The following is a 71,838-nucleotide window of genomic DNA, read 5'->3' as shown; positions in this document are numbered from 1 at the left end:
GAGAGGCGAGCATGGAAGCGGAAGAACGAGAGATGTCCCGCCTCGCCTCGAAAGCAGCCGACATGTCCCGTCGCGCGGAAGTAGCAGCACAGAGGTCCTGCCGCGCCGTCGAAGCAGCAGGGAGGTCCCGCCGCGCCGTCGATGCAGCAGACTGCTCCGGCCGCACCGCGGAAGCAGCACAGATGTCCCGCCGCAAATGCAGCAGAGATGTCCCACCGCGCCGTGGTGGCCTGGGAAAATGTCTCCCGGGCAGGCGACGACTCTTACAGGCGCATGAATGCGATCGTCCATAGCCAGATGGATCAGATCTCCGGCTGGGCGAGGTTGCAGGATGACATGAAAGCCTCGTTTGAACAGGCTACCGACGTCATCCGGCAACTAAGGGAGGGAAATGAGAGACTAGTTCATCGCCGCTCAAGCAGCGTCTTGAGGACACGACAGAGCTCATCGCCGCTCGCCGCGGAGACTAGTTCCCGCGGCCTGCAGCAACGCATCAAGAAAGTAGAGATCAGTGAGCCAGATCGTTGTCTTCCTTCTTCTTTTGCCCTTCAGGCGTAGCCGCATGTGGCTTTTTTAATTATCTTCCTAATTATGTAAGACAATTATTATCCACTGTCGTCGTCCTGATATATTCATCAGTCTTGCTATAAGTCGCAGTAGATGCTATATAGGTCCGTCGGATCTTACATCAAGATCCGTGCAATTTTTTTTCAGATTTTCTTTTTTCTATCTTAAATCTCAGTCGAGGGAGACATAGCCACGCCATTAAACAAAAGCTTGGGTGCCATTAATGGAGACCTTGGGAGAGAGGTGGACGACAGATGGAGGTCAAAGGGCTCTGATCGCACGCCTCCCGTACTCAAATAGCTACCCTGCACGGCGCCTCCTAGCTAATAAAAAAAGGGGACGCGTGGATGTACGTAAATGGTAAATAGAACGCCCACAGTTTCAATAATACTTGTGTTTCCGATTGTAACATGACAGCACTTGTTACAAAATGACTTTGTTGATTGTTAATGTGTGCTCCTTCGCAAATCGGACAGCAAAATTACCACAGCATGTTGGTGCCATTTCATGACACCAAGACAAGTTTCATGATTTTCATGCGTGTTTTGGATTTACAGGAATTAAAAAACCAAGTTTCTCAATGTTTCCAGCCGAGCCACGACGCCCGGATGTTTGAATTTCATTCCCATTTCTTGCATGCATGGGACTAAAATTTACCTGAGGACACACATGTGATTTTTCAACCAACTTTGGTGCACTGGAGCATGTGCTTGTATTTCAAATTTGAATTATGCACAGAAAGGTGACACATTCCCTCTCAGAACCACGAGCCTTCTTGAGAGAAGCTCCGGCTTGCAAGAAGCTTATACCAAAACTTGTTCCTATTCGGCCAAAAAATTTACCATAGCATGGTAGTACCATGACATGACACCATGCCGAGTTTCATGATTTTCAGGCGTGTTTTGGATTTATAAGAATTTTAAAACCAAGTTTCTCAATGTTCTCGGTCGAGCCACGATGCCAAGATGTTTGAATTTCATTCCCATTTCTTGCATGGGACCTAGAAATTCACCCGAGGACACACATGTGATTTTTCAACCAACTTTGGTGCACGGGAGCATGTGCTTGTAGTTCAAATTTGAATTATGCACATTAAATGACCAGAAACTCAATTAATCTATAAAAAAGGCCAAACGAACCCGGAATAATTCCAAAATTTAACAGGGCACTCATGTAGCTCTATGTTGCCTCTGTAAAGAAACTCAAGGGGGGCAGCGTATATCGTTTCGCACTCAAAGGTGACACGTTCCCTCTCAGATCCACGAGCCTTCATGAGAGAAGCTCCGGTTTGCAAGAGGCTTATACCAAAACTTGTTCCTATTTGGCCATTTTTTTACCATAGCATGGTAGTACCATGACATGACACCATGCCAAGTTTCATGATTTTCAGGCGTGTTTTGGATTTACAAGAATTTTAAAACCATGTTTCTCAATGTTCTCGGCCGAGCCACGATGCCCAGATGTTTGAATGTCATTCCCATTTATTGCATGGGACCTAGAAATTCACCCGAGGACACACATGTGATTTTTCAACCAACTTTGCTGCACGGGAGCATGTGCTTATAGTTCAAATTTGACTTATGCACATTAAATGACCAGAAACTCAATTAATGTATAAAAAGGCCAAACGAGCCCGGAATAATTCCAAAATTTAACAGGGCACTCATGTAGTTCTATGTTGCCTCTGTAAAGAAACTCAAGGGTGGGGGCAGCGTATATCATTTCACACTCAAAGGTGACACGTTCCTTCTCAGAACCACGAGCCTTCTTGAGAGAAGCTCTGGTTTGCAAGAAGCTTATACCAAAACTTGTTCCAAATCGTACAATTTTTTACCACAACATGTTAGTGCCATGACATGACGCCATGCCAAGTTTCATGATTTCCTGGCGAGTTTTGGATTTACATGAATTTTAAAACCAAGTTTCTCGATGTTCTCGGCCGAGTCATGATGCCAAGATGTTTGAATTTGATTCCCATTTCTTGCATGGGACCTAGAAATTCACCCAAGGACACACATGTGATTTTTCAACCAACTTTGGTGCACATGAGGATGTGCTTGCAGTTCAAATTTGGATTATGCACATTAAATGTCCAAAAACTCAATTAATGTATAAAAAGGCCAAACAAACTCCGAATAATTCCAAAATTTAACAGGGCACTCATATAGTTGTATGTTACCTCTGTAAAGAAAAACACGCGGGAGGCAGCGTATATCGTTTCACACACAAAGGTGACACGTTCCCTCTCAGAACCACGAGGCTTGTTGAGAGAATCTCTGGTTTTGCAAGAAGCTTATACCAAAAATTGTCCCAATTCAACCAAAAAATATACATATGAAAACAGGGTTGTCGGGTGGTAGGTGCGACATATGCCAACGGGTGGCTTATCATTGTGGGAGCCAGTAAGACATCGCCGGTGCCTGGAAACGGGATAACGCGAAGACATGCACGCCGGCGAATCTTACCCAGGTTCGGGGCTCTCCGTGGAGATAACACCCCTAGTCCTGCTTTGCGGGGTCTCCGCATGATCACTAGATCAACACGAGTAGCTACAAGTGCTCCTTGAGTTGTTTGGCTAGAGGAGGAAGAAAGGCAAGGCTAGCTCTCCTCTTCCCTCTACGTGGTGGCTAAAACTATCTTAGAGATCAACCCTTTGCATGGGTGCCCTGGGGGGGTTTATATAGGCCTACCCCCAAGGGATACAATAGTAATACGGCTGGATGCGGGTCCCGGCCGTCAGTGTCTGTGCTCGCCGGCTTCTCCGCCGGCCGCTGGGGCCCGCCGACTGGTGGGTCTCGCTGGCTGTCGGCCTCTTGGTTGACAGGCCGGCCCCACCGCCCAGGGGCTTTGTCGGCGGCTGGTTACTGTTGCCTCGCCCCCGATGACGAGGGCTTTGTCGAGGTAAGCGTGGCTGCAGTGCCACCGCCTGGCGGGCTCTCACTGTAGCCTCACCTCGTCTTGTCTCCTTAATAACGCACATACTTCGAGGGAGGGAGGTAGCCGCCTATTGGGAGCAAGCTACGCCTTAGGCCGACTAGGGGAGGCCGGGCCGCATTCGAGCATCTCTCTGGCTGAAGGGGCCCGCCGCCCGCGGGCTGGACTGGCGCCTGTCATGGGTGACGTCACGGTCAACATGGCAGCAGTGCCGCGCCGGACGGGGGATGGCTGACCCGTACGGCGCACTGTGGTCATGCATGCTCCGGGATTCGGGGGTGGCAGGCTGTACTGTGGCCACGCTCCGTCTCATCACCGTTATGTGGGCGCAGCCTTGGTGGGTGCAGTCTTGGCCGGCTTTCGGGAGTCGGTCTTCTTGTGGCCGGCTTCTGGGAGTCGGTCTACTTATGGCCGGCTTCTGGGAGTCGGTCTACTTATGGCCGGCTTCTGGGAGTCGGTCTACTTATGGCCAGCTTCTGGGAGTCGGCCATCTTATCGTTATCTTCGGGAAGGTTTTTGGAGGTCGGGTCACCTTCCGGTAGTCGGCCTGTGAGATAGCCGACCAGGGGAAGGCGGCCTTGTGTTTTGGATACTTGAAGGCCCAATCGGCCTGATAATTTTTAAGAGAGCCAGGGGGAGTCGGTTAGGCTACCTGTGGCCATTTACTCCGACAGTAGTCCCCGAAGCTGGTTGGGCTTCGAGGCTGAGAAGAGGACGAGAAGCTCGGTCAGATTCCTATCTTGAAGAGCCAGCAGCTAGGAGCCGGCTTCGGTTGGGTACGCCGTCTTGGCGAGATTTTGAAGTCTGAAGGCGGGAGTCGGTTGGTGCGCACGCTGGGTTGCGGGCCGGCCGCTCGCCGCCCGCGTACCACGTGGCACCCTCCGGCTGAAAAAAGCCTGCCAACCCACGCGCGCGACGGGACGTCGCCGCAGGCCGGGGGCCATCACTCCCACGCCTAGGCCCAGGCGTGGATTCTCTGTGGCCCAAAGCGGGCCGCACGCCTTCCGGCGGCAGTTTCTGCACGTCGTTAGGGTGCAGTAATCGCGGAACATGGGGGAGTGGACGCAGTTAATCCCACGTTCCCCCCCACGCCTCGCCTCCTCGGCTTCGTCGCACCAGGCTATAAGTAGGGGGAGGAGGGGGAACGGCAGGCGCTCACACGCTCCCCTCGCTCCGCCATTTTCTTCCTTTCCTTCTCCGCCGCAGCAGCCCTTCGCTGTCGCGCCGTCCTTCTACTCTTCGCACTACCCCGCAGCTTCGCCACCGCAGGGCCATGATTTCACCGTCGCCGCACCCTCTCTCGCCAGCTTCTTGCCGCATGCAACACGGCGGAGACTGGGATGGCTCCAACGTCCACGCAGACCACATCGACTTCCTCTGCAAGACGCGGCGGATGCCCGGCGAGGACCAGGTGCGGGTCTGTCTTGTGCCGAAGAAGGAGATCACGCCGGCGCCGGAGGAAGGCGAGCGGGTAATCTTTCGCTCGCACTTCCTGCGTGGCCTCGGCCTGCCCGCGAGCGCCTTCTTCCGCTCCTTCCTCGAATTTTATCAGCTCCAGCCGCACCACCTCACTCCAAACACGGTGGTGCTGCTGTCCGCCTTCGTCACTCTGTGCGAGGGCTTTCTTGGCATTCTTCCCACCCTCGAGCTCTGGGGGGAATTCTTCCAATCCAATCTCGGCACACGCATGCAAGGCGTGCCGGCTCAGAGCGGCGCCTTCATCGCGAAGCGGAGGTCGGCAGCCGACAACCCCTTCCCTGTCATCACGCTGATCCAGTTGGTGAAGCGCTGGCAGAAATCGTACTTCTACGTGAAGAACGTCGCCCCGCAAGGCGACTACGTCAACTTGCCGACTTACGTAGCCGGCCCGCCGACTGGGAGGCGGCCCCAGTGGTCCTACCGGGCCAGGACGCTGTCGCCGGCTAGAGCCGCCGCCGTCGCCCGACTCCGGGTAATGATCCAGTCGGAGGGTCAGACTGGGTCCGACCTGCTGGCCGCCTTCGTGGTGCGCCGGGTGCTCCCGCTTCAAAGCCGCCATCGTTTGATCAGTCAAATGAGCGGCCAACTCGATCCGAGTCGGATGTGCACCAAGGAGATGCCTCATGACTAGGTGGCTCATATGGTGAATTATCTCGCGAACTGCAAGCTCTCCGCAGAATGGCAGTTTGGCAAGGAGCCGTACTCCCGTGCCAATCCCCCGCCTATGGTATGCTTTCTTTATCTTCTCTTCTTTTAGTTTTGTCACCAAGTTTTTCTTGACCGACTCTGACCAGTCGGCACTTCTTGGCAGAGCCCTCTTCTTCGACCTGCGGCCGGGACAGCGGGGGTGGGTCGCCAATTTCTCCCCGACCGGGCGGAGAATGACTTGGAGGACCCTGACTTGGGGGCGGCCGCCATGGACGATAACACCGAGGCAGGAGGTGGCGAAGCAGGCGGCTCCGGGCTTGGAGCCAGCTTCGACGACTGGCCGGAGGACGACGAGGCGGAAATCGTCCCGCGCCGCCAGCCGGCGTCCGACCATGGCGCGGGTTCCTCCACCTCGCTGCCTGCTCGAGGCGGCGCGCAGAAGCGCCGGGCCGCGTCGGGCTTGTTCGGCAGTCGGCCGAAGAAGCCCAAGGGCGGGGCGGCGGCGACCAGGCGGGACGAGGCGGCCGTGAAGGCGGCCCGCTTCCGCAAGGTGGTGAAGCAGCCGCAAAAGGTTTCAGCGTAAGTGTCGATTCTCTCGCGTATTCCTTCTTCTTTTCTAGTCGGTTTCTGAATCCTTGTCTTGACTCAAAAAACAGGGCTCCGCTTTCTCTTGAGCGGGTCGTTGCCGCCTCCGTGGTTGGATCGCCGGGAGGATCCGGGAGCACCCGCCGCATGGACCCCCGCGCCGAGCTTCAAGCGGCGATGGAGTGAAATGCGCGGGAGGCGCGGGAGGAGCGGGAGGCGGAAGAGCTGAGGGCGGCTGCCGCCAAGGCAGCGCAGGAGGAGGTGGGGGAGTCGGCGAAGGCACAAGCTGACGCGGCGGCCAAGGCTTAGGCGGAGGCTGCAGCCGCAGTGGCCGGGGCCTTGCTTGTCACCCCCCTGCGCGCCGTGGCGCCCGAGATCCCAAAGCCCCCGCCGGAGAAAGCCGGTGGCGACCTGCCGGGGATGGAGAGGGAGGAGGACGACGTCGTCGTCCAGGAGAGGGAGGCGGCACCGCCATCGCCGACTGGGGCGGCCCAAGGCAGCCGGCCTAACGCGCCGCCTGCGCAATCGGCTGGAAGCGAGCTGGCTGTGAGGACGGACCTGGTGGTCCGGTCGCCATCGCGCCAGCGCGCGGGGAAGGCAACTTCGGCTCCGGACCCGCAGAAGGCCGCGGGTTCCAGCTCGTCGGCCCAGGACGTGGAGACGGCCAGCGCCAGCTCGGGGTGGACGCCGGGTGGTGGGACGGCCGTGGTGAATGTGGCGGCGCAAGAAGTCCGTAACCGGCTTCAGTCCCAGGCCACAGTGCTGAGGCAGTATAATGACGAGTTCCTCGCGACACGGGCGGCCATTCGGGTGAATCTTCCCGTTTTTTGCTTCTTGATCTTGGTTTCTTCCATGGGGGCGCGTGAGTGCACCCACTTGGTGTAGTCCCCGAGTTCCGAGTCGGCTGCTGAGCAGGCGGCTTGGAACTTCTTGGTAGACTTTGTTTGCTATCTTGTTCTCATTCGCTTCTATGTCCGACTTGCAGGACTACCACAACCTCCGTGCGGCTGCCTTCAACTCCCAGGCTCGGGAGCTGACCCAGAAGACTACTAATCTAACTAAGAGCCGGAGTAAGTGCTTCATCTTCTATCTCATGTGGGGGCGCGTCAGCGCACCCACTGGGTGTAGTCCCCGAGATTCGGGCCGACTGCTGAGCAGTCGGGTCGGATCTTTCCTGACGACTTCTTTCTTATTGCTTTTTTCTTCTTTGCCATATCTGCAGAGGCCAATGCCAGCCTGAGGGAGCAGCTGGGTGGGACCCAGACCGCCCTTCGCGCCAAGGAAGCCGAGTTTGACGCCTTGGTTCAGGAGCGTGACCGCCTGGTCAAGAGGCTGGCCGACCAGGAGGAGAGCGACAAGGCGGCCCTGAAGGCGGTGCAGGACAGCGGGGCCGCCCTTCAAGCCAAGTACGAGACCGAGGCGGCGAGCTGGGCTGAGGCAAGGCAGTCGCTGATCAGCGGCTACGGCCAGATCGAAGACTTGGTCGACGGTAGGCCGCCCTCTTTTTCGTTTCTTGCTTGCTGCTTGCCATTTAGTCCATTCTCTGACTTTGTGTTTTTTCTCTTTCTTTCTTGTGCAGAGTACTTCCCTGGTTACTCTACCGCCGCCAACCAGGTTGTCCAGGCCCATCACGAGGCACGAAGGCAAGCCGGTGTGGAGATCGCGCCGAATGCTCATCGGTCGCTTGAGGAGCAGCTTCTGGCGATCCAAGCCCGCCTCCAGCCGGCTCACCGCATGCTCCGCCGTCTTCAGCGCGTTGGGGCGCAAGTGGTGGCCGCCCTCTGGCCTGGCGAGGCGGTTCCCCGTACCCCCAGTCGGACTGCTGACTGGCTGGAGGTAGCGGTTGGCCGCTTCGAGGCCTGGAAGGCTTCTGCAGCTCGGTCAGGCGCCACGCGGGTGCTGGAGTTCATCAAAGCCTGGTATCCCGAGTTGAGCTTGGACCAGCTAGCCACCTGGCGGCAGGAGGCCGACGAGGAGTTGGAAGCGGTGCGGCCGGCTATCATCCAGCGCGCTTCGGCAATCGGCGACTACACCGACACCAGCGCCTTTGCTCCTGAGGTGGATGATAATGGCATTGCTCAGCCGGAGGAGTAGTTCGGGCTGAACCCGGTGGATGGTGAGGACTCGGCGGAGGAGATCGACTCCAGTGATGAGGGCGAAGAGGAGGAGGGAGAGGATGGTGAAGACGCCGTGCCAGACGGTGGAGCAACCGGCCAGCCTCAACTTGATCGTGCCTCCAGCAATGAGGCGCATGCGAGCGCGCCGCCTGCAGCCGGCGATGATCAAGCCGAGACTCGCCAGCCAGCCACTCCTCCAGCCGGCACTGCCGTCTCCACCGACCAGCCCGGCTCGCCTGTTGTGCCCTTAGTCTGATCCGCCGCCTTTGCTTTCCTGTTTATTTCTCTTCGAACAATATTTTGTTAAGTTTGCGCAGTTCCACCCACTGGGGGTGTATTCAAATTATGTTGACTGTCGGCCTGTTGGAGGCCTTATGTGTAAATATAATCATGCCTATGTTTGGCTTCCCATTGTTTTTTGCTTTTCATCCTTTGGCTGTTACCTTTGCCGCACTCCCTTGGTTGCCGCCTTCCCAGCCGGACAGCTACTCTGCAGTCTGTGGCTGGAGAAGTGCTCGGCCGGTTGGGAGGGCAAGTACTCTAGCTTTCTTGGATTGTAGCGAAGTGACTGGGAAGCTGGCCAGCCGGCTGTTCTGACAGCTGGTAGGTGTGGTGGGAGGCCGGCTTGTGTTATATAGGTTCGTTAGTCCTTAGCCGTTTTTCGTGTGGGCATCCTTTCCTGCCTTTGGCTCTTGCCAGTCGGACAGTCAGTTCTTCGAGCTGCGACTTTCAATAAGAGAGGGCTCGGGTGCTGGCACACTACTTGTCTGACTGCAGGTAGAACTTTAATATAACTCAAGGCGGCCAGTCCCTGGGCCGACTGGTCGAACCCAGTGCCAGGTAGAAAATCAAATGTAATAGTACATTCATAGGTATGACACTCGTCATTCATAGATAAAAGAGGGTAGTCCCCGAGTGCGCCTCGGGGGGCCCGTTGTCTTGTACTTAATACAAAAGGTAGCGTGATACATACTGCTTTTAACTGTAAAATCTTCTTAGGAGATTGGTGTTCCATGGTCGTTCTGACTCCTTGCCGGAATCGTCCCTCTTGCGTGCCTTCGGCTTCTGTGCGTCGATCAGGTAGTAGGAGTCGTTGCCTATGGCCTTGCTAATGACGAATGGGCCTTCCCAAGGGGCCGAGAGCTTGTGTTGGTCGGCTGTTCGCTGGATCAGCCGGAGCACAAGATCGCCTTCTTGGAAGGATCTTGGCTTGACCTTCCGGTTGTGGTAACGGCGCAAACCCTGCTGGTAGATGGCGGACCGGCTGAGTGCTAACAGCCGGCCCTCTTCCAGCAGGTCGACACCGTCTTCTCGCGCTTCCTTGGCCTCCGCCTCCGTGTACATGGTGACCCGAGGCGAGTCAAACTTGATGTCAGTTGGGATGACAGCCTCGGCACCATATACAAGGAAGAAAGGAGTGAAGCCAGTTGACTTGTTCGGGGAAGTACGCAGACTCCAGAGGATAGCCGGCAGCTCATCGAGCCAGCAGCCGGCCGAACGCTCCAGTGGTACGACCAGTCGGGGCTTGATGCCGGAGAGGATGAGGCCGTTTGCTCGCTCGACCTGGCCGTTTGACTGCGGGTGGGCAATGGATGCTAAGTCCAGTCGGATGCCCTGTGTCGCGCAGAAACGTGCCAGTGCTCCCTTAGCAAAATTCGTGCCATTGTCGGTGATGATGCTGTGTGGTATACCATACCGAGTGGTGATATGTGCGATGAATGTCACGGCAGTCGGCCTGTTCAGCTTCTTGATTGGCTTCGCTTCAATCCACTTGGTGAATTTGTCCACGGCGACAAGCAGATGTGTCATGCCGCCGCGGGCTGTCTTGAATGGGCCCACCATGTCCAGCCCCCAAACGGCAAAGGGCCAGGTGAGAGGGATGGTCTTGAGTGCAGAAGCCGGTAGGTGTTGCTTGGAGCTGAAGACTTGGCATCCTTTGCAGCATTTGACTAATTCCTTGGCGTCTTCCAAAGTAGTCGGCCAGAAGAAACCATGGCGGAAGGCTTTGGCGACAAGTGATCTTGAGGCCGCGTGGTGGCCGCATTCGCCTTGGTGGATATCCTTGAGGATTGCTATGCCCTTCTCTCGCTCGACGCAGCGCTGGAAGACTCCAGTGACGCTACGCTTAACAAGTTCTCTGTTTATTATTGCGTATGCTCCGGCTCGACGTTGAACTAGTCTTGCGGAGATCTCATCAGTCGGCAGCTCTCTATTTACTAGGAAGTTGAGGATGGGCTGGGCCCATGATGGAGCTGTGCCTTCTTCTGTTGTCAGTACGGCTACTGTGACCGGGTGGGTGGGTTGGGTGGTGAAGAGTTGGAGTCGGCCACCGCCTGTTGTGTCGTTGCAGTCCCCGGGCCGACTGCTGCAGTCCCCGGGCCAACTGCTGCAGTCCCCGGGCCGGGTTCGGAAGTCCCTGAGCCGGGTGCGACTACGGCAGTCCCCGGGCCGCTTGTCGAAGTCCCCGAGCCGCCTGCTGGGTTCCCCAAGTCAGATCCGACTGCATCAGGGGCAGGCGGAACGAAGATGGAGTCCGATACTACGGCAGTCCCCGGGCCGCTTGTCGAAGTCCCCGAGCCGCCTGCTGGGTTCCCCAAGTCAGATCCGACTGCATCAGGGGCAGGCGGTACGAAGATGGAGTCCGATTCTGGAGACGGCTTGACAGACGGTTTGAGGAGGCGTTGGAGAGAGACGCCTGTTGGTATAGCTTGTCGGGTGGATCCGATCCGTGCCAGGGCACCTGCTTGCTCGTTGTCGGCCCGTGGCACGTGGAGGAACTTGCACCCTTCAAAGTATCCGCTGATTTGTTGGACGAGGAATCGATAGCTCGCCATGTTTGCATCCTTGGCGTCCCAGTCGCCAGATGACTGCTGGACCACCAAATCCGAGTCGCCATAACACAGCATCCGGCGTATTGCGAGTTTTTTGGCTAGCCGGAGCCCGTGTATGAGCGCCTCATACTTGGCCACATTGTTGGAGGCGACAAAATGAATTTGCAATGTGTATCTGAGCTTGTCGTCCTTGGGAGAGGTGAGGACGATGTCGGCTCCCAAGCCGGTGCGCATCTTGGATCCGTCGAAGTGCATCCGCCAATGAGTGGAGTCGGGAGCCGGCGGTAGGTACTGGGTCTCGGCCCAGTCGACAAGGAAGTCGGCCAGTGCTTGGGACTTGATGGCGGTGCGGGGCTGGTAGAAGATCGTGTAAGGAGCCAGCGCAATGGCCCACTTAGCCACCCGGCCAGATGCATCCCGGCTGCCTATGATCTCGGCAAGCGGGGCAGTGCATACGACCATGATGGGATGCTCTTGAAAGTAGGGCTTCAGCTTCTTAGCGGCGAAGTACACTCCATAGTGCATCTTCTGGTAATGCGGGTAGTTTTGCTTCGAGGTGGACAGTACTTCGCTCAAATAATATACCGGCCTCTGGACTAACTGAGCTCGGCCTTTTTTTGGGCGTTGGACCACGATGACTGTACTGACCACTCGACTAGTCGCAGCAATGTAAAGGAGCATGGGCTCTTTCTCAGTCGGTGCTGCCAGGACAGGCGGTGTGGTCCGCATCTTCTTCAACTCGTGGAAAGCTTGGTCTGCTTGGTCGTTCCACTCGAAGTGGGTGTACTTCTTCATGAGTCGGTACAGGGGGAGAGCCTTCTCCCCTAGCCGACGGATAAAGCGGTTTAGGGAGGCCAGGCACCCGGTAAACTTCTGAACGTCTCGTAGCTTGGTAGGAATCTCCATTCTCTCTATGGCCTTGATCTTCACTGGGTTGCACTCAATGCCGCGTTCGAAGACCAAAAAGCCTAGAAGCTGGCCGGCTGGTACTCCGAACACGCATTTCTCAGGGTTGAGCTTGATCTGGAATCGGCGCAAGTTGGCAAATGTTTCTCTAAGGTCTTCCAGTAGGGTGTCGTGCTTCTCCGTCTTCACCACAATATCGTCTACATAGACGTGGGCATTTCTGCCGAGTTGCTTGAGGAGGCATTTCTGCATGCAACGCTGAAAAGTGGCACCGGCATTTCTCAAGCCGAATGTCATAGTCAGGTAGCAGAAAGATCCGAATGGTGTGATGAAGGCGGTCTTCAGGCGGTCGGCTGGGTCCAACTTGATCTGGTGGTAGCCTGAGTAAGCATCCAAGAAACTCAACAGCTCGCATCCGGCTGTGGAGTCTATCACTTGATCGATCCGTGGTAGGGCAAACGGATCTTTGGGGCAGGCTTTGTTGAGGCTGGTGTAATCTATACACATACGCCATTTATTGTTCTTCTTCAACACCAAGACCGGGTTGGCAAGCCACTCTGGAAAAAACACCTCCATAATGAAGCCGGCTGCTAGGAGTCGGGCTATCTCTTCTCCTACGATCCTTCTCTTCTCCTCCGACAATCGGCGGAGAGGCTGCTTGACTGGTTTTGCGTCCGCTCGGACGTGTAGCTTGTGCTCGGCGAAATCCTTCGGAACACCCGGCATGTCCTTTGGGGACCATGCAAAGATGTCCCGATTCTCACGGAGGAAGTCGACGAGCTCGCCTTCCTATTTGCTGTCCAGGTTTGCACCAATGATTGCAAACCTCTCCGGGTTCTCCGGGTCCAGAGGTATCTTCTTTGTTTCCTTGGCCGGCTGGAAGGAGCCCTAAGCATCATATTCCTTGGGGTTGGGGGACAAGGCCGGCTGCTTGCCGGCCATGGCCACGACTCGGTCCAGCATCTTCTTCTCTTCAGCAATCACGAGGGACTCGACCAGCCGGCTGCTGGCCGCAGCGCACTCGGTGGACTTCTTGTAGTCTCCGGCTATGGTGATGATCCCCTTTGAACTCGGCATCTTCATCTTGAGGTAGGCGTAGTGGGGCACAACCATGAACTTGGCCAGGGCAGGTCGGCCAAGCAAGGCGTGGTAAGGGCTCTCTAGATCCACTACTTCAAACCAGATCGCTTCTCGGCGAAAGTGATCCTTGTCTCCGAAGAGAACATCCATCTTGATCTTGCCGATTGGGGAACAGGACAAGCTGGGTATGATGCCATGGAACACAGTCCGGCTTGGCATGAGTTGCTTCGCCTTGATGTTCAACTTCTCCATGGTGTCGCCATACAGTATGTTGATGCTGCTTCCACCATCAATCAGCACACGGGAGAAACGGGCAGCTCGCCTTTCTGTCATGAGGGTGGCTTCCAACACCAATGCATAAGAGCCGGGAGACGGCATCACCTCTGGGTGATCAGCCCGGCTCCAGCTGATGGGCTTCTCAGACCAATGCATGAACTAGGGGTTGCTGGAGGCGACCGCGTTGACTTCTTGGTGCTGTCGGCGCCGACTGTGCTTGTCTTCAATTTGTCTCGTGAAGACGACGTAGGCGGCGTGCTCATCTGGGAACTCATCTTGAATGGCTCCGACTGTTGGTCGAACAGCCGGCTGCTGAGGGGCTGGAGGCGGCGGGCCAGGAGGTGGAGGCGGCAGCAGCCCCTCGCCCTTGGAGATCCGCGTGAGCCAATGGCACTTCCGGGTCGTGTGGTTGGATGGCTTCACGCCGCTGTGGAACTTGCAGGGGGCATCAAGAGTTTGCTCGTAGGAGAAGGCCGGCTGCCAAGCCGGCCTGCCGCCCTTCTTCTTGGCGCGGGCCGCTCTTCGGGCAGTTCGTCTTCGACGGTGGCTACTTGCCAACTGGTGGAAGGCGGCATAGGGGCCTTGCGCTTGTGGTCGTTCTGGTAGGGGCGTCGGTTGGAGTCATCGGCCTGCGTCTTGGGACCGGAGCGAGCACCTTTCCAGAGGCGTCCACTCGGAGCTCGGTCTTCATTGAGGAGTCGGCCGTGGCGTACTTGTCTGCTATGATCAGCAGCTCGTCGAGGGTAGTCGGCTCGTCGCAGAGGAGTCGGTGCTGGAGGAGGGTGCCCTCTCGGCACCCGGCGGTGAAGTACTCTATGGCTTGAACCTCGTGCACCCCCTCGCAGGAGTTGCGGAGCTCGGCCCAACGCGTGAGGTAGTCATGAGTCGATTCGCTGGGCCCTTGGACGCATAAGGAGAGCTGGCGGGGCTTGGGAGGCCGCTTGTATGTGCTGGTCAAGTTGCGGATGAAGACTTCCGTGAAGTCTAGCCAGCTGTTGAGACTGTAGGGCTTGAGGCTGTTCAGCCAGGTGGGTTCCGTGCCTTGAAGCATGAGAGGGACGTACTTCACGGCAACGCACCTGTTGCCGTTTGCTATGCTGACTGCGGTAGAGTAGTCGATCAACCAATCTTCCGACTTCACGGAGCCGTTGTATTTTGGCATGTCTCTTCGGCGTGAGAACCCTTTGGGGAAGGGCTCGTCGCGGATGCGGGGGCCAAAGCAAGGCGGGCCGACATCATCTTCTTCTAGCGCCAGGGATCGCGCTAGGAGGTCGATCCAGTGGCGGGCATCATTCTCGCCGACTCCTTCGTGGTGGCCTAGTCGACCGCCGAGAGTTGGATGCGTGACAGGCGGCAGGGTGGGATATCTCTCCCCACGAGGCGGGGGGAGGCGGATTGCCTTGTCGTTCCACCGCTCAGGGGCGGCCTTCTGCGTCGCGCTCAATGGTGACCCGAGTCCGACTGCCGCTAGCAGCCGGTTCCTTATCTTTTCTTGCACGGGCACCGCTTGCAGTCGGCGTCCGGGATGTCGCGGCGTGGTCTCGGCGTGGGGGAGGACTTTCAGCGCGGGCGCCGGCTTCATGCCGTTCTGCGGCCGCGTCGATCAGCTGCTGGATGCATCTAGTCATGTAGGGGAGCTCATCAGCCCCCAGCCCGTTCAGCTCGTCTACGGCCGCCTGAGCGGCACGCTGGTTCTCGAGTGGCGTGGCGTAGACTGGGCGGTCTGCCCCCAGCATGTTGGCGATGGCCGCGCCGCGCTTCTTGACGTGGCCAGCTCGGCTCGGCCCGCCAGGAGGCGGGGTACCAAAGGCGGAGCGGTCGACTTCGCGCTGGTGAGCCTTAGTGAGGCGTCTCATGGATTCTATTTTCTGGCCCTCTGCGATGAGGGCGAGGCGGCGTGCCTCCAGAGTCTCGGCGTCGGCGTCGGCCGGGATGGGGACGGACAAGTCGTGCAGCGCCGCTTGTAGGGAGTCGTGGGCGTTCTCGCCCGAGACGGCGCCGTGGCTGATGACCAGCACCTCAGTGACAGCGCTGCTGCCACTGTCGGCTCGAGGGAGAGGGTCATCGATGATCACCACGCTGGTGGGGAAGGCGTCAACCGATGCCATGTCGGAGTCGACAAGCATCAGGTCGGTTGAGCCGACCGACTCCAAGTCCACAGCAAGCTCGCTGGAGACGTGAAGCTGGTCGAGGAGGCTGACGAGGCGGCTCTCGGGGCAGTCTGTGCCCGCGTCAAACGCAGGCTCATTGGAGATTCGAGCCTCGCCAAGAAGATCGGCGAGGCAGCTCGCCGCGCAGGCGTCGTCGACGCCTCGCAGCGCGTCAGGGCAAGCGCCATCGGGCGTAGCGGGCTGGCTACGCTCGCGGGGGAGGAAAAGGATTCCCATCCAGAACAGGTCTCCGGATGACGGTGCACCTGGCCCCACGGTGGGCGCCAAATGTCGGGTGGTAGGTGCAACATATGCCAACGGGTGGCTTATCATTGTGGGAGCCAGTAAGACATCGTCGGTGCCTGGAAACGGGATAAGGAGAAGACATGCACGCCGGTGAATCTTACCCAAGTTCGGGGCTCTTCGTGGAGATAACACCCCTAGTCCTGCTCTGCGGGGTCTCCGCATGATCACTAGATCAACACAAGTAGCTACAAGTGCTCCTTGAGATGTCTGGCTAGAGGAGGAAGAAAGGCAAGGCTAGCTCTCCTCTTCCCTCTACGTGGTGGCTAAAACTATCTTAGAGATCAACCCTTTGCATGGGTGCCCTGGGGGGTTTATATAGGCCTACCCCCCAGGGATACAATGGTAATACGGCTGGATGCGGGTCCCAGCCGTCGGTGTCTGTGCTCGCCGGCTTCTCCGCCGGCCGCTGGGGCCCGCTGACTGGTGGGTCCCGCCGGCTGCCGGCCTCTTGGTTGACAGGCCGGCCCCACCGCCCGGGGGCTTTGTCGGCGGCTGGTTACTGTTGCCTCGCCCCTGATGACGAGGGCTTTGTTGGGGTAAGCGTGGCTACAGTGCCGCCGCCTGGCGGGCTCTCACTGTAGCCTCACCTCGTCTTGTCTCCTTAATAACACACATACTTCGAGGGAGGGAGGTAGCCGGCTATTGGGAGCCAGCTACGCCTCAGGCCGACTAGGGGAGGCCGGGCCGCCTTCGAGCGTCTCTCTGGCTGAAGGGGCCCGCCGCCCGCGGGCCGGACTGGCGCCTGTCGTGGGTGACGTCACGGTGAACATGGCAACAGTGTCGCGACGGACGGGGGATGGCTGACCCGTACGGCGCACTGTGGCCATGCATGCTCCGGGATTCGGGGGTGGCAGGCTGTACTCTGGCCACGCCCCGTCTCATCACCGTTATGTGGGCGCAACCCTCGTGGGTGCAGTCTTGGCCGGCTTCCGGGAGTCGGTCTTCTTGTGGCCGGCTTCTGGGAGTCGGTCTACTTATGGCCGGCTTCTGGGAGTCGGTCTACTTATGGCCAGCTTCTGGGAGTCGGCCATCTTATCGTTATCTTCGGGAAGGTTTTTGGAGGTCGGGTCACCTTCCGGTAGTCGGCCTGTGAGATAGCCGACCAGGGGAAGGCGGCCTTGTGTTTTGGATACTTGAAGGCCCAATCGGCCTGATAATTTTTCAGAGAGCCAGGGGGAGTCGGTTAGGCTACCCGTGGCCATTTACTCTGACAAGGGTTTAGATTATCCCGAACATCTCGCTACCTAGACCAATGTACTCTTATTTGAATTTAACATAAAATGGATACAAATGTTTGAATTGGAGATCGTATGGTACATGTAGTTCATAGTGAAATATGATTACTGCTATATGCATGTTTTTTGTTATCAAGATAATATTTAAATGATTGTATAACTTGACAACAATCGTATTCAAATAAGGAAAATTGATTCAAACTTAGTACATATGGTAGACGACAATATATATGTTCATAGGGTGGAGTAAAATGTTCATATATGATGGAAGATCAAAATGTAGGACTACATCCATTATAAACCGCAAGGTCACCTAACGATATATTCGAATTCAACATAACGTGGATTCAAAAATTGAAATTCGAGATCCTGGCATTTGTAATCATATAAAAAGGGATATGACTCTTTCTTTTGGTGGGAATTGATTTGTTTTTCGTTGTTGCTGAGGGAAGTGTGAATCGATTTGGTACTGTACAGGGTAATCTTGTTCTCCCGATTTTTTTACATTTTTCTTGTAGTTTTTTCAATGACATCTATAGCAATATAGTAAAAGGGGACATGACTCTCTTGTGTCTTGTATGAATTGTTTTTTTGTACACGTTAAATTTGTTCTGCCGAACAAGGAATCCGCGCCTTGTTATCCCGAAATTTTCAAGCTCGAGTATCTTTTGTCTCATCTACTTTGAAACTCCCGCCGATTCAACCCACTCCGCGCCTTGTTATCCCAAAATTTCGACGCGCGTGAAAATTCCCTCCTCATCTGAAATCGGTCCCGCAGCCCTGACGCGCGAAATCCCCCTTGTACCCCTCAGCCGGAAATGCCGGCTCGACGTTGCGGTGTCAAAACCGATGGGGGTACGCTGGTAACTTACCCTACATTTCAGAGAAGCGCTTACCTAAGCCATGGCTCCCCTACCTTCCCCTTCGTCCCCCCCCATTCGTACACCGAGGCCGCCAAAACCCGCGAAACCCCACGCTCCTCCGTCGGCCTCCCGACCGCCGCCCAGCCGGAGACTCTTCCCGGACGACGCGCAACAGCTCGCCGTCCCTCATCCACCGCAACGGATGAGGATCCGTCATCGATCTCGTCATCCCGCCGGATCAGCCGCCCCATCCTCCACCTCCAAGGAGCTGCCCCGACGTTCCCCTCGTCTATCGCGCCACCTCCATCCCCACAGCACCGTCTTGACCTGCCCCACCGGAACCGCGGCACCCTCACCAATTCCTCCGATGAAGCCGAGGCCTACTCGGTGCCACCAAGGAGGTTCTGCACCCACCGCTGCATTTTATCTTTTATTCGATCTCAAGGGGCTGCCGGTGCTCGATACTGAGCAGCCATGGCGGGTCTCCATCGACGGCACCGTCGCCGGCCACTTCATCCATACCGTCTCTCCCCCATGTCGTTTCTTCCTCCCCCGGCGACTTCCACACCGGCACTAGCTGCAGCTGCTCCAGCTCTCGCTCATGCTGCTGCTGCTCCGGCTCTCGCTCACGCTGCTGCTGCTCCGGCTCTCGCTCGCGCTGCGGCTCTTTTGTTGCTATCGGTCGCGCTGCTGCACTGCACTTGCTTTCGTTCATGTTGCTGCTCTTCTCTGCTATTGTTGTCGGTCGCGCTGCTGCTTCGCTCTTGCTCTCGCTCGCGCTGCTGCTGCTGCACGACCTCCGGCAGCTACAGAAGTTGGGTGGGCAACAAACAGTAGATGATCCATTCTCTATCTTTTTTAAACTGAAGCTATAATCTGCCTGCTATCATTAGTTTTGGATCTATCCACTCGTTTGCTACCATCAGTCTTGATTTCTGCATGCACCCCTTAGGCCTTACAAAATCTTACTATTTATTATTATTATGCATGTCAATTATTGTACACAATCGTACTGAACATGTAGAGAAACAGAGAAGACCGTTGCGTGGGAATATAATGTCATGCAGACGCCGCTCCATGGTGGGCGAAGTGCCCCCCCTCCCGCCATTGCAGATTGTATTCCAGAGGAAGATAACTATTTAGATGGGGATTCAGAGGGAGCCGACCACTCCTATTTACCACCTGAGGTGTTTGCTCTAACCTGGCATGCTGATGTTGGTCATATCATGCATATGGCGCCTCGCATTGCTTACATTATACATCTTATATGTCATCAACTTAGTTTAGATTTGCTTTGTGTGAATGCCACCTGTTTGGTTTCTATATCATACTCCCACCGTTTCTAAATATTTCTCTTTTTAGAATTTCAACAAGTGACTACATACGGAGCAAAATGAGTGAATCTACACTCTAAAATATGTCTATATACATCCGTATGTGGTAGTCCATTTGAAATCTCTAAAATACAAATATTTAGGAACGGAGGGAGTATATGGGAATTATGCAATGCCATCTTCTTTAGCCAGGCATCATATACGTGAATCATGCAATGCCATCCTGTTTAGCCAGTCATCGTATATGTGAATTGTATCGTGCCATTTTTTTTTCATAATGTATTCCATTTGTCAACAATGTTTATACATCCACCTACTCTTCCTGTACATCAGCCATTTGAGTCGGTCATGGGAAAATCTGGAGTGAAAACAAGGTCTTCTGAGCAGTCAGTGCTACCTGTTGATGGAGATTTCTTGCTGGTTACAGATAGCTCCTCAGAGGAGGATTCAGAGACAGATGACCAGTCGTATCCCCCCCGAGGTGCATGCTCTAACTTGGCACGGTTATATTGCTCATATCATGCATATGGTGTCTTGCATTGCCATGCCATCTGCTTAGATTAGACATGCTTTGTGTGAATGCCTCCTGTTTGCTTTCTATATCAGATATGTGAATTATGCAATCCCTTGTTTTTCAGCCAGCTATCATATATGTGAATTATGTACCGCCATGTAGCCAGGCATCATATATGTGAATTATCTCATGCCATCTTTTTTTTCATTACGTATTCCATTTGTCGACAATCTGTGTATATTGAACTACTCTTCATGTGTATCAGCCATTTGAGCCGGTTATGGAAAAATCAGGAGTGAAAACAAGGTCTTCAGAGCAGGCAATGGTACCTGTTGAAGCATATATCTCGATGGTTACAGGGAGCTCCATAGAGGAGGATTCAGAGACAGATGACCAGTCCTATATCCCACCTGAGATGTATGCTCTAAGTTGCAATGTTTATATTTCTCATATCATGCATATGGTGTCTTGCATTGCTTAGTTCAGACATCATATGCACAATATTGAATTCCATATGCTTAGTATAAATATCATACATAAGAGTGCCAGCTGCTTAGTATATGAATCAATTATGTCAATTGTATCATGCCATCCTGTATACTTAGACAACATGTATGTGAATTATTTCATCCCAACCTATTTGAGAAAGACATCATATAGTTTTGTCATGTCATCATGTTTAGATACTCATCATATGTTGAATTATGCCATTATATCCTGTTAAGTTATCCATTATATATCTGAAACTGTGTCATGATATCCTGTTTAGTTAGGCATCATATATGTGAAATTGTGTCATGCTGTCCTGTTTAGTTAGACAACATATATGTGAGTTACCACATCTGTCTATAATACAATGTCTGTACGTTCAATTTCTTTTCTTGTTTATCAGCCATTTGAATTGGAGGGGGTGATGGCATTATCTAAGGGAGCAAAAACCCGTTCTTCACAAAAGACAGTGCTACCCGTCGATGCAGATAAAACCATGGTTGTACTGGCCCACAAACTAACCCCACCACACATAATCGAGACTCTTCCAGATTGCACACTTACACCGTTGGGCAGAGAACCAGCTACAACCCATCTAACCCCAACCCCAGCGGATAGTAACCCACTTCTAGTTGACAAAGCACCATGTCCACCACAGAGTACCCGCACACGAGCAGTTTGTAAAGCAACTGCAGTGCCCAAAGCACGAAGACCACCACAGTGAACCCAAACTCCATGTTTAAAGCAGAAGAGCAACTGTTCTTAGGTCAGATTCCGTAGCTATGGTCCATACTCCTTTGCTGTTGCATCACTGTATTTACTCATACCAACTACTTTCGAATTTGAAGGATCCAATTGAAACTCCAATGGCGCAACAGGTATGTTTCAAACCTATTTCTTTAACTGGATTGTTGTTCTAACTTCTTGCTCTATGTTGATTTCAGTTTCAGTTATATAAACAATCATGTTCTCATGTGATGCACATTACAAGTGTTGCCAATGCTATGCAGTTTCTCACACTTATATTCTGTCTATGCTGCTATGCCTTAAAAATATATGAGTTGAACTGTGTCTCTATCTTGATTAGGCAACATAAACTCGAATGATATGGATAATACAGTGACCATAGTACATAGATATATGTTTGTTTCATGCTGTTATCCTGTCCACCTTACTACTGAACCGGTTTACCAAAATGAGTTTCGTATACTACATGCTAAACCTGTGATGTGTTTGCTTGTTTTCTCTTGTAGTATGCGAACAGAATATTGGAGAAGAGCACCCCACTATGCAATGGTAGAGAAAGCAATGCAGATAAGGTTCAAGATAGTGAGATAGCCCTGTTGGTCTCCAAGAAAGGTGATAAAAACGATCTTGTAGACAGTGAGAAAACCCCACAGTCCTGCGTTGATGTAGTGTTCGAGTTACTGGCCAGTACCGCTAGCACAAGCTCTTCGAACTCGCTGCCTGAATCACTTCGGCTTCTTCAGTCTCAGCTACAAGCTGAAAGGCATCAGTCAGCTGTGCTACGGCAAGAAGCCGAAGGACTGAGGAAGTCCCTGCAGAATTCAGATGCATACTTTCTTGTGCAACAGCAAGTGCTGGAGGATTTAAGCGCAAAACAAGAGAAAGTTAATAATCTTGCTAAGCATCTTGCCAGCATTATGGGTACCCAGGATATTGTTTCTTGAGCTCTTGGTTTCATTTCTGGACTTGTTTTGCTGCGGCGTTTATTTGCACTAGTCGCCAAGTTTGACAACCAGTCTATATGATATGCGGCTTTGTTCCCTATATTTGCACTGCTGGCGAACTTTGATGCCCAGTGGATGTAATATGTGTAATAGCCGTGATAGCCTAGCGTAAGTTGCTTTCTTATTTATTTCCTTGTTGTCTTGTTTATTTGTTTGCTTGTGGTCAGTGCAGTTCTTTTTCCACGGTTTGCTAGTGGCCGCAATAACCTATTTTTTAAAACTAATCCACAATAACCATGGGCTACATATTTACTGTAGTTACCATGGGCCTTCTACGGGCCGTAAAAACAATAGGCCTTCTAAGGGTCATAGAAACGATGGGCCTTCTACTGGCCGTAGCATCAATGGGCCTTCTACGGGCCGTATGATCGATCGGTCAAACATGGGCCAATAACAGGCCACATTATGGGCCGTAAACGGGCTATATTTGGAATCGTCCGTTCATGGGCCGACTATAACGGGCCATCGTTAATCTGCCATATTTGATGATGCTACGAAAACGGTCCAACGGATTAACGGGCCACAAACGGGCCGATTGTAACCACGGGCTGAATTTGGCCCACAAGCATAAAAGGCCAGTGACGGGCCGTAAGTAAGCGAATGCTAGAACTAAGCCCAAGAATAAATGGGCCCTGAGAAGGCCGAAACATAACATGGGTTGGAAATGGCCCAATGGAATAATGGGCTGTTAATGGGTATAAAGCGGAACACTGTTCATTGCGGGCCAGATTCACCACGGGCCTTTAATGGGCCAAGAGTTACAAATGGCCTCGTATGGGCCGAAAGACATCATGGGCCATACATGGGCCGGAAGTTACAACGGGCTGGAATCATATTGGACGGCCCATATGAAGCTACTGGGCTTAATTCCGGTAGGCCGTAACGGGTCATGAGTTAGCGGGCCGTAAATGGGCTATATACGAACAGGCCATTAACAGGCTTTCCGTGGCCCGGCCCGTTACCATTTGACCAAGCTAACCGGGCCAGCCTTTTCACCAGAATGGGCCTCTGTTGGGCCATGTCACGTGTCTACGTATCAGAGGTGCCTCCTGTCCAATGAATGGATGACATCTGTCCAAACGGTGAGCCAACACATGTTTCCTCCGGCCAATGAGAATTTTACACGTGGAAAATCCTCATTGGTCCGGGCTGTTAGCAGGTTATCGGATCCAAAACCGGACCCGATAGCTTAACGACGTCCCGTTATGGTGGATGCCACGTGTCGGTCACCCTTGACGAAAGCACTTCTATGACGCGCGATTTATCGTCATGGAAGTGGACACTTCTGTGATGATAATTTTGGTAATGTCATCGAACACTTCTACGACAGCACAGGTATGACTATCTTGATTCTATCATAAAATTGTCATGGATGTACATGCATGACAGAAAACGTGACCTACTGTGACAAACACGTATCATCACGGAAGTGTCTTTTTTTGTAGTGATTACATGGTAAATCTCATCAGACCCATCACCGTCCAGCAAGCCTATGATGGGATTACTCACGCAGGCGGTGAGCATCATGAAATTGGTGATGGAGGATGGTTGATGATGACGATGGCGACGGATTGCCCTCTCCGGAGCCCCGAACGGACTCCAGATCCGCCCTCCCGAGGAAGAACAGGGCTTGGCGGCGCCTTCGTATCGTAAAACGTGATGGATCCTTCTCTTTGATTTTTTTTCTCCCCGAACGTGAATATATGGAGTTGCAGTTGAGGTCGGTGGAGGTCCAGGGGGGCCACAAGGACGGCTGGCGCGCCCCCCACCCTTGTGGCCAGGGTGTGGGGCCCCTTCACTTGATTCTTTTGCCAATATTTTTTATTAATTCCAAAACTTATCTCCGTGGAGTTTCTGGTCATTCTGAGAACTTTTTATTCTGCACAAAAATAACACCATGGCAATTCTGTTGAAAACAATGTCAGTCCGGGTTAGTTCCATTCAAATCATGCAAGTTAGAGTCCAAAACAAGGGCAAAAGAGTTTGGAAAAGTAGATACGATGGAGACGTATCAGGCAGCGCAGAGCAGGAGCCTCAGGAGTGGGACGCTCAGGTGCGCCCTCATAGCACTTTGACATGGGACCGGATGGCTACATCGGGTGGTGATTACCAAGTTAGGCCTAAATCCTAAGCTTGGGGGAGTACGTATTTCCACCGACAGTACATTCATGTTCACACATCTCATTCCAGTTGTCGGTGTTCACACTTTTTCATTGTATTATCCATGCTAGATTTATTTTCTTGCTTTCTTCTTGTGTGTTTGAAAACCTTTGAGAAAATCCAAAAAAAATATTTCGTTTCTTTTCGGTTTTTCTTTCTAGTTTAATTAGTTGTAGTATTAAAAGAAAACCCAAAAAAATCTCGATTCTTCTTTTGCTTGTTGGGAGATTTCCTGTGTAAATAGTTTTTCTCGTTTTTGCTTTTCCTTCTTTAATTTGCTTTCTTCAAGAAAAACTAAAAACTCCAAAAAAATCTGTGTGTTTCTTTGAAATTCTTTTCTTTTCATTGACTCATACCAAGAAGAAGACCACGGTGAAAATGTCGAGCGGCTCTCATATGCAATTATTGTTGATCTAACAAAAAGACCATATTACCTTGTCTTCTCCTTTTTGAATAAAATGTTTGCAAATTCCAGCTTAGTCCACAACACTCTTGCACTATTATTATTTTCATATCAATCGGTCGTGCAAGAGAAAGGCAATAATGACGATGTTTGATGAATTGGATGTGGCAGAGAGTGTTGGGAACGCAGTAATTTCAAAAAAAATTCCTACGCACACGCAAGATCTATCATGGTGATGCAGAGCAACGAGAGGGGAGAGTGTAGTCCACGTACCCTCGTAGACCATAAGCGGAAGCGTTATGACAACGCGGTTGATGTAGTCGTACGTCTTCACGATCCGACCGATCCTAGTACCGAAAGTACGGCACCTCCACGATCTGCACACGTTCAGCTCGGTGACGTCCCACGAACTCTCGATCCAGCTGAGTGTCGAGGGAGAGCTTCGTCAGCACGACGGCGTGATGATGGTGATGATGAAGGTATCGGCGCAAGGCTTCCCCTAAGCACTGCAATGATATGACCGAGGTGGATTATGGTGGAGGGGAGCACCGCACACGACTAAGACAATGTCAACTTCAGTGTCTATGGGGTGCCCCCCTCCCCCGTATATAAAGGAGGGGAGGAGGGGGGAGGGCCGGCCCTCTATGGCGCGCCCTGGAGGAGTCCTACTCCCACCGGGAGTAGGATTCCCCCCTTTCCCTAGTTGGACTAGGAGAGGAAGGAAGGGGAAGGAAGGAGGAAGGAAAGGGGGGGCCGGCCCACACCCAATTCAGATTGGGCTTGGGGGGCGCGCCCCCTCCTAGGCTCCCTTCTCCTCTCTTCCACTATGGCCCAATAAGGCCCATATAATTCCCGGGGGGTTCCGGTAACCTCCCGGTACTCCGGTAAATTCCTGAACTCACCGGAACCATTCCGATGTCCAAACATAGTCATCCAATATATCGATCTTTATATCTCGACCATTCCGAGACTCCTTGTCATGTCCGTGATCACATCCGGGACTCCGAACAACCTTTGGTACATCAAAACACATAAACTCATAATACCGATCGTCACCGAACGTTAAGCGTGCGGACCCTACGGGTTCGAGAACTATGTAGACATGATCGAGACTCATCTCCGGTCAATAACCAATAGCGGAACCTGGATGCTCATATTGGTTCCTACATATTCTACGAAGATCTTTATCGGTCAAACCGCATAACAACATACGTTGTTCCCTTTGTCATCGGTATGTTACTTGCCCGAGATTCGATCATCGGTATCTCAATACCTAGTTCAATCACGTTACCGGCAAGTCTCTTTACTCATTCCGTAATGCATCATCCCGCAACTAACTCATTAGTCACATTGCTTGCAAGGCTTATAGTGATGTGCATTACCGAGAGGGCCCAGAGATACCTCTCCGACAATCGGAGTGACAAATCCTAATCTCGATCTATGCCAACTCAACAAACACCATCGGAGACACCTGTAGAGCACCTTTATAATCACCCAGTTACGTTGTGACGTTTGGTAGCATACAAAGTGTTCCTCCAGTATTCGGGAGTTGCATAATCTCATAGTCATAGGAATATGTATAAGTCATGAGGAAAGCAATAGTAACATACTAAACGATCAAGTGCTAAGCTAACGGATTGGGTCAAGTCAATCACATCATTCTCTGATGATATGATCCCGTTAATCAAATGACAACTCATGTCTATGGCGAGGAAACTTAACCATCTTTGATTCAACGAGCTAGTCAAGTAGAGGCATACTAGTGACACTCTATTTGTCTATGTATTCACACATGTACTAAGTTTCCGGTTAATACAATCCTAGCATGAATAATAAACATTTATCATGATATAAGGAAATATAAATAACAACTTTATTATTGCCTCTAGGGCATATTTCCTTCAGTCTCCCACTTGCACTAGAGTCAATAATCTAGATTACACAGTAATGATTCTAACACCCATGGAGTCTTGGTGCTGAGCATGTTTTGCTCGTGAGAGAGGCTTAGTCAACGGGTCTGCAACATTCAGAACTGTATGTATCTTGCAAATCTCTATGTCTCCCTCCTTGACTTGATCGTGGATGGAATTGAAGCGTCTCTTAATGTGCTTGGTTCTCTTGTGAAATCTGGATTCCTTTGCCAAGGTAATTGAACCAGTATTATCACAAAAGATTTTCATTGGACCCGATGCACTAGGTATGACACCTAGATCGGATATGAACTCCTTCATCCAGACTCCTTCATTTGCTGCTTCCGAAGCAGCTATGTACTCCGCTTCACACGTAGATCCCGCCATGACGCTTTGCTTAGAACTACACCAACTGATAGCTCCACCGTTCAATATAAATACGTATCCAATTTGTGACTTAGAGTCATCCGGATCAGTGTCAAAACTTGCATCGACGTAACCATTTACGATGAGCACTTTGTCACCTCCATAAACGAGAAACATATCCTTAGTCCTTTTCAGGTATTTCAGGTTGTTCTTGACCGCTGTCCAGACATCCACTCCTGGATTACTTTGGTACCTCCCTACTAAACTAATAGCAAGGCACACATCAGGTCTGGTACACAGCATTGCATACATGCTAGAACCTATGGCTGAAGCATAGGGAATGACCTTCATTTTCTCTCTATTTTCTGCAGTGGTCGGGCATTGAGTCTGACTCAACTTCACACCTTGTAACACAGGCAAGAAACCTTTCTTTGCTTGATCCATTTTGAACTTCTTCAAAACTTTATCAAGGTATGTGCTTTGTGAAAGTCCAATTAAGCGTCTTGATCTATCTCTATAGATCTTGATGCCCAATATATAAGCAGCTTCACCGAGGTCTTTCATTGAAAAACTCTTATTCAATTATCCTTTTATGCTATCCAGAAATTCTATATCATTTCCAATCAACAATATGCCATCCACATATAATATTAGAAATGCTATAGAGCTCCCACTCACTTTCTTATAAATACAGGCTTCTCCAAAAGTCTATATAAAACCATATGCTTTGATCACACTATCAAAACATTTATTCCAACTCCGAGATGCTTGCACCAGTCCATAAATGGATCGCTGGAGCTTGCACAATTTGTTAGCATCCTTTGGATTGATAAAACCTTCAGGTTGCATCATATACAACTCTTCTTCCAGAAATCCATTCAGGAATGCAGTCTTTACATCCATTTGCCAAATTTCATAATCATAAAATGTAGCAATTGCTAACATGATTCGGACGGACTTAAGCATCGCTACGGGTGAGAAAGTCTCATCGTAGTCAACTCCTTGAACTTGTGAAAAACCTTTCGCAACAAGTCGAGCTTTGTAGACAGTAACATTACCATAAGCGTCAGTCTTCTTCTTGAAGATCCATTTATTCTCAATGGCTTGCCGATCAACGGACAAGTCAACCAAAGTCCACACTTTGTTCTCATACATGGATCACATCTCAGATTTCATGGCCTCAAGCCATTTTGTGGAATCTGGGCTCATCATCGCTTCCTCATAGTTCGTAGGTTCGTCATGGTCAGGTAACATGACCTCCAGAACTGGATTATCGTACCACTCTGGTGCGGATCTTACTCTGGTTGACCTACAAGGTTTGGTAATAACTTGATCTGAAGTTACATGATCATCATCATTAGCTTCCTCACTAATTGGTGTAGGAGTCACAGGAACAGATTTCTGTGATCAACTACTTTCCAATAAGGGCGCAGGTACGGTTACCTCATCAAGTTCTACTTTCCTCCCACTAGATTCTTTCGAGGGAAACTCCTTCTCTAGAAAGGATCCATTCTTAGAAACGAATGTCTTGCCTTCGGATTTGTGATAGAAGGTGTACCCAACAGTCTCCTTTGGGTAATCTATGAAGACACATTTCTCGGATTTGGGTTCGAGCTTATCAGGTTGAAGCTTTTTCACATAAGCATCGCAGCCCCAAACTTTAAGAAATGACAACTTGGGTTTCTTGCCAAACCACAGTTCATAAGGTGTCGTCTCAACGGATTTAGATGGTGCCATATTTAACGTGAATGCAGCCGTCTCTAAAGCATAACCCCAAAACGATAGCGTTAAATCAGTAAGAGACATCATAGGTCGCACCATATCTAGTAAAGTACGATTACGATGTTCGGACACACCATTACGATGTGGTGTTCCGGGTGGCGTGAGTTGCGAAACTATTCCGCATTGTTTCAAATGAAGATCAAACTCGTAACTCAAATATTCCCCTGCACGATCAGATCGTAGAAACTTTATTTTCTTGTTACGATGATTTTCCACTTCACTCTGAAATTCTTTGAACTTTTCAAATGTTTCATACTTATGTTTCATTAAGTAGATATACCCATATCTGCTCAAATCATTTGTGAAGGTGAGAAAATAATGATGCCCGCCGCGAGCCTCAATATTCATTGGACCACATACATTAGTATGTATGATTTCTAACAAATCTGTTGCTCGCTCCATTGTTCCGGAGAATGGAATTTTAGTCATCTTGCCCATCAGGCATGGTTCGCAAGTACCAAGTGATTCATAATCAAGTTATTCCAAAAGTCCATCAGAATGGAGTTTCTTAATGCGCTTTACACCAATATGACCCAAACGGCAGTGCGACAAATAAGTTGCACTATCATTATCAACTTTGCATCTTTTGGCTTCAATATTATGAATATGTGTGTCACTATTGTCGAGATTCAACAAAAATAGTCCACTCTTCAAGGGTGCATGACCATAAAAGATATTACTCATATAAATAGAACAACCATTATTCTCTGATTTAAATAAATAACCGCCTCGCATCAAACAAGATCCAGATATAATGTTCATGCTTAAAGCTGGCACCAAATAACAATTATTCAGGTCTAAAACTAATCCCGAAGGTAGATGTAGAGGTAGTGTGCCGACTGCGATCACATCGACTTTGGAACCATTTCCCACGCGCATCGTCACCTCGTCCTTAGCCAATCTTCGCTTAATCCGTAGTCCCTGTTTCGAGTTGCAAATATTAGCAACAGAACCAGTATCAAATACCCAGGTACTACTGCGTGCATTAGTAAGGTACACATCAATAACCTGTATATCACATATACCTTTGTTCACCTTGCCATCCTTCTTATCCCCCAAATACTTGGGGCAGTTCCGCTTCCAGTGACCAATCCCTTTGCAGTAGAAGCACTCAGTCTCAGGCTTAGGTCCTGACTTGGGCTTCTTCACTTGAGTAGCAACTTGCTTGCCGTTCTTCTTGAAGTTCCCCTTCTTCCCTTTACCCTTTTTCTTGAAACTAGTGGTCTTGTTGAGCATCAACAATTGATGCTCCTTCTTGATTTCTACCTCCGCAGCCTTTAGCATCGTGAAGAGCTCGGGAATTGTCTTATCCATCCCTTGCATATTATAGTTCATCACGAAGCTCTTTTAGCTTGGTGGCTTTGATTAAAGAATTCTGTCAATGACACTATCATCAGGAAGATTAACTCCCAGTTGAATCAAGTGATTGTTATACCCAGACATTTTGAGTATATGCTCACTGACAGAACTATTCTCCTCCATTTTGCAGCTGTAGAACATATTAGAGACTTCGTATCTCTCAATCTAGGCATTTGCTTGAAATATCAACTTCAACTCCTGAAACATCTCATCTGCTCCATGACGTTCAAAATGTCGTTGACACACTGAACTATCGAGTAGTCATCAACTTTGCTCTGCCAGACGTTCATAACATCTGGTGTCGCTCCTGCAGCGGGTTTGGCACCTAGTGGTGCTTCCAGGATGTAATTCTTCTGTGCAGCAATGAGGATAATCCTCAACTTACGGACCCAGTCCGTGTAGTTGCTACCACCATCTTTCAACTTTGCTTTCTCTAGGAAGGCATTAAAATTCAACGGAACAACTGCACGGGCCATTTATCTACAACAACATAGACATGCAAAATACTATCAGGTACTAAGTTCATGATAAATTAAAGTTTAATTAATCATATTACTTAAGAACTCCCACTTAGATAGACATCCCTCTAATCATCTAAGTGATCACGTGATCCAAATCAACTAAACCATGTTCGATCATCACGTGAGATGGTGTAGTTTTCAATGGTGAACATCACTATGTTGATCATATCTACTATATGATTCACGCTCGACCTTTCGTTCTCAGTGTTCCGAGGCCATATCTACATATGCTAGGCTCGTCAAGTTTAACCAGAGTATTCTGCGTGTGCAAAACTGGCTTGCACCCGTTTTATGTGAACGTAGAGCTTATCACACCCGATCATCACGTGGTGTCTCGGCACGATGAACTTTCGCAATGGTGCATACTCAGGGAGAACACTTGTACCTTGAAATTTAGTGAGAGATCATCTTATAATGCTACCGACGAACTAAGACAAATAAGATGCATAAAGGATAAACATCACATGCAATCAATATAACTGATATGATATGGCCATCATCATCTTGTGCCTTTGATCTCCATCTCCAAAGCACCGTCATGATTACCATCGTCACCGGCGCGACACCTTGATCTCCATCGTAGCATCGTTGTCGTCTCGCCAACTATTGCTTCTACGACTATCGCTGCCGCTTAGATATAAAGTAAAGCAATTACATGGCGATTGCATTTCATACAATAAAGCGACAACCATATGGCTCCTGCCAGTTGCCAATAACTATGTTACAAAACATGATCATCTCATACAATAAAATTTAGCATCATGCCTTGACCATATCACATCACAACATGCCCTGCAAAAACAAGTTAGACGTCCTCTACTTTGTTATTGCAAGTTTTACATGGCTGCTACGGGCTGAGCAAGAACCGTTCTTACCTACGCATCAAAACCACAACGATTTTTCGTCGAGTGTGCTGTTTTAACCTTCAACAAGGACTGGGCGTAGCCACACTCGATTCAACTAAAGTTGGAGAAACTGACACCCGCCAGCCACCTGTGTGCGAAGCACGTCGGTAGAACCAGTCTCGCGTAAGCATACGGGTAATGTCGGTCCGGGCCGCTTCATCCAACAATACCGCCGAATCAAAGTATGACATGCTGGTAAGTAGTATGACTATTATCGCCCACAACTCATTTGTGTTCTACTCGTGCATATAACATCTACGCATAAACCTGGCTCGGATGCCACTGTTGGGGAACGCAGTAATTTCAAAAAAATACCTATGCACATGCAAGATCTATCATGTTGATGCATGGCAACGAGAGGGGAGAGTGTAGTCCACGTACCCTCGTAGACCGTAAGCGGAAGCGTTATGACAATGCGGTTGATGTAGTCGTACGTCTTCACGATCCGACCGATCCTAGTACCGAAAGTACGGCACCTCCGCGATCTACACACGTTCAGCTCGGTGACATCCCACGAACTCTCTATCCATCTGAGTGTCGAGGGAGAGCTTCGTCAGCACGACGTCATGATGACGGTGATGATGAAGTTACCGGCGCAGGGCTTCGCCTAAGCACTGCAACGATATGACCGAGGTGGATTATGGTGGAGGGGGGCACCGCACACGACTAAGACAATGTCAACTTGTGTGTCCATGGGGTGCCCCCTCCCCCGTATATAAAGGGGTGGAGGAGGGGAGGGCTGTCCCTCTATGGCGCGCCCTGGAGGAGTCCTACTCCCACCGGGAGTAGGATCCCCCCTGTTTCCCTAGTTGGACTAGGAGAGGAAGGAAGGGGAAGCAAGGAGGAAGGAAAGGGTGGGCTGGCCCCCCACCCAATTCGGATTGGGCTTGGGGGGCGCCCCCTCCTAGGCTCCCTTCTCCTCTCTTCCACTATGGCCCAATAAGGCCCATATACTTCTCGGGGGGTTCCGGTAACCTCCTGGTACTCCGGTAAATGCCCGACCTCACCCGGAACCATTCCGATGTCCAAACATAGTCATCCAATATATCGATCTTTATGTCTCGACCATTTCGAGACTCCTCATCATGTCCGTGATCACATCCAGGACTCCGAACAACCTTCGGTACATCAAAACACATAAACTCATAATACCGATCGTCACCGAACGTTAAGCGTGCGGACCCTACGGGTTTGAGAACTATGTAGACATGACCGAGACTCATCTCCGGTCAATAACCAATAGCGGAAACTGGATGCTCATATTGGTTCCTACATATTCTACGAAGATCTTTATCGGTCAAACCGCATAATAACATACGTTGTTCCCTTTGTCATCGGTATGTTACTTGCCCGAGATTCGATCATCGGTATCTCAATACCTAGTTCAATCTCGTTACCGGCAAGTCTGTTTACTCGTTTCGTAATGCATCATCCCGCAACTAACTCATTAGTCACATTGCTTGCAAGGCTTATAGTGATGTGCATTACCGAGAGGGCCCAGAGATACCTCTCCGACAATCGGACTGACAAATCCTAATCTTGATCTATGCCAACTCAACAAACACCATCGGAGACACCTTTAGAGCACCTTTATAATCACCCAGTTACGTTGTGACGTTTGGTAGCACACAAAGTGTTCCTCCGGTATTCGGGAGTTGCATAATCTCATAGTCATAGGAACATGTATTAGTCATGAAGAAAGCAATAGAAACATACTAAACAATCAAGTGCTAAGCTAACAGAATGGGTCAAGTCAATCACATCATTCTCTAATGATGTGATTCCGTTAATCAAATGACAACTCATGTCTATGGCTAGGAAACTTAACCATCTTTGATTCAACGAGCTAGTCAAGTAGAGGCATACTAGTGACACTCTGTTTGTCTATGTATTCACACATGTACTAAGTTTCCGGTTAATAAAATTCTAGCATGAATAATAAACATTTATCATGATATAAGGAAATATAAATAACAACTTTATTATTGCCTCTAGGGCATATTTCCTTCAGAGAGAAACGGGTATGAACTCAACTTGTTCTATTTTTGTAAATATGTTTAACGTAGTATCCATGATTCAGCATATTATGATCATTCATGTTTGCAATGACAATTAGAGATTATAGTTCCTCATGCCATGCTTAAGTAGCTATGAGTGGATAATGATTTATCTTGGATGTCAACATGCATTAAAATGATTGTGATGTAGTATGATGTTATGGTGTCCTCCTCTGATTGTTTCAAGTGGCTTGACTTGGCACATGTTCATACATGTAGTTGAATCAAACCCAACATAGCCTCTATGATATTTATGTTCATGATGTTCATATCCTACTCATGCTAGTGTTCAATGTTAATTATGCATAACGCATGTTCATGACCGTTTTCGCTCTCTAGCAGGCCGCTTCTCAACCTATCTGCTAGCCTTCTCCTGTACTAAGCGGGAATACTTCTTGTGCATCAAAATCCTTAAACCCAAGTTATTCCATATGACTCCACCAAACATACCTATCCGCGGTATTACCCAGCCGTTCTAAGTAAATTTGCATCTGCCACCTCTAGAAATTTCAAATGAACATCTGTTTTGTGTGTCTGGACCATTCATGGAGCGGCAGGGGGCGGTCCTTATCTTCCATGTTAAGCGGTTTATTCTCATGATTAGTGTTTATTCACTCGTCATTGCACGAGAGGGGCGGTAATAGGGATGCCGAGTCCTGAATTCAAAAATTGCAAATAATTAAACAAAACTCCAGCGGGATTGTTGTTGGTATGGATGGTACCCGTGGATTCGGCTAGCCATGGATTGTGTTTGTTGGTGGAGGGGGAGTAAACGTTTACTTTTATCGCTTGGGAACAGCCGCTAATGTGTTTAGCATGGAAGATATTGATAACTCTTGGTCGTAACGTTGACAGGAAGGGTGTACCTCCCAAAATTATATTTTTTTCTGTTTTAAAGCTTTGAGCTCTGGCACCTCTGCAAATCCCTGCTTCCCTCTGCGGAGGGACTATATATTTAATTTTATGTTGAGTCATCACCTTCTCAAACAAGCACCAGACCTGGGAGCACTATTGTCATCCTCGTGCATTGTGTATAGTTAAAGTTGGATGCATCATGACTGGATCTTTTCTACCATGAATTACAATGCTTAGTCACTGCTTGAACTTTGCAGGTGCTCTGCATTTATGTTTTGCGGTCTTAGAAAGGGCTAGCAAGATACCACTGTGGTCATATTATATCATGATTGTTTTGACAAAGTGTTGGCATTTGATATATCTTATTATTGCTCTCTAGTTGATTATGCCATTGATATGAGTTAATATAATTTCTAAGAGTTATTGTTGACATGGTTAGTCATGATCTTTGCTAAAAACTTGGGTGCTACTTAAGCTTATTTATGTAAACAAGAACAAAAGAGTTCGTAAAAGTTTTTCTTTTTCACTTTCAGTTTATCAACTGAATTGCTTGAGGAGAAGCAAAGGTTTAAGCTTGGGGGTGTTGGGAACGCAGTAATTTCAAAAAAATCCTACGCACACGCAAGATATATCATGGTGATGCATAGCAACGAGAGGGGAGAGTGTAGTCCACGTACCCTTGTAGACCGTAAGCGGAAGCGTTATGACAACGCGGTTGATGTAGTCGTACGTCTTCACAATCCAACTGATCCTAGCACCAAAAGTATGGCACCTCCGTGATCTGCACACATTCGGCTCGGTGACGTCCCATGGACTCTCGATCCAGCTGAGTATCGAGGGAGAACATCGTCAGCATGATGGCATGATGACAGTGATGATGAAGCTACCGGCGCAGGGCTTCGCCTAAGCACTACGATGATATGACCGAGGTGGATTATGGTGGAGGGGGGCACCGCACACGGCTAAGACAATAATCAACTTGTGTGTCTATGGGGTGCCGCCTCCCCCGTATATACAGGAGTGGAGGAGGGGGAGGGCCAGTTACGGAGTCCTAGACTAAGGGGTCCTCGGGCGTCCGGCCTGTTATCCATGGGCCGGACTAAAAGCACAAGTGCTCCCTGGGTGATTTTGGTAATTAATGTCAACATATCTCTTGTTGGACTAATGCTTCTATCTAGTATGTTTCAGATAAGTTCAACAATGGAGTGGCATGGACTAGAGGATGTGGAACCCCTTTAAAATGCTGAAGACAAAGGGTTGGCTCAAGCTCAAAGCTCAGGACTCTACATTTTCTATTTTAGTGATCCAAGATCACATTGAGTCCATAGGAAAGCCAATACTATTAAAGGGGGATGAGTCTTAATGGCTTGCTTGCTCAAAGTGCTTAGTGATATGCTCCAAAGCCCTCAACCACTTTCTCATATCCACATATGTCCTAAACCAAAAGTCAAACTCGGACCCACCGAAACTTTCTATCCGGCACCACCGAGTTCAATTGACATAGCCACTGCCAGAAGCCCTAATCAATTCGGTCTCACCGGTGGGATCTTGGTCTCACCGAGATGGGCTTGCAAACTCTCTATTGCCTATTGCAATAATTTCGGTCCCACCGAGATATGCAATCGGCCCCACCGAGTTTGCTTGGCCAACTCTCTGTTTCGCTTATTACGCAAATCGGTCCCACCGAGTTTGAGTAATTGATCAAACCGAGATGAGGATTTACCCTAACCCTAGCACATCGGTCCGACCAAGTTGATCCATTCGGTCCCACCGAAACACCTAACGGTCACATTATGAACCAAATCGGTCTGACCGAGTTCTCTAAATCTGTCCCACCGAGTTTGGTGATTTGTGTGTAATGGTTAGATTTTGTGTGGAGGCTATATATACCCCTCCACCCACTCTTCATTCGTGGAGAGAGCCATCAGAACATGCCTACACTTCCAACACATATTTTCTGAGAGAGAACCACCTACACTTGTGTTAAGGTCAAGATATCCCATTCCAACCACATAAATCTTGATCTCTAGCCTTCCTGTCGGGTGGTAGGTGTGATATATGCCAACGGGTGGCTTATCATTGCGGGAGCCAGTAAGACATCGCCGGTGCCTGGAAACGGGATAAGGCGAAGACATGCACGCCGGCGAATCTTACCCAGGTTCGGGGCTCTCCGTGGAGATAACACCCCTAGTCCTGCTCTGCGGGGTCTCCGCATGATCACTAGATCAACGCAAGTGGCTACAAGTGGCTCCTTGAGCTGTTTGGCTAGAGGGAGAAGGAGGGTAAGGCTAGCTCTCCTCTTCTCTCTATGCGGGGTCTCCGCTTGGGGGTCTTGCCGGCGGCTGGTTACTGTAGCCTCGCCCCTGATGACGAGGGCTTTGCCGAGGTAAGCATGGCTACAGTGCCGCCGTCTGGCGGGCTCTCACTGTAGCCTTACCTCGTCTTGTCCCCTTAATGATGCACATACTTCGAGGGAGTGAGGTAGCCGGCTATTGGGAGCCGGCTACACCCCAGGCCGACTGGGGGAGGCTTGGCCGCCTTCGAGCATCTCTCTGGCTGAAGGGGCCCGCTGCCCACGGGCTGTACTGTCAGCCTGTCGTGGATAGCGTCATGGTCAACATGGCAACAGTGCCGTGCTGGACGGGGGATGGCCGACCCGTACGGCACACTGTGGCCATGCGTGCTCCGGGATTCGGGGGTGGTAGGCTTTACTGTAGCCACGCCCCGTCTCGTCACCGTTATGTGGGTGCAGCCTTTGAGGGTGCAATCTTGGCCGCTTGCCGGGAGCCGGTCTTCTTGTGGCCGGCTTCTGGGAGTCGGTCCTCTTGTGGCCGGCTTCTTGGAGTCGGCCTTCTTCTGGCTCTCTTCGGGAGGGTTTTTAGGGCCGGGCCGCCTTCCAGTAGTCAGCGTGTGAGATAGACGGCCAGGGGAAGGCGGCCCTGTGCTTTGGGTGCTTGAAGGCTCGATCGGCCTGATAATTTTTTGAAGAGCCAGGGGAGTCGGTTAGGCTACCCGTGGTCATTTACTCCGACAGTAGTCCCCGAAGCTGGTTGGGCTTCGTGGCTAAAAGGAGGACGAGAAGCTCAATTAGCTTCCTATCTTGAAGAGCCAGCAGCTAGGAGCCGGCTTTGATCAGGTGCGTCGTCTTGGTGAGGCTTTGAAGTCTGAAGGTGGGAACCAGCTGGCGTGCGCGCCAGGTTGCGGGCCGGCCGCATGCTGCCTGCGCGCCACGTGGCGCCCTCCGGCTGGAAGAGCCTGCCAGCCCACGCGCGCGACGGGACGCCGCCGCAGGCCGGGGCCCGCCACTTCCACGCCTAGGCCTAGGTGTGGATCTTCTGTGGCCCAAAACGGGCCATTCGCCTTCCAACGGCAGTTCCCGCGCGCCGTTAGGGCGCAATAATCGCGGGACGTGGGGGGAGTGGGCGCAGTTAATCCCACGTCCCCCCTACGCCTCGCCTCCTCGGCTTCCCCGCATGAGGCTATAAATAGGGGGAGGAGGTGGAGCGGCAAACACTCGCATGCTCGCCCTCGCTCTGCCATCTTCTTCTTCCTCCTCTCCATCACTGTTGCCCCTCGCCGCCGCGCCGTCCCTCCAGTCATCGCACTTCCCCGCAGCTTCGCCGCTGCGGGGCCGTGCTTTCTCCATCGCCGCGCCCTTTTCATTGGCTTCTTGCCCTCATGTCGCGCGGCGGAGACTGGGACGGCTCCAACTTCCACGCGGACCACATCGACTTCCTCCGCAAGACGCGGCGGTTGCCCAGCAGGGATCATGTGCGGGTCCGTCTCGCGCCGGAGAGGGAGATCTCGCCGGCGCCGGAGGAGGGCGAGCGGGTAATCTTCCGCTCGCACTGCCTGCGGGGCCTCGGCCTGCCTGCGAGCGGCTCCTTCCGTTCCTTCCTCGAGTTCTACAAGCTCCAGCCGCACCACCTCACTGCAAACATGGTGGTGCTGCTGTCTGCCTTCGTCACTTTGTGTGAGGGCTTCCTCGGTGTCCTTCCCACCCTCGAGCTCTGGGGGGAATTCTTCCAGACCAAGCTCGGCACCGCCATGAGGGGCGTGCCGGCTCAGAGCGGCGCCTTCATCGTGATGCGGAGGTCGGTGGCCGACAATCCCTTTCCTCCCATCACGCTGATCCAGTCGGTGAAGCTCTGGCAGCAGTCCTATTTCTATGGGAGCCAATAAAACGTCGCCGGTGCCTGGAAACGGGATGAGGCGAAGACATGCACGCCGGCGAATCTTACCCAGGTTCGGGGCTCTCCGAGGAGATAACACCCCTAGTCCTGCTCTACGGGGTCTCCGCATGATCACTGGATCGATAAAGGGTAGCTACAATCGCTCCTAGAGCTGTTGGGTTCAAGGGAGAAGAAGAACAAGGCTAGCTCTTGCTTCTCTCTTTCTTCGGTGTGCGTGTGCTATGCTTAGAAGCGAACTCTGCTGAGGTGCCAACCATGCAGAAGTGCGAACCCTTTGCATGGGTGCTCCGGGGGGTTTATATAGGCCTACCCCCCGGGGGTACAATGGTAATCCGACTGGGAACCGGTCCCAGCCGTCAGTGTCTACGCTCGCCGGCTTCTCCGCCGGCTGGTGGGTCCCGCCGGCTAGTGGGTCCCGCCGGCTGCCGGCTACCTGGTCGACAGGCCGGCCCCACCGCCTAGGGTTTTGTCGGCGGCTGCTTACTGTAGCCGCGCCTCTGATGATGAGGGCTTCGTCGAGGTGAGCGTGGCTACAGTGAGCCGCCTCGGGGGCTATCACTGTAGCCTCACCTCGTCTTGTCTCCTTAATGGGGCTCCTGCTTCGAGGAAGGGAGTGGCCGGCTTCTGGAGGCCGGCTGTACTCTTGGCCGATTAGGAAGAGCCGGGCCGCCTTCACGCCTCTCTCTGGCTGAAGGGGCCCGCAGTCCTTGGGCCGTACAGGAGTGGGTCGTGGATGACGTCGTAGCTGGCGTGGCTACAGTGCCGGGCCGCACGGGAGACATCCCCCCGTACGGCCTCCTGTAGCCATGCCCGCCTCGGGCTCAGGGGGTCGTGGGCCGCACTGTGGCCATAACCCGTCAGGTCGCCCTTATGTAGGAGTGGTTGTGGTCTTGGCCGTCTCCTAGGAGTCGGCGTCCTTCTTGGTCGGCTTCTGGGAGTCGGCCACCCCGTGGTCGTCCTGGGGAGGAGTCGGTGAGGCCGGGTTGCCTTTCGGGAGTCGGCTTTAGTGGTAGCCGGCCGAGGAAGGCGGCCCGAATGCTTGGAGTGCTTGAAAGCCCAAAGGCCTGATAAATTTCTTGAAGAGCCAGGGGTGGCCGGTTAGGCTACCCGTGGCCATTTACCCCGACAGTAGTCCCCGAAGCTGATTGGGCTTCGAGGTGGAGTGGGGTTCGAGAAGCTCGATCAGCTTCCTATCGTGACAAGCCGGCAGTTGGGAGCCGGCCTTGGTCTGGCGCGCCGCCTTAGGCGAATTCTTCTGGAGTCGGGGGGTGGGAAACCCGCAGGGTCGTGCACCGGGCCGCGGGCCGGCCTCGGGCCGTTGGCGTGCCACGTGGCCGGAAAGCCTGCCAGCCCACGCGCGTGACGGGACGTCGCCGCAGGGAGGGGGCCCGCCACGTCCGCGCCCCGGCCCAGGCGCGGATCCTCTGTATTCCGAAACCGCCCGCATGTTCCGTGCGGCAGTTTCGGCTCGCACTTATGCGTAATAAACGCGAGACGTGGGGGGAGTGGGCGCAGTTAATCCCACGTCTCCCCCCCATGTCCGGCCTCTTCGGCCGCGTGAGGTTATAAGTAGGGGGAGGCGGAGGGCGGCAGACCCTCGCACGCTCCTCCTCTCCCTTCGTCTTCTCGCCTTGCTTGTTCTTGCGACAGCTCCTCGCCGCCACGCTCTTCCTTCGCACGCTCCCCCGCCGCCGTGCTAGCTTCCGCTATGCCTCCCCACGTAGAGCAGCTTGGCGGGGATTGGGATGGCTCCATCGTCCATAACGACCACATCGACTTCCTCCGCGACACCCGGCGTCTGCCCAGTGCGGACAAAGTGGAGGTCCGCCTCGCGCCGGAGAAGGAAATCAGGCCGGCGCCGCGGGATGGCGAGCGGGTGGTCTTCCGCTCGCACTTCCTGCGCGGCTTCGGCCTGCCAGTGAGCGCCTTCTTCCGCTCCTGGCTGGACTTTTATCAGCTCCAGCCGCACCACCTCACCCCCAACGCGGTGGTGCTGCTGTCGGCCTTCGTCACCCTGTGCGAGGGCTATCTCGGCGTCCTCCCCACCCTCGAGCTCTGGGGGGAGTTCTTCCAGTCGAAGCTGGGTACGCGCAGCAAGGGCGTGCCGGCCCACACTGGCGCCTTCATCGCGTCGCAGAGATCGGGCGCCGACAACCCCTTCCCCATCATCACGCTGATCCAATCGGTGAAGAAGTGGTAGAAGTCATACTTCTACGTGCGGAACATCGCTCCATGGGGCGACTACATCAACCTGCCGGCTTACGTAGCCGGCCCACCGGCGGGGAGTCTGCCCCAGTGGTCCTTCAGGGTGGTGACGCTATCGCAGGGAGGAAACGCCGCCATCACCCGTCTGCGGGTGATGGTCCAGTCGGAGGGCCTGACGGGGCCCGACCTCCTGGCCGCGTTCGTCATGCGCCGGGTCCTCCCGCTCCAGAGCCGGCCTCATCTGATCTGTCAGATGAGCGGCCAGCTCGATCCGAGCCGGATGTGCACCAAGGAGATGCCGCAGCCCGACGCCGCCGACATGGTGAACTACCTCGCCAACTGTCAGCTTTCCGATGACTGGCAATTCGGCAAGGAGCCATACAGCCGCGCCAATCCTCCGCCTACGGTACGCTCCCCTTCTCTTTTTCTCTTTCTCTCTCTCAGCTTTGTCGTCGAGTTCCTCTGGGCCAACTCTAACTCAGTCGGCTCGCTCTTTTTGACAGAATCCTCTGCTTCGGCCAGCCGGCGGAGCGGACGTGGAGCGCCGCTTTGTCCCCGACCGGACCGAGCACGACCAGGAGGACCCCGACCTGGGGGCGGTCCATATGGAGGACGCCGCCGAGCCGGCTGGCGGCCAAGCTGGCGGCGAAGCAGGCGGCTCCGGGTTCACCGCTACCTTCGAGGACTAGCCGGACGAGGACGAAGCCGAAGCCGTCCCGCATCGCCAGCCGGCGTCCGGACGCGGCGCTGGCTCCTCCGGCGCGCAGCCTGTTCGGGGTAGAGGCCAGAAACGTCGCGCCACCCAGGGCATGTTTGGTAGCCGGACGAAGAAGCCCAGGGGTGGGGCGGCGGCCACCAGGCGGGAAGGGGCGGCCGCGAAGGCGGCTCGTTTCCGCAAAGTGGTGAAGCAGCCGCAGGCTATGTCGGCGTAAGTTCTCTCTTTCTTCGTATTGTCCTTCTTTCTTTCCCTTGATGGTTCTTGAGTCTTCATCTTCTTTTTCAATGGTCAGGGCTCCGCTATCACTTGAGCGGGCGGACGCCGGCTCCGTCATCAAGTCGCCAGGGGGCTCTGGGAGCACCACCCGCCGCGTAGATCCCCGCGCCGCCCTCCTGGAGGCAACGGAAAGGAACGCGCGGGAGGCGCAGGAGGAGCAGGAAGCACGGGAGGCGGAGGCACGGAGGGCAGCCGCCGCCCAGGCAGCTCGGGAGGAGGAAGCGGCGAAGGCGCTCGCCGAGGCCGCAGCCAAGGCCCAGGCAGAGGCCGAGGCCGAAGCAGCGGCAGGGGAGGCCTTGATGGTCACCCCCCTGCGCACCATGGCGCCCGGGGACGTGGATCCCTCGCCGGGGGAGCCAGCGGTTCCCAGCCGGGGCTGGGACGAAGCGGTGACGACGTCGTCATCTTGGGGGAGGTGCTGGGGCCGACTCCTCCGACTAGGAGGACCCAAGGCCGCCAGCCTGAGCCTGCGCCCGCACAGTCGGCGGGGGGCGAGCCGGCCGCAGGGGCTGAGGTGGCGGTCTGGGTTCCACCAAGCCGGCGTGCGGGGAAGGCCGCGGCTGAACCGCAGAAGGTTGCGTCGGAGCCACAGCCGGCCGTGGGCTCCAGCTCATCGGCCCGAGACGCGGAGGCGGCCAGCGCTACCTCGGGGTGGACGCCGGGCGGAGGGTCGGCCGTGGTGAACGTCGCTGCGCAAGACGTCCGGACCCGGCTGCAGAGCCAAGCCGCGGCGCTGAGGCAGTTCACCGACGAATTCCTCGCCATGCGGGCAGCCATCCGGGTTAGTATTCTCATCTTGCTCTTTTTTGAACTTGATTTCTCTCGCGGGGGCGCGTCAGCGCACCCACTGGGTGTAGTCCCCGAGTTCCGAGTCGGCTGCTGAGCAGGCGGCTTGGAACTTCTTGGAGATTTTGTTTTTGCTGCTTTTGTTCTCACGTCGGTCTTCTGTCCGTCTTGCAGGACTACCACAATCTCCGAGCGGCCGCCTTCAACTCCCAGGCTCGGAAGTTGACTCAGAAGACCGCCGATCTCACGGAAGGCCGAGGTATGTGACTTGACCTTTTTCTCATGTGGGGGCGCGTCAGCGCACCCACTGGGTGTAGTCCCCGAGATTCGGGCCGACTGCTGAGCAGTTGGCTCGGATCTTCCTTGATCACTCCTTATTGTTCTTCTTTTTCTTCTATCTCTGCAGCGGCCAACGCCAGTCTCAGGGCACAGCTGGGGGAGTCCCAGACTGCTCTTCGTGCCAAGGACGCGGAGCTCGCCGCCTTGGTGCAGGAGCGCGACCACCTGGTCAAGAAGCTAGCCGACCAGGAGGAAGGCCACAAGGCTGCGCTAAAGGCTGCGCAGGATCGCGAGGCCGCCCTCCAGGCCGAGATCGAGACGGAGGCGGCCGGCTGGGCGGAGGTCAAGCAGACTCTGGTCTCTGGCTATGGCCAGATTGAGGACCTGGTTGACGGTAGGTCATCTACCCCTTCGTCCTTTCTTGCCATCTGCCATTTGACTTGTTTTTCTGATTTTGGTGTTTTTCTTTCCTTTTCTTCTTCGCGCAGAGTACTTCCCCGGCTATTCCACTGCCGCCAACCAGGCCGTCGAAGCCCGTCACCAGGCGAAGAGGCAAGCCGGCTTCGAGATCTCGCCAACCGCCGGCCGCTCGCTGGAGGAGCAGCTCCTGGCGATCCAGGCTCGCATCCAGCCGGCTCACAGGCTGCTCCGCCGGCTTCAGCGTGCCGGGTCGGCGGTCTTGGCCGTCCTCTGGCCCGGCCAAGTGGTCCCGCGCACTCCCAGTCGGACCGCCGACTGGCTGGAGGTGGCCGTCGGCCGCTTCGAGGCTTGGAAGGCGTCAGCGGCTCGCTCCGGCACCAGGCGGGCGCTGGAGTTCGTCAAGGCCTGGTATCCCGGCCTGAACCTGGACCAGCTGTCGACCTGGCGGCAGCAAGCCGACACGGAGCTGGAGCCGGCGCGGCCGGCCATCATTCGGCGAGCTTCGGCGATCGCCGACTACACCGACACCAACGTCTTCGCCCCCGAGGTGGACGACAATGGAGTCGCCCAGCCGGAAGATTGGTTCGGGCTGGACCCGGCGCATGGCGAGGACTCGGCGGAGGAGATCGACTCCAGCGACGAGGGCGAGGAGGAGGAGGAGGAGGAGGAGGGTGAAGATGCCGAGCCGGCTGGTAGAGAAGCCGGCCAGCCTGACCGCGCCTCCAGCACTACGTCGCGTGCGAGTGCGTCTCCTGCCGCGGGAGGTGGTCAAGCCGGGACCAACTAGGCGGCCACTCCTTCAGCCGGCGAGCTGCCTTCACCAACCAGCTCGGCCTCCAAGTCGCGCCTTAGTCTTCTTTCTTTTGTTTTCCTGTCTTGTTGCTTTTGAACAATGTTTGGTTAAGTCTGCACAATTCCACCCACTGGGTGTATTCAAACTTAAGTCTGTTGCCGGCCTGTGGGCGGCTTTATGTATATAAGTTATGCAATCGGTTTTTCCTTTGTACTTTCGCTTTTTGTCCTTCTGCTTTTTTCCTTTGCCGCCCTCCCTTGGTTGCCGCCTCCCTAGTCACACAGTTGCTCTGCAATCTGTAGCCGGGGAGTGCCTGGCCGATTGGGGAGGGGGAAGTACTTTTAGCTCTGCCGGACTTAAGCTAAGTTTTTTAGGAAGCCGGCCAGCCGGCTGCTATGACAGTCGGCAGGCATATATGGAGGCCGCCTTTTTGCTATATAGGTTAGTTGTTCCTTAGCCGTTTTTCGTGTGGGCGTCCTTTCTGTCTTCTCTCTTGCTAGTCGGACAGTCAATTCTTTGAGCTGCGACTTTCAACAAGAGAGGACTTGGGAGCCGGCGCACTACTTTGCTGACTTCGGGAAGAACTTAGAATATAGCTCAAGGCAGCCAGTCCCCGGGCTGACTAGTCGGACCCGGTGCCGGACAAGATTTCAAAATGTAATAATACATTCATGGATATGACACTCGTCATTCATAGATAAATAAAAGGCAGTCCCCGAGTACTGTTCGGGGGGCCTGTTGGTTTGTAACTTAATACAAAAGGGGGTAGCCTGATACATACTGCTTTTCAGCTGTAAAATCGTCTTAGGAGATTCGCGTTCCATGGTCGCTCCGACTCCTTGCCGGAGTCGTCTCTCTTGCGTGCTCTTGGCTTTTGCGCGTCGATCAGGTAGTAGGAGTCGTTGCCGAGTGCCTTGCTGACGACGAAGGGGCCTTCCCAAGGGGCCGAGAGCTTGTGCTGGCCGGCTGTTCGCTGGATCAGCCGGAGCACAAGGTCGCCCTCTTGGAAGGATCTTGGCTTGACCTTGCGGTTGTAGTAGCGGCGCAGGCCTTGTTGGAAGATGGCGGACCGGCTGAGGGCCAACAGCCGGCCTTCTTCCAGTAGGTCGACGCCGTCTTCTCTTGCTTCTTTGGCTTCCTCCTCCGTGTACATGGTGATCCGAGGCGAGTCGAACTCGATGTCTGTTGGGATGACAGCCTCGGCACCGTACACAAGGAAGAATGGAGTGAAGCCGGTTGACTTGTTGGGTGTAGTGCGCAGACTCCAGAGGACAGCCGGCAGCTCTTCGAGCCAGCAGCCGGCCGATCGCTCCAGTGGTACAACCAGTCGGGGCTTGATGCCGGAGAGGATAAGTCCATTTGCTCGCTCGACCTGGCCATTTGACTGCGGGTGGGCAACAGACGCTAAGTCCAGTCGGATGCCCTGTGTCGCGCAGAAACGTGCCAGTGCGCCTTTGGCGAAGTTCGTGCCGTTGTCGGTGATGATGCTGTGCGGCACGCCGTACCGAGTAGTGATGTCGGTGATGAATGTCACGGCAGTCGGCCCGTTCAGCTTCTTAATTGGCTTTGCTTCAATCCACTTTGTGAACTTGTCCACAGCAACGAGTAGATGTGCCAAGCCGCCGCGGGCTGTCTTGAAAGGGCGCACCATGTCCAGCCCCCAGACGGCAAAAGGCCAGGTGAGGGGAATGGTCTTGAGGGCGGAAGCCGGCAGGTGTTGTTTGGAACTGAAGACTTGACATCCTCTGCAGCTCTTGACTATTTCCTTAGCATCCTCCAAGGCGGTCGGCCAGAAGAAACCATGGCGGAAAGCCTTGGCCACGAGGGATCTTGAGGCGGCGTGATGGCCGCATTCGCCTTGGTGGATGTCTTTGAGGATTGCCACTCCTTTTTCTGGCCCGACGCAACGCTGGAAGACTCCAGTGACGCTGCGCTTCACAAGCTCCCTGTTGATTATTGTGTATGCTGCGGCTCGTCGTTGCACTAGTCTTGCTGCGATCTCATCAGCCGGCAGTTCTCTGCTGACTGGGAACTTGAGGATGGGCTGGGCCCATGAGGGAGCTGTGACTTCTTCTGCTGTTAGTGTGGCCACCATGACTCGGGTGGGCGGGTTGGGTGTTGTATTGGAGTCGACCACCACTTCCTGTGTCGTTGCAGTCCCCGGGCCGACTGGTGCAGTCCCGGGGCCGGGTTCTGAAGTCCCTGGGCCGGGTGCGACTACGTCAGTCCCCGGGGCAGTCGTTGAAGTCCCCGTGCCGCCTGCAGGATTTCTTGAGCCGGATCCGGCTGTTTCTGGTGCAGGCGGTACGAAGATGGAATCCGACTCTGGAGACGGTTTGATGGACGGCTTGACGAGGCGCTGGAGGGAGACGCCAGTCGGTATGGCTTGTCGGGTGGAGCCGGTCCGTGCTAGGGCATCTGCTTGGTCGTTGTCGGCCCTTGGCACGTGAAGGAACTCACACCCTTCGAAGTATCCGCTCATCTGCTGGACGAGGAAACGGTAGCTTGCCATGTTTGCGTCCTTGGCGTCCCAGTCGCCAGATGATTGCTGGACCACCAAGTCTGAGTCGCCGTAGCACAGGATCCGGCGTATGCCGAGTTCTTTGGCTCGCCGGAGCCCATGTACGAGCGCCTCGTACTCGGCCACGTTGTTGGAGGTGGCGAAGTGGATCTGCAGCGTGTACTTGAGCTTGTCGCCTTTGGGAGAGGTGAGGACGATGCCGGCTCCCAAGCCGGTGCGCATCTTGGACCCGTCAAAGTGCATCCGCCAATGGGTAGAGTCGGGAGCCGGCCGTAAGTACTGGGTCTCGGCCCAGTCGACGAGGAAGTCGGCCAATGCTTGCGACTTGATGGCGGTGCGGGGTTGATAGAAGATCGTGTAGGGCGCCAAGGCAATGGCCCATTTGGCCACCCGGCCGGATGCATCCCGGCTGCCTATGATCTCGGCGAGCGGGGCAGTGCACACGACCGTGATGGGGTGCTCTTGGAAGTAGGGCTTCAATTTTTTGGCAGCGAAGTACACCCCATAGCACATCTTCTGGTAGTGCGGGTAGTTTTGCTTTGAGCTGTACAGTACTTCGCTGAGATAGTAGACCGGCCTCTGGACCAGCTGGGCTCGGCCTTCCTCCGGGCGCTGGACCACAACAACAGTGCTGACGACTCGACTTGTCGCGGCGATGTAGAGGAGCATGGGCTCCTTCTCAGTCGGCGCAGCCAGGACAGGCGGAGTGGTCAACATTTTCTTCAACTCATGGAAGGCTTGGTCGGCTTGATTATTCCACTCAAAGTGAGTGGACTTCATGAGTCGGTACAGGGGGAGGGCCTTCTCTCCTAGTCGGCTGATAAATCGGTTCAGGGAAGCTAAGCAGCCAGTGAACTTCTGCACATCTCGCAGCTTGGTGGGAATCTCCATCCTCTCGATGGCTTTGTTCTTGACAGGGTTGCACTCAATGCCGCGTTCGGAGACCAGGAAGCCTAGCAGCTGGCCGACTGGCACTCCGAACACGCACTTCTCGGGGTTGAGCTTGATCTGGAATCGGCGCAAGTTGGCGAATGTTTCCTTCAGGTCTTCCAGCAAGGTACCGCGCTTCTCTGTCTTCACCACAATGTCATCTACGTAGACGTGGGCATTTCTGCCGAGTTGTTTCAAGAGACATTTCTGCATGCAACGCTGAAAAGTGGCACCGGCGTTTCTCAAGCCGAATGTCATTGTCAGGTAGCAGAAAGCTCCAAAGGGTGTGATGAAGGCAGTCTTCAGGCGGTCAGCCGGGTCCAACTTGATCTGGTGATACCCTGAGTATGCATCCAAAAAACATAACAGCTCGCATCCGGCTGTGGAGTCTATCACTTGGTCAATCCGTGGCAAAGCAAACGGATCCTTTGGGCAGGCCTTGTTCAAACTCGTGTAGTCTATACACATGCGCCACTTGTTATTCTTCTTCAAAACCAGAACTTGATTGGCAAGCCATTCTGGAAAGAACACTTCCATGATGAAGCCGGCTGCAAGGAGCCGGGCTATCTCTTCTCCCACGATTCTTCGCTTCTCTTCTGATAGTCGGCGGAGGGGTTGCCTGACCGGCTTCGCATCAGCTCGGACATGTAATTTGTGCTCGGCGAAATCCTTCGGGACACCCGGCATGTCCTTTGGGGACCATGCAAAGATGTCTCGATTCTCACGGAGGAAGTCGGTGAGCTCGCCTTCCTATTTACTGTCCAAGTTCGCCAAAATCACGGCGAACCTCTCTGGGTGCTCCAGGTCTAGAGGTATCTTCTTCGTCTCTTTGGCAGGCTGGAAGGAGCCTTGCGCATCACAGTCCTTGGGGTTGGGGGACAAGGCCGGCTGCTTGCCGGCCATGGCCACAACCCGTTCCAACATCTTCTTCTCTTCTGCCACCACGAGGGACTCGGCCAGCCGGCTGCTGGCCATGGCACACTCGATGGACTTCTTGTAGTCGCTGGCTACCGTGATGATCCCCTTTGAGCTCGGCATCTTCATCTTCAGGTAGGCATAGTGGGGCACAGCCATGAACTTGGCTAAAGCAGGTCGGCCAAGTAGTGCATGATAGGGGCTCTCCAAATCCACCACCTCGAACCATATCGCTTCCCGGCGAAAGTGATCTTTGTCTCCGAAGAGAACATCCATTTTGATCTTGCCGATTGGAGAGCAAGATAGGCCGGGTACGATACCATGGAAGACGGTGCGGCTCGGCATGAGCTGCTTTGCTTTGATGTTCAGCTTGTCCATGGTGTCGCGGTACAGTATGTTGATACTGCTTCCGCCGTCTATCAGGACGCGGGAAAATCTGGCGGCTCGCCTCTCCGTCGCAAGGGTGACGTCCAAGACCATAGCATAGGAGCCAGGCGAAGGCATCACCTCTGGGTGGTCGGCCTGGCTCCAGCTGATGGGCTTTTCTGACCAGTGCATGAACTCGGCGGTGCTAGAGGCGACTGCGTTTACTTCTTGGTGTTGCCGACGTCGGCTGCGCTTGTCATCGACTTGACTCGTGAAGACGACGTAGGCGTCGCGCGCTTCGGGGAACTCGTCTTGGATGGCGCCGACTGCCGGCCGGGCCGCCGGCTGCTGGGGAGCTGGAGGCGGCGGGCCGGGGGGCGGAGGCGGCACCATCCCTTCGCCCTTGGTGATGCGGGTGAGCCAGTGGCACTTCCGTGTTGTATGGTTGGACGGCTTCGCGCCGCTGTGGAACTTGTAGGGAGCACCGAGTGCTTGCTCGTAGGAGAAGGATGGCTGCCAATGCGGCCGGCCACCCTTCTTCTTGGGAGCGGGCCGCTCTTCGGGCTGCTCGTCTTCAATGGTGGCCACCTGCCGACTGGAGGAAGTCGGCATGGGGCCCTTGCGCTTGTGGTCGTTCTGGTAGGAGTGCCGGTTTGGGTCGCCAGCCGGCGTCTTGGGAGCCGGAGCAACTACCTTCCCCGAGGCGTCCACTCGGAGCTCGGTCTTCATGGAGGAGTCGGCAGTGGCATACTTGTCGGCGGTGATCAGTAACTCATCGAGGGTAGCTGGCTCGTCGCAGAGGAGTCGGTGCTTGAGGAGGGTGCCCTCTCGGCACCCGGCAGTGAAGTACTCGATGGCCTGGACCTCGTGCACTCCCTCACAGGAGTTGCGGAGCTCGGCCCATCGCGTGAGGTAGTCGCGGGTCAACTCGTTGGGCCCTTGGACGCAGAGGGAGAGCTGGCGAGGCTTGGGAGGCCGCTTGTAGGTGTTGGTGAAGTTGCGGACGAAAACCTCGGTGAAGTCCAGCCAGCTGTTGATGCTGTATGGCTTGAGGCTGTTGAGCCACGTGCGCACCGTCCCTTGCAGCATCAAGGGGACGTACTTCACGGCGACGCGCCGATTGCCGTTGGCGATGCTGACGGCTGTGGAGTAGTCGATGAGCCAATCTTCCGGCTTCACCGAGCCGTTGTACTTGGGCGTGTCTCTGGGAAGCGAGAACCCTTTGGGAAAGGGCTCGTCGCGGATGCGGGGGCCAAAGCATGGCGGGCCGACATCGTCTTCTTCTTCTAACACCAAGGATCGAGCCAGGCGGTCGATCCTGTGGCGGGCGTCATTCTCGCCGACTCCTTCTCGGCGGCCGAGTCGGTCGCCAAGAGTCGGATGGGCGACAGGCGGTGGAGTGAGGCGTCTTTCTCTTCGAGGCGGGGGAGGAGGCAGGTTTCCCTGGTGCTCTATAGCTCGAGGGCGGCCATCCGTGTCGCGCTCGATAGTAATGTGAGTCCGGCTGCGGCTGGCAGCCGGCTCCTTGTCTTTCTTCTGGTACGCACCGCTCGCAGTCGGCGAGCAGGACGTCGCAGCGTGCTCCCGGCGCGGGGGATGGCTATCAGCTCGGGCGCCGGCTTCGTGCCGTTCGGCTGCCGCGTCGATCAGCTGCTGGATTCGTCTTGTCATGTAGGGGAGCCCATCGGCTCCCAGCCCATTGAGCTCCTCTGCAGCCGCCTAAGCGGCTCGCAGATTCTCGAGCGGGGTGGCGTAGACGGGGCGATCTGTGCCCAGCATGCTGGCAACGGCTGCGCCGCGCTTCTGGACGAAGCCGGCTCGGCTCGGGCCGCTAGGCGGCGGCGTCCCAAAGGCGGCGCGGTCGACTTCGCGCTGGTGGGCCTCGGTGAGGCGTCTCATTGAGGCTATCTTCTTGCTCTCCGCGATGAGGGCAAGGCGGCGTGCCTCCAGGGTCTCGGCGTCGGCGTCGGCCGGGATGGGGACGGAGAGGTCGTGCATCGCCGCTTGTTGAGCGTCGCGGGCGTTCTCGCCCGAGTTGGAGACGTGGCTGATGACCAGCACTTCGGTGACAGCGCTGCTGCCGCTGTCAGCTCGAGGGAGGGGGTCGTCGAAAACCACCACGTCGGAGGGGTAGGCGTCGAGCGACGCGGTGTCGGAGTCGACGAGCATCGGGTCGGTGGAGCCGACCGACTCCATGTCTGCAGCAGGCTCGCTGGAGACGTGAAGTTGGTCGAGGAGGCTGACGAGGCGGCTCTCAAGGTAGTCGGTGCCTGCGTCGGACGCAGGCTCGTCGGAGATGCGAGTCTCGCCGAGCAGATCGGCGAGGCGGCTTGCTGCGCAGGCGTCGTCGACGCCTTGCAGCGCGTCGGGGCAAACGCCATCGGGCGCAGCAGGCTGGCTGCGCTCGCGGGGAAGGAAGAGGGTTCCCGTCCAGAACAGGTCTCCGGACGACGGTGCACCTCGCCCCATGGTGGGCGCCAAATGTCGGGTGCTTGGTGCGACATATGCCAAGGGATGGCTTATCATTGTGGGAGCCAATAAAACGTCACCGGTGCCTGGAAACGGGATGAGGCGAAGACATGCACGCCGGCGAATCTTACCCAGGTTCGGGGCTCTCCGAGGAGATAACACCCCTAGTCCTGCTCTACGGGGTCTCCACATGATCACTGGATCGATAAAGGGTAGCTACAATCGCTCCTAGAGCTGTTGGGTTCAAGGGAGAAGAAGAACAAGGCTAGCTCTTGCTTCTCTCTTTCTTCGGTGTGCGTGTGCTATGCTTAGAAGCGAACTCTGCTGAGGTGCCAACCATGCAGAAGTGCGAACCCTTTGCATGGGTGCTCCGGGGGTTTATATAGGCCTACCCCCCCGGGGGTACAATGGTAATCCGACTGGGAACCGGTCCCAGCCGTCAGTGTCTACGCTCGCCGGCTTCTCCGCCGGCTGCTGGGTCCCTCTAGCTGGTGGGTCCTGCCGGCTGCCAGCTACCTGGTCGACAGGCCGGCCCCACCGCCTAGGGTTTTGTCGGCGGCTGCTTACTGTAGCCGCGCCTCTGATGATGAGGGCTTCGTCGAGGTGAGCGTGGCTACAGTGAGCCGCCTCGGGGGCTATCACTGTAGCCTCACCTCGTCTTGTCTCCTTAATGGGGCTCCTGCTTCGAGGAAGGGAGTGGCCGGCTTCTGGAGGCCGGCTGTACTCTTGGCCGACTAGGAAGAGCCGGGCCGCCTTCACGCCTCTCTCTGGCTGAAGGGGCCCGCAGTCCTTGGGCCGTACAGGAGTGGGTCGTGGATGACGTCGTAGCTGGCGTGGCTACAGTGCCGAGCCGCACGGGAGACATCCCCCCCGTACGGCCTCCTGTAGCCATGCCCGCCTCGGGCTCAGGGGGTCGTGGGCCGCACTGTGGCCATACCCCGTTAGGTCGCCGTTATGTAGGAGTGGTTGTGGTCTTGGCCGTCTCCTAGGAGTCGGCGTCCTTCTTGGTCGGCTTCTGGGAGTCGGCCACCCCGTGGTCGTCCTGGGGAGGAGTCGGTGAGGCCGGGTCGCCTTTCGGGAGTCGGCTTTAGTGGTAGCCGGCCGAGGAAGGCGGCCCGAATGCTTGGAGTGCTTGAAGGCCCAAAGGCCTGATAAATTTCTTGAAGAGCCAGGGGTGGCCGGTTAGGCTACCCGTGGCCATTTACCCCGACACTTCGCAAGGCGACTTCGTCAACTTGCCGGCTTACGTAGCCGGCCCGCCGGCTGGGAGGCGGCCCCAATGGTCCTATCGGGCCAAAACGCTGTCGCCTACTGGGGTTGCCGCCGTCGCGCGACTCCGGGTAATGGTCCAGTCGGAGGGCCTGAACGGGACCGACCTGCTGGCCGCCTTCGTGGCGCGCCGGGTGCTCCCGCTCCAAGGCCGCCCTCATATGATTTGTCAAATGAGCGGCCAACTCGATCCGAGTCGGTTGTGTACCAAGGAGATGCCTCGTGCAGAGGTAGCTCACATGGTGAACTACCTTGCGAACTGCAAGCTCACCGACGAATGGCAGTTTGGCAAGGAGCCGTACTCCCGTGCCAATCCCCCGCCTATGGTAAGCTTTCTTTTTCTTCTCTTCTTTACTTTTGTCACCAAGTTTCTCTTGGCCGACTCTGACCAGTCGGTTTGTCTTGACAGAGCCCCCTCCTTCGACCGGCAGCCGGGCAGCGGGGGTGGAGCGCCAATATCTTCCCGACCGGACGGCGCACGCCTTGGACGACCCCGACTTGGGGGCGGCCACTCTGGACGTCGACACCGTGGGGGGAGGCGGCGAGGCAGGCGGCTCCGGGCTTGGAACCAGCTTCGACGACTGGCCGGATGATGATGAGGTGGAAGTCGTCCCGCGCCGCCAGCCGGCGTCCGAACATCATGGCGCGGGTTCATCTGCCGCGCCGGCTGTCCGGGGCGGCGCGCAGAAGCGCCGGGCCGCGCCGAGCCTATTCGGCAGTCGGCCGAAGAAGCCCAAGAGTGCGGCGGCGGCGACCAAGTGGGACGAGGCAGCCGCGAAGGCTGCCCACTTCCGCAAGGTGGTGAAGCAGCCACAAATGGTTTCGGCGTAAGTGTCAATTCTCTCACGTATTCCTTCTTCTTTTTTGTTGATATTCTTCTGAGTCCTTGTCTTGACTTAAAAAACAGGGCTCCACTTTCTCTTGAGTGGACCGCTGCCGCCTCCGTGGTTGGAGCGGCAGGAGGATCTGCAAGCGGCCGCCGCGTGGACCCCCGTGCCGAGCTTCAAGCGGCGACGGAGTGGAATGCGTGGGAGGAGCGGGAGGCGGAGGAGCTGAGGGCGGCTGCTGCCAAGGCGGCGCAGGAGACGGCGGAGGAGTCGGCGAAGGCACAAGCCGACGTAGTGGCCAAGGCTCAGGCGGAGGCTGCAGCCGCAGAGAGGGCGGCAGAGGCCCTGCGTAACCGGCCTCCGCAGCTTGTCGTCCCCCTGCGCGCTATGGCGCCCGAGATCCCGGAGCCCCCGCCGGAGGATGCCGGTGGCGACCAGCCGGGGATGGAGAGGGAGGAGGATGACGTCGTCGTCCGGGAGAGGGAGGCGGCACCGCCATCGCCGACTGGGGCGGACCAAGGCAGCCGGCCTAGCATGCCGCCCATGCAACCGGCTGGAGGCGAGCCGGCTGCGAGGGCAGACCTTGTGGTCCGGCCGCCATCGCGCCGGCGCGTAGGGAAGGCGACTTTGGCGCCAGACCCGTAGAAGGCCGCGGGCTCTAGCTCGTCGGCCCAGGATCTGGAGACGGCCAGCGCCAGCTCGGGTTGGACGCGGGGTGGTGGGACGGCCGTGCTGAATGTGGCGGCGCAAGAAGTCCGGAACCGGCTTCAATCCCAGGCCACCGTGATGAAGCAGTATACTCAAGAGTTCCTCACGACGCGGACGGCCATTCGGGTGAGTCTTCCCGCTTTTTTTGTTTCTTGTTCTTGATTTCTTCCGTGGGGGCGCGTCAGCGCACCCACTGGGTGTAGTAACCGAGTTCCGAGTCGGCTGCTGAGCAGGCGGCTTGGAACTTCTTGGTAGACTTCAATTGCTATCTTGTTCTTATTCGCTCCTCTGTCCTATTTGCAGGACTATCACAACCTTCGTGCGGCTACCTTCAACTCTCAGGCCCGAGAGCTGAAACAGAAGACCATTGATCTAACTGAGAGCCGGAGTAAGTGCTTCATCTTTTATCTCACGTGGGGGCGTGTCAGCGCACCCACTAGGTGTAGTCCCCGAGATTCGGGCCGACTGCTGAGCAGTCGGGCCGGATCTTTCCTGGCGACTTCTTTCTTATTGCCTTTTTCTGCTTTACCATATCTGCAGAGGCCAATGCCGACCTGAGGGAGCAGTTGGGTGGGGCCTAGACCACCCTTCGCGCCAAGGAAGCCGAGTACAACGCCTTGGCTCAGGAGCGTGACCGCTTGGTCAAGAAGCTGGCCGACCAGGAGGAGAGCCATAAGGCGGCCCTGAAGGCGGCGCAGGACAGTGAGGCCGCCTTCCAAGCCGAATACGAGACCGAGGCGGCGAGCTGGGCTGAGGCAAGGCAATCGCTGAGCGACGGCTACGGCCAGATCGAAGATTTGGTTGACGATAGGCCGCCTTCTTCTTCGTTCCTTTGCTTGCCGCCTACCATTTGGTCCATTTTCTGACTTTGTTGTTTTTCTGTTCCTTTCTTACTTGTGCAGAGTACTTCCCGAGTTACTCCGTTGCCGCCAGCCAAGTCATCGAGGCCCACCGTGAGGCGCAAAGGCAGGCTGGAGCTGAGATTGTGTCGGATGCTCGCCGGTCGCTTGAGGAGTAGCTTCTGGCGATCGAAGCCCGCCTCCAGCCGGCTCACCGCATGCTCCGCCGTCTTCAGCGCGTTGGGGCGCAAGTGCTGGCCGCCCTCTGGCCCGGCGAGGTGGTTCCCCGTACCCCCAGTCGGACTGCCGACTGGTTGGAGGTAGCGGTTGGCCGGTTCGAGGCCTGGAAGGCTTCTACAACTCGGTCAGACGCCAGGCGGACGCTGGAGTTCGTCCGAGCTTGGTATCCTGGGCTGGATTTGGACCAGCTGGCCACCTGGCGGCAGGAGGCCGACGAGGAGCTGGAGGCGGTGCGGCCGGCTATCATCCAGCGCGCCTCGGTGATCGCCGACTACACCGACACCAGTGCCTTTGCCCCTGAGGTGGATGATGACGGCGTTGTTCAGCCGGAGGAGTGGTTTGGGCTGAACCCAGCGGATGGTGAGGACTCGGCGGAGGAGATCGACTCCAGCGACGAGGGAGAAGAGGAGGAGGGAGAGGATGGTTAAGACACCGTGCCAGACGGTGGAGCAACCGGCCAGCCTCAGCTTGATCATGCCTCCAGCAATGAGGCGCGTGCGAGTGCGCCGCCTGCAGCCGGTGATGATCAAGCCGAGACTCGCCAGCCGGCCACTCCTCCAGCCAGCACTGCCGTCTCCACTGACCTGCCTGGCTCGCTTGTTGCACCTTTGGCCTGATCCGCCACCTTTGCTTTCCTGTTTATTACTCTTTGAACAACATTTGTTAAGTTTGCGCAGTTCCACCCAATGAAGGTGTATTCAAACTATGTTGAATGCCGGCCTTTCGAAGGACTTTTGTGTAAATATAATCATGCATGTGCTTGGCTTCCGATTGTATTTGCTTTTCGTCCTTTTGGTTGTTTCCTTTGCCGCCCTCCCTTGGTCGCCGCCTTCCCAGCCGGACAGCTGCTCTGCAGTCTGTGGCTGGGGAAGGGCTTGGCCGTTTGGGAGGGCAAGTACTCAAGCTTTCTTAGATTGTAGCAAGGTGAATGGGAATCCGGCCAGCCGGCTGTTCTGACAGCCGGTTGGCGGGGTGGGAGGTCGGCTTGTGTTATATAAGTTCGTTAGTCCTTAGCCGTTTTTCGTGTGGGCATCCTTTCCTGCCTTTGACTCTTGCCAGTCGGACAGTCGATTCTTCGAGCTGCGACTTTCAACAAGAAAGGGCTTGGGTGCTGGCACACTACTTGTCTAACTGCAGGTAGAACTTTAATATAACTCAAGGCGGCAAGTCCCCGAGCCGACTGATCGAACCCGGTGCCGGACGGGAAAACAAATGTAGTAATACATTCATAGTATGACACTCATCATACATAGATAAAAGGGGGGAGTCCCCGAGTGCTCCTCGGGGGGCCCGTTGTCTTGTACTTAATACAAAAGGTGGCGTGGTACGTACTGCATTTAACTGTAAAATCATCGGAGGAAATTGGCGTTCGATGGTCGTTCCGACTCCTTGCCAGAATCATCTCTCTTGCATGCCTTCGGCTTCTGTGCGTCGATCAGGTAGTAGGAGTCGTTGCCTAGGGCCTTGCTGATGACGAAGGGGCCTTCCCAAGGGGCCGAGAGCTTGTGTTGGCCGGCTGTTCGCTGGATCAGCCAGAGCACAAGATCGCCTTCTTGGAAGGATCTTGGCTTGATCTTCCAGTTGTGGTAACGGCGCAAACCCTGCTGGTAGATGGCGGACCGGCTGAGTGCTAACAGCCGGCCCTCTTCCAGCAGGTCAACGCCGTCTTCTCGCGCTTCCTTGGCCTCCGCCCCCGTGTACATGGTGACCCGAGGTGAGTCGAACTCAATGTCAGTTGGGATGACAGCCTCGGCACCATATACAAGGAAGAAAGGGGTGAAGCTGGTTGACTTGTTCAGGGTAGTACGCAGACTCCAGAGGACGGCCGGCAGCTCGTCAAGCCAGCAGCCGGCCGAACGCTCCAGTGGTACGACCAGTCGGGGCTTGATGCCGGAGAGGATGAGGCTGTTTGCTCGCTCGACTTGGCCGTTTGACTGCGGGTGAGCAACGGATGCTAAGTCCAGTCGGATGCCCTGTGTCGCACAAACGTGCCAGTGCTTCTTTGGCAAAATTCGTGCTGTTGTCGGTGATGACGCTGTGTGGTACGCCATACCGGGTGGTGATATCTGCGATGAATGTCACGGCAGTCGGCCCGTTCAGCTTATTGATTGGCTTCGCTTCAATCCACTTGGTGAATTTGTCCACGGCGACAAGCAGATGTGTCATGCCGCCGCGCGCCGTCTTGAATGGGCCCACCATGTCCAGTCCCCAGACGGCAAAGGGCCAGGTGAGGGGGATGGTCTTGAGTGCAGAAGCCGGCAGGTGTTGCTTGGAGCTGAAGACTTGGCACCCTTTGCAGTATTTGACTAATTCCTTGGCGTCTTCCAAAGCAGTCGGCCAGAAGAACCCATGGCGGAAAGCTTTGGCGACAAGTGATCTTGAGGCCGCGTGGTGGCCGCATTCGCCTTGGTGGATGTCCTTGAGGATTGCTATGCCCTTCTCTGGCTCGACGCAGCGCTAAGACTCCAGTGACGCTGCGCCTAACGAGTTCTCTGTTTACTATTGTGTATGCTCCGGCTCGGCGTTGAACTTGTCTTGCCGAGATCTCGTCAGTCGGCAGCTCTCTGTTTACCAGGAAGTTGAGGATGGGTTGGGCCCATGATGGAGCTGTGACTTCTTCTATTGCCAATACGGCTACTGCGACCAGGGTGGGTGGGTTGGGTGGTAAATAGTTGGAGTCGGCCACCGCCTGTTGTGTCGTTGCAGTCCCCGGGCCGACTGCTGCAGTCCCCGGGCCGGGTTCTGAAGTCCCCGAGCCAGGTGCGACTACGGCAGTCCCCGGGCCGCCTGTCAAAGTCCCCGAGCCGCCTGCTGGATTCCCCAAGTTGGATCCGACTAAATCAGGGTCAGGCGGTACGAAGATGGAGTTTGATTCTCGAGACGGCTTGACGGACGGTTTGAGGAGGCGTTGGAGAGAGACGCCAGTTGGTATAGCTTGTCGGGTGGAGCCGATTTGTGCCAGGGCATCTGCTTGCACGTTGTCGGCCCGTGGCACGTGGAGGAACTCGCATCCTTCAAAGTATCCGCTGATTTGCTGAACGAGGAATCGGTAGCTCGCCATGTCTGCGTCCTTGGCGCCCAGTCGCCAGATGATTGTTGGACTACCAAATCCGAGTCGCCATAGCACACGATCCGGCGGATGCCGAGCTCTTTGGCTAGCCGGAGCAAGTGTATGAGCGCCTCGTACTCGGCCACGTTGTTGGAGGCGGCAAGATGAATTTGCAATGTGTATCTGAGTTTGTCGCCCTTGGAAGAGGTGAGGACGATGCCGGCTCCCAATCCGGTGCGCATCTTGGATCCATCGAAGTGCATCCACCAATAAGTGGAGTCGGGAGCCGGCGGTAGGTACTGGGTCTTGGCCCAGTCGACAAGGAAGTCGGCCAATGCTTGGGACTTGATGGCGGTACGGGGCTGGTAGAAGATCGCGTCAGGAGCCAGCGCAATGGCCCACTTGGCCACCCGGCCGGACGCATCCCGACTGCCTATGATCTCGGCAAGCGGAGCAGTACATACGATCGTGATGGGATGATCTTGAAAGTAGGGCTTCAGCTTCTTGGCGGCAAAGTATACTCCATAGCACATCTTCTTGTAGTGCAGGTAGTTTTCTTCGAGGTGGACAGTACTTCGCTCAAATAATACACCGGCCTCTGGACTAACTGAGCCCGGCCTTCTTCTGGGCGTTGGACCACAATAACTGTGCTGACCACTCTGCTAGTCGCGGCAATGTAAAGGAGCATGGGCTCTTTCTCGATTGGCGCCGCCAGGAGAGGTGGCGTGGTCAGCATCTTCTTCAACTCGTGAAAAGCTTGGTCTGCTTGGTCGTTCCACTCGAAGTGGGTGGACTTTTTCATGAGTCGGTACAGGGGGAGAGCCTTCTCTCCTAGCCGGCTGATGAAACGGTTCAGGGAGGCCAGGCACCCGGTAAACTTTTGGACGTCTCACAGCTTGGTAGGAATCTCCATTCTCTCTATGGCCTTGATTTTTACTGGGTTGCACTCGATGCCGCGTTCGGAGACCAAGAAGCCTAGAAGCTGGCCGGCGGGTACTCCGAACACGCATTTCTCAAGGTTGAGCTTGATCTGAAACCGGTGCAAGTTGTCAAATGTTTCTCTGAGGTCTTCCAGCAGGGTGCCGTGCTTCTCCGTCTTCACCACAATATCGTCTACATAGACGTGGGCATTTCTGCCGAGTTGCTTGAGGAGGCATTTCTGCATGCAACGCTGAAAATTGGCACCGGCATTTCTCAAGCCGAATGTCATAGTCAGGTAGCAGAAAGCTCCGAATGGTGTGATGAAGGCGGTCTTCAGGCGGTCGGCTGGATCCAACTTGATCTGATGGTAGCCAGAGTAAGCATCCAAGAAACTCAACAGCTCGCATCCGGCTGTGGAGTCTATCACTTGATCGATTCGAGGTAAGGCAAACGGATCTTTGAGGCAGGCTTAGTTGAGGCTGGTATAATCTATACACATGCGCCATTTATTGTTTTTCTTCAATACAAGGACCGGGTTGGCAAGCCATTCTGGGAAAAACACCTCCATAATGAAGCCGGCTGCCAGAAGCCGGGCTATCTCTTCTCCTACAATCCTTCTCTTTTCCTCCGACAGTCGGCGGAGAGGTTGTTTGACTGGTTTTGCATCTGCTCGGACGTGTAGCTTGTGCTCGGCGAAATCCTTCGGAACACCCGGCATGTCCTTTGGGGACCATGCAAAGATGTCCCATTCTCACGGAGGAAATCGACGAGCTTGCCTTCCTATTTGCTGTCCAGGTTTGCTCCAATGATGGCAAACCTCTCCGGGTTCTCTGGGTCCAGAGGTATCTTCCTTGTTTCCTTGGCCGGCTTGAAGGAGCCTTGAGCATCATATTCCTTGGGGTCAGGGGACAGGGCCGGCTGCTTGCCGGCCATGGCCACGACTCGGTCCAGCATCTTTTTTTTCTTCCGCAATCACGAGGGACTCGGCCAGCCGGCTGCTGGCTGCAGCGCACTCAGAGGATTTCTTGTAGTCTCCGGCTATGGTGATGATCCCCTTTGAACTTGGAATCTTCATCTTGAGGTAGGCGTAGTGGGGCACAGCCATGAACTTGGCCAAGGCAGGTCGGCCAAGCAACGCGTGGTAAGGGCTCTCTAGATCCACCACTTCAAACCAGACTGCTTCTCGGTGGAAGTGATCCTTGTCTCCAAAGAGAACATCGATCTTGATCTTGCCGATTGGTGAGCAGGACAAGCCGGGTACGATGCCATGGAACACAGTCCGGCTTGGCATGAGTTGCTTCGTCTTGATGCTCAGCTTCTCCATGGTGTCACGGTACGGTATGTTGATGCTGCTCCCACCGTCAATCAGTACACGAGAGAAACGGGCAGCTCGCCTTTCTGTCGCGAGGGTGGCGTCCAACACCAATGCATAAGAGCCGGGAGATGGCATCACCTCTGGATGATCGGCCCGGCTCCAGCTGATAGGCCTCTCAGACCAATGCATAAACTCTGGGTGGTTAGAGGCGACCGCGTTGACTTCTTGGTGTTCTCGGTGCCGGCTGCGCCTGTCTTCAGTTTGGCTTGTAAACACGACGTAGGCGGCATGCTCGTCCGGGAACTCGTCTTGAATGGCTCCGACTGCTGGTCGAGCAGCCGGCTGCTGAGGGGCTGGAGGTGGCTGGCCAGCAGGTGGAGGCGGCACCAGCCCCTCGCCTTTGGAGATCCGCGTGAGCCAATGACACTTCCGAGTCGTGTGGTTGGACGGCTTCGCGCCGTTGTTGAACTTGCAGGGGGCATCAAGGGTTTGCTCGTAGGAGAAAGCCGGCTGCCAAGCCGGTCTGCCGCCCTTCTGCTTCTTGGGCATGGGCCGCCCTTCAGGTTGTTCATCTTCGACAGTGGCTACTTGCCGACTGGTGGAAGGCGGCATAGGGGCCTTGCGCTTGTTGTCGTTTGGGTTCGGGCGTTGATTGGAGTCACCAGCCGGCGTCTTGGGAGCCGGGCGAGCACCTTTCTAGAGGCATCCACTCGAAGCTCGGTCTTCATTGAAGAGTCGGCCGTGGCGTACTTGTCTGCTATGATCAGCAGCTCGTCGAGGGTAGTCGGCTCGTCGCAGAGGAGCCGATGCTTGAGGAGGGTGCCCTCTCGGCACCCGGCGGTGAAGTATTCTATGGTTTGAACCTCGTACACCCCTTCGCAGGAGTTGCGGAGCTCGGCCCAACGCGTGAGGTAGTTGCGAGTTGATTCGTCGGGCCCTTGGACGCACAAGGAGAGCTGGCGGGGCTTGGGAGGCCGCTTGTACGTGCTGGTGAAATTGCGGATGAAGACTTCCGTGAAGTCTAGCCAGCTGTTGATGCTGTAGGGCTTGAGGCTGTTCAACCAAGTGCGTGCCGTTCCTTGAAGCATGAGCGGGACGTACTTCACGGCAACACGCCTGTTGCCGTTTGCTATGCGGATTGCGGTGGAGTAATCGATCAACCAGTCTTCCGGCTTCACGGAGCCGTTGTATTTTGGCGTGTTTCTTGGGAGTGAGAACCCTTTGGGGAAGGGCTCGTCGCGGATGCGGGGGCCAAATCAAGGTGGGCCGACATCATCTTCTTCTTCTAGCGCCAGGGATCGCGCTAGGCGGTCGATCCTGTGGCGGGCGTCATTCTCGCCGACTCCTTCACGGTGGCCTAGTCGGCCGCCGAGAGTCGGATATGTAACAGGCGGCGGGGTGGGATATCTCGCCCCACGAGGCGGGGGAGGAGGCGGATCGCCTCGTCGTTCCACAGCTCGGGGGCGGCCTTCTGCGTCGCGCTCGATGATGAGCCGAGTCCGACTGCGGCTAGCAGCCGGCTCCTTGTCTTTTCTCACGTGGGCGCCATCTGCAGTCGGCGTCCGGGATGTCGCGCTGTGCTCTCGGCGTGGGGGAGGACTTTCTGCGCGGGCGCTGGCTTCGTGCCGCTCTGCGGCCGCGTCGATCAGCTGCTGGATGCGTCTAGTCATGTAGGGGAGCTCGTCGGCCCCCAGCCCGTTCAGCTCGTCTACGACCGCCTGAGCGGCACGCAGGTTCTCGAGTGGCATGGCATAGACTGGGCGCTCTGCTCCCAGCATGCTGGCGATGGCCTCGCCGCACTTCTTGATGATGTCGGCTCGGCTCGGCCCGCCAGGAGGCGGCGTACCAAAGGCGGCGCGGTCAACTTCGCACTGGTGAGCCTCAGTGAGGCGTCTCATGGATGCTATCTTCTGGCCCTCCGCGATGAGGGCGAGGCGGCGTGCCTCCAGTGTCTCAGCGTCGGCGTCGGCCGGGATGGGGGCGGACAAGTCGTGTAGCGCCGGTTGTAGGGCGTCGTGGGCGTTCTCGCCTGAGGCGGTGCCGTGGCTGATGACCAGCACCTCAGTGACAGCGCTGCTGCCACTGTCGGCTCGAGGAAGAGGGTCGTCGATGATCACCACGTTGGTGGGGAAGGCGTCAAGCGATGCCGTGTCGGAGTCGACAAGCATCGGGTCGGTGGAGCCGACCGAGTCCAAGTCCACAGCAAGCTCGCTGGAGAAGTGCAGCTGGTCGAGGAGGCTGACGAGGCGGCTCTCGGGGCAGTCTGTGCCCGCGTCGGACGCAGGCTCATCGGAGATGTGAGCCTCGCCAAGAAGATCGGCGAGGCAGCTCGCCGCGCAGGCGTCATCGATGCCTTGCAGCGCGTCGGGGCAAGCGCCATCGGGCGTATCGGGGTGGCTACGCTTGCTGGGAAGGAAAAGGGTTCCCGTCCAGAACAGGTCTCCGAACGACGGTGCACCTGGCCCCACGGTGGGCGCCAAATGTCGGGTGGTAGGTGCGACATATGCCAACGGGTGGCTTATCATTGTGGGATCCAGTAAGACATCGTCGGTGCCTGGAAACGGGATAAGGCGAAGACATGCACGCCGGCGAATCTTACCCAGGTTCGGGACACTCCGTGGAGATAACACCCCTAGTCCTGCTCTGCGGGGTCTCCGCATGATCACTAGATCAACGCAAGTGGCTACAAGTGGCTCCTTGAGCTGTTTGGCTAGAGGGAGAAGGAGGGCAAGGCTAGCTCTCCTCTTCTCTCTATGTGGTGTCTAAAACTCTAAGAGATCAACCCTTTGCATGGGTGCCCCGGGGGGTTTATATAGGCCTACCCCCCAGGGGTACAACGGTAATCCGGCTGGACGCGGGTCCTAGCCGTCAGTGTCTGTATTCGCCGGCTTCTCCGCCGACCGCTGGGGCCCACCGACTGGTGGGTCCCGCCGGCTGCCGGCCTCTTGGCCGACAGGCCGGCCCCACCGCTTGGTGGTCCTGCCGGCGGCTGGTTACTGTAGCCTCGCCCCTGATGACGAGGGCTTTGCCGAGGTAAGCATGGCTACAGTGCCGTCGTCTGGCGGGTTCTCACTGTAGCCTTACCTTGTCTTGTCCCCTTAATGATGCACATACTTCGAGGGAGTGAGGTAGCCGGCTATTGGAAGCCGGCTACACCCCAGGCCGACTGGGGGAGGCTTGGCCGCCTTCGAGCATCTCCCTGGCTAAAGGGGCCCGCCACCCGCGGGCCGTACTATCAGCCTGTCGTGGATAGCGTCATGGTCAACATGGCAACAGTGTCGTGCCGGACGGGGGATGGCCGACCCGTACGGCACACTGTGGCCATGCGTGCTCCGGGATTCGGGGGTGGCAGGCTTTACTGTAGCCACACCCCGTCTCATCACCGTTATGTGGGTGCAGCCTTTGAGGGTGCAATCTTGGCCGCTTGCCGGGAGCCGGTCTTCTTGTGGCCGGCTTCTGGGAGTCGGTCCTCTTGTGGCCGGCTTCTTGGAGTCTGCCTTCTTGTGGCTCTCTTCGGGAGGGTTTTTAGGGCCGGGCCGCCTTCCAGTAGTCGGCATGTGAGATAGCCGGCCAGGGGAAGGCGGCCCTGTGCTTTGGGTGCTTGGAGGCTCGATCGGCCCGATAATTTTTTGAAGAGCCAGGGGGAGTCGGTTAGGCTACCCGTGGTCATTTACTCCGACACTTCCCCAAGTTGCTTTCCACTCAAATCTTCTTTCCACCAAATCCAAATCCTGTGAGAGAGAGTTGAGTGTTGGGGAGACTATCATTTGAAGCACAAGAGCAAGGAGTTCATCATCAACACACCATTTGTTACTTCTTGGATAATGGTGTCTCCTAGATTGGCTAGGTGTCACTTGGGAGCCTCCGTCAAGATTGTGGAGTTGACCCAAGAAGTTTGTAAGGGCAATGAGATCGCCTACTTCGTGAAGATCTACCCTAGTGAGGCAAGTCCTTCGTGGGCGACGGCCATGGTGGGATAGACAAGGTTGGTTCTTCGTGGACCCTTCTTGGGTGGAGCCCTCCGTGGACTCGTGCAACCGTTACCCTTCGTGGGTTGAAGTCTCCATCAACGTGGATGTATGATAGCACCACCTATCGGTGTTGGGGAACGTAGTAATTTCAAAAAAATTCCTACGCACACGCAAGATCATGGTGATGCATAGCAACGAGAGGGGAGAGTGTTGTCCACGTACCCTCGTAGACCGAAAGCGGAAGCGTTAACACAACGCGGTTGATGTAGTCGTACGTCTTCACGATCCGACCGATCAAGTACCGAACGTACGGCACCTCCGAGTTCAGCACACGTTCAGCTCGATGATGTCCCTCGAACTCCGATCCAGCCGAGTGTTCAGGGAGAGTTTCGTCAGCACGACGGCGTGGTGACGATGATGATGTTCTACCGACGCAGGGCTTCGCCTAAGCACCGCTACGATATTATCGAGGTGTAATATGGTGGAGGGGGGCACCGCACATGGCTAAGAGATCAATAGATCAATTGTTGTGTCTAAGGGTTGCCCCCTACCCCGTATATAAAGGAGCAAGGGGGAGGCCGCCAGCCAAGGAGGAGGGCGCGCCAAGGGGGGAGTCCTACTCCTACCGGGAGCAGGACTCCTCCTTTCCTTGTTGGAATAGGAGAAGGGAAGGGAGAAGGAGAAAGAAGGAAGGGGGCGTCCCCCCTCCCTAGTCCAATTCGGACTAGTCCATGGGGAGGGGTGCGGCCACCCTTTGGGGCCTTTCTCTCCTTTCCCGTATGGCCCATTAAGGCCCAATACGAATTCCCGTAACTCTCCGGTACTCCAAAAAATAGCCGAATCACTCGGAACCTTTCCGAAGTCCGAATATAGTCGTCCAATATATCGATCTTTACGTCTCGGCCATTTTGAGACTCCTTGTCATGTCCCCGATCTCATCCGGGACTCCGAACTCCTTCGGTACATCAAAACACATAAACTCATAATATAACCGTCATCGTAACGTTAAGCGTGCGGACCCTACGGGTTCGAGAACTATGTAGACATGACCGAGACACCTCTCCGGTCAATAACCAATAGCGGGACCTGGATGCTCATATTGGCTCCCACATATTCTACAAAGATCTTTATCGGTCAGACCGCATAACAACATACGTTGTTCCCTTTGTCATCGGTATGTTACTTGCCCGAGATTCGATCGTCGGTATCTCGATACCTAGTTCAATCTCGTTACCGGCAAGTCTCTTTACTCGTTCCGTAATACATCATCCCGCAACTAACTCATTAGTCACAATGCTTGCAAGGCTTATAGTGATGTGTATTAGTGAGTGGGCCCAGAGATACCTCTCCGACAATCGGAGTGACAAATCCTAATCTCGAAATACGCCAACCCAACAAGTACCTTCGGAGACACCTGTAGAGCATCTTTATAATCACCCAGTTACGTTGTGACGTTTGGTAGCACACAAAGTGTTCCTCCGGTAAACGGGAGTTGCATAATCTCATAGTCATAGGAATATGTATAAGTCATGAAGAAAGCAATAGCAACATACTAAACGATCGAGTGCTAAGCTAACGGAATGGGTCAAGTCAATCACATCATTCTCCTAATGATGTGATCCCATTAATGAAATGACAACTCATGTCAATGGCTAGGAAACATAACCATCTTTGATCAACGAGCTAGTCAAGTAGAGGCATACTAGTGACACTCTGTTTGTCTATGTATTCACACATGTATCAAGTTTCCGGTTAATACAATTCTAGCATGAATAATAAACATTTATCATGATATAAGGAAATAAATAATAACTTTATTATTGCCTCTAGGGCATATTTCCTTCAATCGGAACCATGGATAAAAAATCTCCGTGTCTCCAAATTGCGTTTGCACACTCCAATCCCTTCTCTTTACATTCTTGCAACTTGCATGCTTTACTTTCCGCTGCTCATATACTCTTGGCATGCTTGCTTGATATGTATTGTGAATGTTTAAACTTGTGCCAAAACTCTACTTCAACCTAAAGAATTTAAAAACTCCAACTTTTCTTCTTAGAGTCTATTCAACCCCCCTCTAGATGCCTCTTCTCGAAACTTTCAATTGGTATCAGAGCTTTGGTCTCCATTGCTTTGGTTTAAACACCATTGGAGGAAGATGGATGAGTCTACGTTGGGGAGTCTTAGACGTAGAGTACGTATTCTTGATGGAGAATATTTTCATGAGTGGAAAAATAAAATGCTTGAGATTTTCAATGAATATCACTTGAACAAGTGCATTACTAGCCCTTGTGCACCTCTTATTGATCCTTTGCATCCTACACCGGAAGAGGATCTTGACATGATTCGCAATCTTAGAACTATCAATCTTATCATTAGAGGATTTCCCAAAAATTTGATTGCTAGTCTACTTACTCTTGATTGTGCCTATACTATGTGGAGATTTCTTGAGGAACGATTTCCAAATTATTCCTTGAAAAATTTAGATGAAATTCTTCATAAGTCTATTGCCTTGAGTAAGATGAATTCTAGTGATCCTAGCTTTGGTGATTGTCTATTTGAGATTACCAATCTCATGCGTGCCAAAGGAGATGTTGGAATCATTAGCAACATCATTTCCGAAGCTATTAGAATTCATAAAGATAACCATAGGAATGATCATTTATCTAATGAATTACCCTCTCTAGGAGTTGATCAATCACAAGATAATGTTGAACATGGATACTATGATGAGGATGATGATAGTGACTATCATCTTGATGATGCAATGAGACACTTTGGTCTTATGGCCAATCTTCGCGGCTACATGGCTGGAGGAAAGGAATGGGTCCTTGATAGTGGATGTATTGATCATATGACCAGAGACAAAGATATGTTTCGTGAGCTTGCTGAAAACGATGGCCCTCAAAAATATGTCACCTTTGGTGATAACTCAAAGGGTAAGGTGGTTGGCCTCGGTGAGGTGGCCATCTCACATGATAGCTCCATACAAAATGTCATGCTCGTTGAATCTCTTGGGTACAATTTACTTTCAGTATCTAGACTTGCTGATTTCGGTTTCAATGTCCTATTTGCTGAAGTAGATTGCCAAGTGTTTCGTGGAGACAATCATAAAATGGTCTTCACCGGTATACGTAGAGGTGATCTTTACATTGTTGATTTCACTAAAAAGGCTCAACCTATAACTTGCTTAATTGCTAAATCTTCTAAAGGCTGGTTGTGGCATAGAAGGCTAGGTCATGTGGGCATGCGAAATCTTGATAAGCTTATTAAAGGTGATCATATCCTTGTAGTCAAATATGTTATATTTGACAAGGATAGACTTTGTAGTACTTGTCAGACAGGAAAACAAGTTGGAGGGAGTCACCCCGTGAAGAACATCATGACCACGAGAAGACCACTCGAGCTACTTCACATGGATCTCTTTGGTCCCAATGCCCACAAGAGTCTCGGTGGTAACTAATTTGGTCTAGTCATAGTTGATGATTTTTCAAGATTTACGTGGGTGTTCTTTCTTGATGACAAATCGCAGGTCCAAAAGATCTTCAAAAACTTCGCTAGGAAGGCCCAAAATCAATTTGAAGTGAAGATCAAGAAGGTTCGGAGCGACAACAGAACGGAGTTCAAGAACGCAAATGTGGATACCTTTCTTGATGAAGAAGGGATTTCACACGAGTTCTCGGCTACGTACACGCCTCAACAAAATGGAGTTGTTGAGAGGAAGAACCGAACTCTTATTGAGATGGCAAGAATGATGCTCGATGAGTACAAGACTCCAAAACACTTTTGGGCGGAAGCGGTTGAAACAGCTTGTCATGCAACAAATCGCTTGTATCCTCACAAGCTACTCGGCAAGATGGCATACGAGCTCCTCACCGGTAACAAACCCCAAGTTGGATACTTTCGAGTATTCGGCTCAAAGTGCTACATTCTTGATAAGCATCGTTGTTCTAAATTTGCTCCTAAATCTCATGAAGGTTTCCTACTTGGTTATGGCTCAAACTCTCACACTTACCGTGTCTACAACAATTTCACCCGAAAGGTTGAAGAGACGGTAGATGTGAAGTTTGATGAATCTAACGGCTCGCAAGTAGAGCAATTGCCAATTGATGTAGGAGACAAAGACCCTTCGGAAGCAATCCAAGATTTGTCTATTGGCAAGATTCGTCCAACGGAGGTGAAGGAGACTACCTCGTCCGTCCAAGTGGAAGCTTCCACCTCACGACAAGGTGAACCAAGAATTGATATGGAAGCATCGACAAGTGGGACACACCAAGATGAAGAAAACGAGGAAGCACACCAAGATGAACATCAACAACCTCCTTCTCCACCACGACAAGAGAACGACAACGACAACAATGAAGAAGGCCAAGAAGGAGAACAAGATGATGAGGATGTTCCACCCCGAGCCAAGCAAAAGCTCCTACAAGTTCGAGCAAGAATCGCCAAAGACCATCCTGTCGAGAAAATCTAGAATGATATCCAAACCGGGAGAATCACTCGCTCTAAAACTCGTTTGGCTAACTTTTGTGAACATTATTCATTCATCTCTAGCATTGAACCTATGAAGGTTGAAGAAGCATTGGAATATCCGGATTGGATAAAAGCTATGCATGAAGAGCTACACAACTTTGAGAGAAACCAAGTGTGGACATTGGTCGAGAAGCCTGACAACAACCACAACATCATTGGTACCAAATGGGTGTTTCGCAACAAGCAAGATGAAGATGGTCAAGTCGTCCGCAACAAAGCACGTCTAGTCGCCCAAGGCTACACTCAAGTCGAAGGTATGGACTATGGTGAGACATATGCCCCCGTTGCTAGACTTGAGTCCATTCGCATCTTACTTGCTTATGCTAATCACCATGATATCACCTTGTAAAATGGACATTAAAAGTGCTTTTCTAAATGGTGAAATTGAGGAGGAAGTTTATGTTAAGCAACCTCCCGGCTTTGTCAATCCTAAGAAACCTAATCATGTTTACAAACTTCACAAAGCCCTTTATGGTCTTAAACAAGCTCCTAGAGCGTGGTATAAATGCTTGACCAAGTTCCTTATTGAAAAAGGCTTTGAAATTGGAAAAATTGATTCCACTCTTTTTACTAAAAGGGTTAATGGAGAACTATTTGTCTGCCAAATTTATGTTGATGATATTATATTTGGTTTGACTAACCCTCATTTTAGTGAGAAGTTTGGAAAGCTAATGTCGGAGAAGTTTGAGATTTCTATGATGAGTGAACTCAAATTCTTTCTTGGTTTGCAAATCAAGCAAACTAAGGAAGGTACCTCTGTTTCTCAAACCAAGTACACCAAGGACTTATTCAAGAAGTTCAATATGCAAGAATGCAAAGGTATGTCTACACCCATGCCTACTAGTGGACATCTTGACTTGACTAAGGACGGTGAACCGGTTGATCAAAAAGTTTACCGCTCTATGATTGGTTCATTGTTATATCTATGTGCCTCTCATCCCGATATTATGTTAAGCGTGTGCATGTGTGCACGATATCAAGCGGCCCCTAGAGAGTGTCATCTTAAGGCTGTGAAAAGGATAGTGAGATACTTAATACACACACCAAATTTTGGCATTTGGTATCCTAAGAGGTCTTCTTTCGATCTTGTTGGTTACTCCGATTCGGACTATGCCGGAGACAAGGTTGATAGAAAGTCCACTTCGGGTACTTGTCAATTTCTTGGTCCTCCAAGAAACAAAACTCTGTATCCTTATCCACCGCCGAAGCGGACTACATTGCCGCAGGTTCATGTTGTGCTCAATTACTTTGGATGACCCAAACTCTTAAAGATTATGGGATATATGTGAAACATGTTCCATTGCTTTGTGACAATGAAAGTGCTATCAAGATTGCTCACAATCCCGTGCAACATTCTCGAACTAAGCATATTGAAGTTCGTCATCATTTCATTCGAGATCACGTTGCCAAAGGGGACATTGATCTTAAGCATGTTCGCACCGATAAGCAATTAGCGGATATATTCACCAAACCGCTTGATGAGAAAGTCTTTTGCTGTTTGAGAGGTGAATTGAACATCATTGGTGCTTCAAACTTGGAGTAGGAACTCTATTTGGATACATGCAAGGCATGAGCCATTGACTAATCCTTGATATGTCTCTCATGATGCTATCAATATGTCTTGGATATATTTGCACCCTTGCATGCTATCTAACCCTTGTAGGTACTTGGATGAATTTAAATCCATGAAATTGCAACTCACTAATATATTGAGCAATTTCTACATCACCAAGTCTCTACACAATGGTGGTTGAAGACAAGGAAGCACAAAACCCTTCAAACATATCCTTTGACAAATTCTATGTTAAATTTTATGATTGTCATTTTGGATACACAAGTGCTCTTACTTGCAAAACTAACCCATGTAGGTAGATGAACTCAAATTCCAAGTGGTGCTCCAAATTCTTGATAAGTTACATCGACCTTGAGCAACCCACACAAGTTCAACTACATGATCAAGATCATCACCACCACCCAAGGTATATTATTCCATCTTAGAGAAGATTTACTCAAAGACATGAGTCAAAGCAACTCAACAAGATGTGAATACATCAAGATGCTTAAATGAAAAATGGTAACCCCATTTTGAGCTTAAACGATGAGTATGACCTATGATCAAGTGCCCTCACTTGACTCCTATGTCAATATACTCTAACATAGGTGACTTTGCCGCCGCCCAATTCTAGATGAAGTTCTCTTGTGTTTCTCCGTGCTCTTGCATTTGTCTCGTGCATATTTGTTTCCCCTTTCAAAAAAAACTTCATCTAGATTCTTTTTCTGTTTATTTTGTGTTCTGCATTCTCTGCATCAAATTCTTTGCAAATCTTTCAGCTAATTCCTTGCAAATCCTTGTGAGATCTTAATTGCCTAGTGAGCTGAGGTGACAAGTGTTTTCACTGTGATGAACTCGGTCACACCGGTTTGTTTTCTTCGTCCCAACCGAATTCTTTCAGTGCCACCAAAGCACACAACTCGGTGCTACCGATTTTGCTGCAGAAAAGACAGCTTGTCATTTGTTCCTGCATTCTTTATGCTCCAGCTCCACTCAATGATTCTTGTCCTCTACCAGCATCACATTCGTCTTGCTACTTTGCTTTGTGACTCAAGGACCAAACCCTTTTGTAATAAAAATCCAGAAGAGCCCTTCTTGGAAATTGATATCAAAGGGGGAGAGAGAGATCACATCAAAGCTTAATTATTTCTATAGGGGGAGAGCACACTCAGGGGGAGAGTGTAAGAAACCCCAGATGCTTGGTGTTCAAGAGGAGAGAAGTCACATGTGTTTAAGAGGGGAAATACATGTTCATATTTGATTGTTTGCATTAGCTCTATTTCTTTTGTTTGCTCTGATTTTCTGTTCCCTATCTTCTCCCAATATCCTATGCAAGATTCAGGGGGAGCAAGACAACTAAGGG

The sequence above is a fragment of the Triticum aestivum genome, chromosome 4D (genome assembly GCF_018294505.1).
Source record: "Triticum aestivum cultivar Chinese Spring chromosome 4D, IWGSC CS RefSeq v2.1, whole genome shotgun sequence".
Taxonomy (NCBI): domain Eukaryota; kingdom Viridiplantae; phylum Streptophyta; class Magnoliopsida; order Poales; family Poaceae; genus Triticum; species Triticum aestivum.
This window is presented reverse-complemented; position numbering follows the sequence as displayed.